This window comes from Zootoca vivipara, chromosome 1 (assembly GCF_965207765.1).
Source record: "Zootoca vivipara chromosome 1, rZooViv2.hap1.1, whole genome shotgun sequence".
Taxonomy (NCBI): Eukaryota; Metazoa; Chordata; class Lepidosauria; order Squamata; family Lacertidae; genus Zootoca; species Zootoca vivipara.
Genome location: NC_142582.1, coordinates 18,046,704 through 18,117,380, shown reverse-complemented (window position 1 = coordinate 18,117,380; position 70,677 = coordinate 18,046,704). Strand labels below are relative to the sequence as shown.

The 70,677-nt window shown below is 44.2% G+C and overlaps 3 protein-coding genes across 7 annotated transcripts in view; 1 reads left to right on the top strand and 2 right to left on the bottom strand.

Annotated features, from left to right (window-relative positions):
* The window catches only part of CYBRD1 (cytochrome b reductase 1), an 18,651-nt gene extending 13,684 nt beyond the window's left edge, over nt 1-4,967 (bottom strand). Inside the window, exon 1 of the mRNA XM_035135403.3 lies at nt 4,531-4,967. Within this exon, the coding sequence (XP_034991294.3) occupies nt 4,531-4,717 (187 nt within the window). The 5' untranslated portion in view covers nt 4,718-4,967. The remainder of the gene's footprint in view (nt 1-4,530) is intronic.
* A 9,886-nt stretch (nt 4,968-14,853) lies between these two features.
* On the bottom strand, nt 14,854-39,840 carry DCAF17 (DDB1 and CUL4 associated factor 17). Of its 4 annotated transcripts, none has more exons than XM_035135426.3 (15): nt 39,733-39,840; nt 37,240-37,486; nt 36,329-36,432; nt 33,113-33,203; nt 30,989-31,125; nt 29,019-29,097; nt 27,848-27,937; nt 27,495-27,602; nt 26,135-26,240; nt 24,653-24,795; nt 23,362-23,471; nt 21,550-21,637; nt 19,093-19,176; nt 17,071-17,226; nt 14,854-15,435 (listed from the first exon to the last, which is right to left on the bottom strand). In XM_035135426.3, exons 2-15 carry the CDS (start codon nt 37,411-37,413, stop codon nt 15,244-15,246), a joined length of 1,662 nt encoding a protein of 553 aa, XP_034991317.3. In that variant the 5' UTR covers nt 37,414-37,486; nt 39,733-39,840; the 3' UTR covers nt 14,854-15,243. The 4 variants fall into 4 exon arrangements, with proteins under 4 accessions (XP_034991317.3, XP_088514413.1, XP_034991326.3 ...); XM_088658287.1 differs by having other exon boundaries at nt 39,021-39,771; XM_035135435.3 differs by lacking the exon at nt 39,733-39,840 and adding an exon at nt 39,360-39,725.
* Nucleotides 39,841-39,965: 125 nt separating this feature from the next.
* On the top strand, nt 39,966-68,760 carry METTL8 (methyltransferase 8, tRNA N3-cytidine). 2 transcript variants are annotated; one of them, XM_060281168.2, is made up of 11 exons: nt 39,966-40,198; nt 46,582-46,879; nt 48,815-48,985; nt 51,569-51,660; nt 56,920-57,245; nt 58,721-58,770; nt 60,480-60,543; nt 61,585-61,724; nt 63,979-64,085; nt 64,174-64,239; nt 67,371-68,760. In XM_060281168.2, the coding sequence occupies exons 3-11, from the start codon at nt 48,843-48,845 to the stop codon at nt 67,523-67,525; spliced, it is 1,143 nt and encodes a 380-aa protein (XP_060137151.2). In that variant the 5' UTR covers nt 39,966-40,198; nt 46,582-46,879; nt 48,815-48,842; the 3' UTR covers nt 67,526-68,760. The 2 variants fall into 2 exon arrangements, with proteins under 2 accessions (XP_060137151.2, XP_088514598.1); XM_088658472.1 differs by lacking the exon at nt 46,582-46,879 and adding an exon at nt 43,173-43,379.
* The last annotated feature ends 1,917 nt before the right edge of the window (nt 68,761-70,677 follow it).

The following is a 70,677-nucleotide window of genomic DNA, read 5'->3' as shown; positions in this document are numbered from 1 at the left end:
CCTTAGTCACAACAGAAGCATGAAGAAATAAGGCAGTGGGGATACAAAACATATGTTCAAGGTTGTAATCTTATCCAGTTATTTGGGAGTAAGCCCTGTTGTGCCTGATATGTCTTCTCGGGTAGACATGCAGTGTTGCTGATAGTGTGCTGCATGAAGACAGCCTGTTTTGCGGCACAAATTTTGGCTGGGCAGGGGCAGGGGAAATAAAAAAACTTAAGAACTTAAGAAGAGCCTGCTGGATCAGGCCAATGGCTGCCCATCTATTTTTTTTTAAAAAAAATAATTTTTATTAATTTTACACACAAAACTAAACAAACCACACAAACATACAATATAACATACAATATAACACAGTCCCTTCGTCTTCCCTCCACCCACTGGTTCACCTCTGCCACCAGTGAAACCCGTGTGCTTTGAGAACCAAAGGGGTCCATTGTAAGTTGGGTTTGGCCTCCCCCCTCCCTCCTCCCCCCTCTTCCCCCCCCTGCCACTGAGAGGACAGGAATGGAGGAGCTCTGAGGATTGGTTTCCCCCAACTCATTCATAAGTATACTTAGACACATACAAACATAACAACAGTAGGGGAGAATTTTAACTCCCCAATTCTTATTGCCTTAACCTTATACTTGTGACTTCCTCGGTGGTCTTCCTCTTGGTTTTCCTTAAACAAAATCTAAGGTTTATGGCGGGTTTCTATTTCAATTTAGAATCCTTTTCTTATAATATTAACTCAACCCTCCTCCTTTTCCATGCTGCCCTCCCACAGGCCCCCTCCTGCCACAAGAGGAACCTGTGGGGCACAGCATTTCCAAGGTTCCATTATATCCCCTCCTCACCCCTCTGAGCACTCCCTGCCACTGAGTATCTCAGAGTAAGGAAAGGAGAGTAGGCAGCTTTCTGCCTAGACTTAACTTAACTTACAAAAATTTACATTAACTTGAATTCTTTCCTAAGCCATTCTTAGAATTCCCTCCAGAAAGCACAACTTTTTCCATTCATTTTTACACTCCATCTCCTCTCCCTAAGTCTTTTTCCCCCAATTGGATCAGCATTTCCGTTAACAGGCCAAAATTTCAAAAACCGTCTTTCAGAAACTAAAATAAAATCTTTTAACTAAGATATTCACCCCACACCCATTCTTTCCCATATCCGTCTCCAGACCCTTGTCCCCCCCTGCCCCTGTCTTTCCCATTCCTCCCTAACATCACCCCACATTTCAACCCCTCCAGGATCTTCAAGTCCATTAATCCTCAAATTCCTTTGCTTCTCATTTTCTTGTTCTACTTGATTTTCTTCCTTTTGAAGTCCATACTTTGCTTCATCCCCAACATATTTTTTATAGTCCAAGTCCTCTTTAAGGTTTTCAACTAATTGTTTCTCCTGACATCCAAATTCCATCTCCACAGTATCCAAAATCAAATTTTCTTCTAAATCCTGGACTTGGACTTCATCCTCGACTGCTGGTACATTGGGATGTTGCCGTTCCTTGTAGATATCCTCCCATAATTGTAGATAGTTTAGCACAGCCTCCTGGAAGGCTCGAGAGTACTTTGTTTTCATACTTCTCCTGACCGCAAACAGACAGGAAGTGGAGAACAAAGAGGTACTGGAAAATTCCTTCCTCAGACGGTCGACTCCATTTTGGCAGTTCTTTTCCTTTGTCTTTTAACTCAATCACAACTCCATTCTTAGTTCCAATTTTAAATAGTTCTACCACATTTTCAAACAATTTTTACTAATTGCAACAGTACAATAAGTCCACCCGGTCTTTTGACAGCTTGACAGCTTTTGACAGCTGTCAAAGCACTCTCCCCCTTAATAATGCTGTACCTCAAGGGGTGCCGGGCTCGGGAGTTGAGAGGGTTCAAAAAAGTCTTTCTTTCTCTCGGGTCCACAGTCCCAGATGCCTTTTGTTATTCAGCTTAAGATTATTTAAAGCGCCTCCCAGTTTTCCATTAGGAAGAGACCGACTTCCGTTTCTTTGAAGCCTCTCCTATTTTTCCAATTAACGAATTTAAAGTCCGTGATCACAATTCCACTTACTTTTTGGAAGTTTAAATTTGTCGGAAGAATCTACCGCTTGCCGGGTCAGGACTCGGAGCTTCACTTCTCGGAGGTAAGATATAGCCCAAAATGGCTCCCGCGGTTCCACCCCGCCGGCTCTCGATCGCTCTATTGAGCTCTCGGGCAGCGGGGGATCCGCAAAAAAAAACGGAGCAACCGCTGGGCGCATGAGTCACCGGGACTCTCTACCCAGTGTTTTTACGGGGAATCCGCTCGCTCTGCGGACTTCCCCCCCTCCGCGAAGCCAGGGACATCGGCGCGCGAGGTCCCTGCGTCCTTCTCTCCGCCGCGACAGACCGGAAGTGAATGGCTGCCCATCTAGACCTGTTCTCACAGTGGCCAATCAGATGCTTGTAGGAAACCTGCAAGCAGGATACAACCCCAAGAGTACTCTCCCCTCCAGTAGTCTTCAGCAATGGCCATTGTGAAGCATAACAACAATGGCTGGTAGCCACCAACTGCCGTGCTAGGTTGTGGAATGCATTGGTCAAGGCTCGAGTGTGTTAATTTTCTACCAACTGCACAATGCTCCTAAGGCAGCTATTATCATCTACAGCCTTGGGCTAAAATCTTAAGACAAAGCTACTCAGATTAAGTCTCCGGGTATACATGTACTGTTAACCAGTTTTCCTCCTTAAAGGTTCATGACATTCTTTTATATCTTGCTCATGCACCATCCAGCTCAGTCATGGTGGATAAAATCCCCCCCAAAAAAATTTTTTACAACACGATGAAACTACATAAGCAAAATCAAATCAATCCCCAAATGAAAAAAAAGGAGGCTGAAACATTCCAGTTTTCAGTTCACATCAAATGAGTCAAACATCGGTAAACAGGAAGCACAGATAATGTTAAGCTTTCCTGGCCCAACGGAATACACTTGAAGGCATCCAGATGTGATGTGACCCTGCCACAAAAAATGCTGTCATGGGAGGGAGTGGGGGCTAGAAGGCGACTTTTCCTTCTTCTTTGCTTCACGTGGTATAAGAAACTGATTGTGCAATTAAATAAGCTGACTACGCCTCAAAAGAATGCATTTTTAAAGCACACTGCTGGATCACATTTACTCAGAAATAAGTATGCTTTGCACTGCACAGTTCTCTGGGAAATGAATGCATTCTGCATTCTCCCTTTTTTTGGGGGGGGGGTGAGCCAAGAATTCAGCAACATGGAGTACTTAAAGAGCCTTGTGCTCTGGGACAGATGTGTGTGTTAACAATTCTGGTTGCATGCAACAGAGCCAGCTTTCAAGAGCTTCAACTTGTTGCAAAAAAAGCAGAAGTAGTGGCAGCTGCGATCTTAATTTTGCTTAAGAAAATGAGGCTGCAGTCCTGGCCAACTGAACGCAGCAGGGCTTCCTTCTAAACCGAATTGTTATAAAACATAGCTTTCTGCAGCCCCAAGGAAATTCAGCAATCTCCATTCAGTTCAATGGAACTTCTTCGTTGGTTTACTCCCAAGTCACCACGCAGTCTTGGCCAGCGTACACTCGCTTTCTTTTTCTTTTCTCTTCCTCCCTCAAATTTTTAACACATTCACTCAAAATGCAAGTTCGTCTTTTCTCTTATTTTTGTCAACTTCCCGTCCTGTGCTCCATGGAGTTGTCATTTCTCCCCTTCTGCTGAACTTTACCTTCTGTTTATTAAATTATAACCGCTATAATCGAATCCCTTCTGTTGTTCATAGCTCAAATCCTGCACACTCATCGTTAGAGGTGATCTCTGTTGGAAGCTGCCCAGAGTGGCTGGGGCAACCCAGTCAGATGGGTGGGGTAGGCCTACAAAAAACAACATCATTGTTGTTCTTGCTATTTGTCATCGCTCTTGATTTTGCTGTTAATTTCACCAGTTCTGCATAGCCCATTATCTGACTTATCCATTCTTCTTTGGTGGGAACATCTTCCTTGTCCAAAAAAGAACCTTAGCTGCTGCTTCTACAACACCTAAACAACTTTCAGTGTTTTCTAACCAGCCACAGAAGTTTGTGGCAGCTGCCCTGTTGCTGAGATGCATAATCTATGTATAATTTTTATTAATTTTTCTGTTTTACAACTTAGAATGCTCATTTAGACATCCTTAAAATATCAGTGACTTCCCTTCTTCTCTTTCCGTGGTTCTTTTTGCATATCATCAATACCTGCGCATATTACATAAGCTAAACCATTTTCAGTATTGCATTATTCCATCCGTCCAAACTTTTTTTACACTGACTGTCGAATTTATCTCAACGCTGTCAAACGTTTTCAAGTGTACACAATTCCCCACCCCACATATTCAATAAACACTTTCCAAATAAGTTTAGAGAAGCACCCCCCTCCCGTTTCTCGACCCTCGCTAACGCAGATTCGAGCCCCCTCTCTCCCCGCGCTTTCCCACCCCCTCGATGCCTCTCCAGGAGGCGCGCGAAGCTCTGCCTCCGGGCGCTGCGCCGCTTGCTCCCTGCAACTTGCGCACTTTTACGCACCGATCCCTTGCACGAAGACGAAGCCCGTGATGATGAGCACCGGGTGCCAGTTGAACTCGGCGGCGTCCCCGTTCCAGGCGAGCCCCTCGCGGTAGTGCAGAACCCAGACGAGGGCGAAGACGACGGAGCAGAAGCCCAGCAGCAGCGCCGACGCCAGCAGCGCCAGAAAACACCAGTAGCCCTCCATCTTCCCCCGACGCCGTTACGCAGCGCCCCTGGCTTCTTATAGACCCAAACAAACGCCACAGACGGGGCGGAGCTGCGCCGAGGCAGCTCCAGGCAGGCAGGCAGGCAAGGCAGGCGGGACCTCCTGATTTCCTCCCCCTGGAGGGGAAGCGAGAGAAGCGGAATTCCTCCCGGGAGGGTGGCGGAGGGGGAAGTCGGTTCCCCTCGGGGCTTTTTCTCCGCTCCCCTCGGGCAATCCGCTCTACTCCAGTAGTCAAAATTGTGGAAACAATTTAGGAGAAGTTGTGTTTCTTTTATCTTCTTTTTTTTAAAAAAAAAAATCTTTACAATTTAATATCAATTGAGAATAATTTTACAGAACACCTCAATATTACTTGCTTTCAGAAACACTTGCCTCCATTTCCCCCCTCCAAAAATGCTTCAAAGCCCTGGTTCCCAACGGGGGGGGCACGCACACGCCCCACGGGGGGGGCAATTTGATTTTTAGGGGGGGGGCGATTCGAGAATGAGTTATTAAGAGTGTTTTTTTTTTAAGGCTTCCTCCCCGTGAATAGGAGTTCACTCTTTGAATAATAAGAATTATATTGACAGTAAGAGCTGTTCGGCAGTGGAATTTGCTACCAAGGAGTGTGGTGGAGTCTCCTTCTTTGGAGGTCTTTAAGCAGAGGCTTGACAGGCATATGTCAAGAATGCTTTGATGGTGTTTCCTGCTCGGCAGGGGGTTGGACTGGATGGCCCTTGTGGTCTCTTCCAACTCTATGATTCTATGATTCTATGATATGTCACGGTGGGGGAGGAGCACCAGGATTTTAGAGATGCTTAGGTGGGACATGGCCAAAAAAGTTTGGGAACCACTGCTTTACAGTATCTAAGAGACACTCTTGATAAAACAGCTTCCAAATCTTCACCAGTCCCATAGTATATAGATCTTCCATAATAAACTGGTTTTGTGGATCATCGCTCAATCCCAAACAGCTCAGTCTGAGATTTGCAGTTTTTAAAACTCTTGCTTTTCTCTTCTCGGATCTCGTAAATTCCTTTCATCCATACAAAGCATATAATCGAAATGTTGGGATATGATCTTGTTGTATAACCTGTGGTGCTTTATGGCCCGTCTGAATTACATGATTTCTTAGATAACTTAAAGCCCTTGCATCTAGGCAGCGTCCCACATTCCAGTCAGAAACAGCACCACTGCCTATCACCCACATGTTTTCAATGTTTTCCGCAGCCACAAGTTTCCTTTAAAAAGCCTTCGGCTATGGGAGAGCGGCAAATGTTCCCCAGGCAAACAAATATAACAGACTCGCCTTCCCTGGTTGCCATCCTCTCTTTCAGGAACCGCCAACCGAAAAGTTGTGTTTCTGAGGTTTGGTGGCTCATAACATCAAAATCAGGCCATACCATGAAACCATAAGATTATACATCATCTTTAACACAGAGTATACAGTGTACCTCGGTTTACAAACACAATTGGTTCCGGAAGTCTGTACTTAACCTGAAGCGTACTTAACCTGAAGTGAACTTTTCCATTGAAAGTAATGGAAAGTGGATTAATCCGTTCCAGACATGTCCGCGGAGTGTTGTTGTTGTTTAGTCGTTTAGTCATGTCCGACTCTTCGTGACCCCATGGACCATAGCACGCCAGGCACTCCTGTCTTGCACTGCCTCCCGCAGTTTGGTCAAACTCATGTTCGTAGCTTCGAGAACACTGTCCAACCATCTCGTCCTCTGTCGTCCCCTTCTCCTAGTGCCCTCAATCTTTCCCAACATCAGGGTCTTTTCCAGGGAGTCTTCTCTTCTCATGAGGTGGCCAAAGTATTGGAGCCTCAGCTTCACAATCTGTCCTTCCAGTGAGCACTATGGGCTGATTTCCTTAAGAATGGATAGGTTTGATCTTCTTGTAGTCCATGGGACTCTCAAGAGTCTCCTCCAGCACCATAATTCAAAAGCATCAATTCTTCGGCGATCAGCCTTCTTTATGGTCCAGCTCTCACTTCCATACATCACTACTGGGAAAACCATAGCTTTAACTATATGGACCTTTGTCGGCAAGGTGATGTCTCTGCTTTTTAAGCTGCTGTCTAGGTTTGTCATTGCTTTTCTCCCAAGAAGCAGGCGTCTTTTAATTTCGTGACTGCTGTCACCATCTGCAGTGATCAAGGAGCCCAAGAAAGTAAAATCTCTCACTTCCTCCATTTCTTCCCCTTCTATTTGCGGTCCGCGGAGTACTTAAACTGAAAATGCTCAAACCGAGGCGCACTTAAACCGAGGTATGACTGTAATGCAACAAACTGTGTTATGTTCATTCTATCAAAAGTTGCAGCCAAATAAAATGAGTTATACACAGAAAACCATGATGAAGCATGGGTTTTTGTTAGGGGCAGCAGCAGGCTTTTGTTGAGGGGGGCAGAACCTCATATAGTTGATTGGGGGGGCACAGAAGTAAATGGGAAGAAAACTATTTGTGCCAGGTTTGGGGCTGATACAATGTTGGACCTTTGAAGAGGATGTGGTCATGGATTTATTGGCTGGAACATGATGCAAGTGTGCTCTTCCCTTCTGCTGCTCACAGTCCACCTGTGACCTCCTCCTCAGTGCCGGCCCACCCATAAGGCAAGGTAAGGCGAATGCCTCAGGCAGCAGGATCCACAGGGAAGCAGATTCCCCTGTCAATCTTTGTCCCTTGTTCCTTCCCCCACCGTTTCTTCCCTAGTGGGGAGGGAGGTGCCATTTTGGGGTCTGCCTCAGGTGGCAAAATATCTTGGACCAGCCCTGCTCCTATTCCACCCGCCCCGCATATTTTGGGTGGCAGAATGGCCCTGCCAGCAGCATGCGCCACTTGTTTATCTGAGGTGTTTTGCTGGCCTCTCCCCGAAACAGCTCAGCAACTGTGTCTGGATTTTTACTTCTTGAAATATGGCAACCCTAGGCTGTGTGTGTGTGTGTGTTTAAAAAATGTGTCAAATGCAGAGAGAGAGACCATTAAAAGCTTTATTCCACTCTGTTCATGAAGACAGTGGTGATACTTTTACAACCCTGCTGTAATGAGACCATGCAAAAAATGATCGCATTAAAACTGTGCGCCGCCATTAATAATTTATCACATGTGCTTCCAGGATCACCATCAATGCATGTAGCACACTAATTTGCATGTTTAACAATCTTGTCTTTTCTCTGCCCGTTATTGAAAAAAAATCATAACACATCACTTTTAACTAATAGCTTCAGACAAATGCCGTTTAAATACTATTGAGCAGAAAACAATGCTCTATCCAAGTATCGAATTGATATAAATAAGAGAGCACTGAAACAAGCACCCATTATGCTTATTGGGTCTGGGTCCAGTGACAATTTTAAGATTCACCATCCCATGAACTGTCAGGCAAACATGTCCAGGTTGAAATGAGGCAAGGAAGAAACATTATTCATGGGAGAGAGCTTGGCAATGTGGAATTCTCTTAGCATAAATATTGCTCCTCCTAAAACCGACGAATAATATTGTAAACACACACAGGGGTGAGACTTTTGTTGCTGCTGGTGATTGAATTATATCTGGATTTCAATGAGAGGCACCCTCTAAGAAGACCTTGGAAAGCATGAATTATCCTCCTTGTTTACCCCGTCACAGTGAGTTCAGGAAAATAAGAAACCAGAGTAGTAAAGCTTTTACACTCTTATGCTCAGAATATGCTCATTTGTCTGTTAATCAACCTTTCCACTATATCTTAAAATACCTCCTCAAAAAAAACTTTCAGGGAAACATTTTTCTGACCCACATTTTCCGCCTTCTCTCCATCTGATCCACAGACACTGCCAAGAGCTGGCAAAAGTGGGCACCTGCAACAGCCCACATCAGAGCAGGGGGCCGACTGCCAATTCTCGGGGAGGCCAAAGGCCCTGTTGGTCTACCAGTGTTCCCTAAATTCGGGTCTCTCCAGATGTTTTTGGACTACATCTCCCATCATCCCTAGATAGCAGGACCCCAGTGGTCAGGGATCATGGGAATTTTATGTTAATATTGCCTTCAGGGTAGAGGAGGAAAGGAGGGGGCCGGGTTATTGTTTTGCTGTTTTGTTTTACATATTTACGTGTTTTTATCCCGCATTTTATTCTGTGAATAGTCTTGAGATCTTAGGATGAAGGGTGGTATAAAACAAACTCCCAACTTCCAGCTTTCAAGTCCTGAGACTTCCTGCTTCGAAAATGCCCCTCTGGTTCATTCCTGAACAGAGATTAAATCGGTGGCCGGGCAGCGAACCCCATTTCTCTATTTTCTGCAGACATCACTCTGCGCTTAAATGCACATTTTCAAAAGCATGATTTCCTCAATTCTTCCCTAAGCCAAGAGTTCACTTTAACATTGAGAAAGCTGTCTTCCCACAGGGATCATATGGAAGCTTTTAGTATTTCTCCATTCCTCTCGTATTACTTAACTGTTAAGCAGACTGAATTAATTCAGAGAGTATGATTTCCTAAGTCATATCTCATTAGCATTGGCTAGGTGGGAAGGTAAATGTATCCCATTCGTGACAGCCAACACAGAAATACCTCAAACCTATAGACTTGGAGGCCGCCTGTGGCTTGATGCGCAGCAATAAAGCTTCCCATTACAAAATGTAGCTTCCCATTACAAAATGATACGTTTTTTTATGTTTATTTTATTATTTATTATTTATACCCCGCCCATCTGGCTGGGTTTTCCCCGCCACTCTGGGCGGCTTCCAACAAATACAAAAATACATTAAATTATCACAGATTAAAAACTTCCCTAAACAGGGCTGCCTTTAGGTGTTTTCTAAATGTCAGGTAGTTAGTTGTTCATCTCCCTGATCTCTGATGGAAGGGCGTTCCACACGGCGGGCGCCACCACCAAGAAGGCCCTCTGCCTGGTTCCCTGCAGCTTTGCTTCTCGCAGTGAGGGAACCGCCAGAAGGCCCTTGGCGCTGGATCTCAGTGTCCGAGCTGAACAATGGGGGTGGAGATGCTCCTTCAGGTATATAGGACCGAGGCCGTTTAGGGCTTTAAAGGTCAGCACCAAAACTTTGAATTGTGCTTGGTTATACTGGCGTGCTCTGGTCCATGGGGTCACGAAGAGTCGGACACGACTAAACGACTAAACAACAACATACTGGGGTGGAAGGAAGGTGGGAACCAAGGGCTGTATTCAAGGGCCATAGGTAAAGTGAAAGCCCAAGACAAAAATGGCCACAGCAATGCCTTACGATTCTCTTCTGTAACAGTGCTTGATTTACGTATAAGCTAAACAAGCTATAGCTTAGGGCCCCCCAAAAAATTTAAAGAAAAAAACAACTGGATGTACATTTCCAAAATATAAGATAAAAAACAAATAAAGCCTACATACAGCAACAGTGTTTTGTGTTGTGTAGGCTGCTATGATGTAAGGGCCCCGCCTGCTAGCCTGCTCGCTAAAATATCACTGGTTTGCTCATTTCTATATATAGGGTGCCTACATTCTGCATGTGCAATTGGCTTTTGATACCTATTAGGTCCATAAATTACCATAGGGCATATATTCAACACAAAAAAACCAGCGACAATTTGTTGTTGACAAAGGACAGCTGGACGTATAAAGGGCCCCATTACCTTCAGTAGCTTAGGGCCTCATCAAACCTAAATCCGGCCCTGTCTGTACAGTAGGCTATATTTCAGCCCCAACAATAGTTAAGACATTTCCACACATCTGTCTCCACCCAGGCAAGCAAAAGGTACCAGGTCAGATTCTAGTTAGACAAAATCATTCAAGGAAAAGCATGAAAGTGGGGTTTGTTGTATGTGGGCATATTCACCAGCAGAGTCCACAATTGGTGAACAGCACGGTTGGTGTTACCAGGGAATGCTGGGAGGGGTTTTTTACGCCATTTTTCTTTTCCCCATGTTGTGTGTTTGCCACCCACGCAGGTGTGAGTGTGTCCAGGTTACAGCAGCGTATCTCTTCCACCCCACCCCATTGTCCCAGAATGGGTGAGGATTGCTTTTCAAGATTTTGTGTATCTCAAATCAGGAAGACCTTTGCTATTATCTAATGGCAATGACCATCGTATCTAAAGTCTTAAGAGATATATAACAGACATCAATTTCAACAAACCTGTTTAGCTGCAGCACTTGAAAAAACTTTGTATATATAATTTTTATTGAGTTTTCTGTTTTACAATTTAGAATACTCATTCTACATCCTTACGGTATCAACGACTTCCCTTCTCTTTCCATGGTTCATTTTACATATCATAAATCCCTGCATATTTTACAAAAACTGTACCATTCAATATTCCATCCATCAAAACTTATTTGCACTGTTGAATTTATCTTAATGCTGCCAGTGTTTTCAGCCGTACAGTGCTTGGAAAAAAACATTTGCCATTAAAAGCCAGATATGTAGACAGCTGTTCAGAAGGCTGCACTCTTTGCACTGATGGCTGCAAAAACGTTACGGTAGGTTTCATGAACAAGGGGCTCGTGGAAATTTGTAAATTGGCATGCGTATATTTTCTTTTTCAGCCGGTTATTTATAACAGCATGTACAAACGCTGCTAAAATCTTGGTTCAGCATCTACCTAGCAGCTTGGGATTAGAATGAGAGTAAATTCCCCACAACTGTGTCTTTGTCTTCTTCATTGGCGATCACTCGTAGCCGAGTAAGATTGTCTTCCATAAACATGGTTTTAACAATGAGTCCGTAAGTGACTGTGGAAGCCAATTCTGGATCCACACACCCTTCCACAGTGGGGACATTGTTTTCCAGGCGAGAGATGATCACGGTGTGGATTTGCCAAGCGTGCCTTCCTCTTAGCACGTTTCTCCCTTGCGTCCTGAGTTCGAGTGTCTTCAAAGCCCATGACACCTTTGGTAAAGGTTGTTCTCCAACTGGAGCGCTTGCAGGCCAGTGTTTCCCTATTGTTGGTGTGCATTAGATGTCTACAGCCCATTGACCGCAAACACCTTGCAGAGAAAGGATAAGGATCTAGACATTAAAGTGAACTCAATTAAACCCATAGCTGCCAAGTCTCCCGTTTTCCCCGGGAAATCCCCATTTTTTTCCAGCTGTTCCTAGCTGAAAAAACGGATTTTTTTGTTTTTTCCCGGTTTATTCTGGCGCGGCGGCCATTTTGGAACTGGGCGGAGCATGCTCAGAAGTGACTTTTGATGCTGCTCTGCCCAGTTACAAAATGGCTGCAGTGCGACTTCTGGCGCGGTGGCCATTTTGGAACTGGGCAAAGCAGCATCAAAAGTCACTTCTGAGCATGCTCCGCCCAGTTCCAAAATGGCAGCACCGCTACTTCCGGTCTGCTATTTCCGGCCCGGTCCCTTATTTCTCTGACAGCAACTTGGCAGGTATGAAACCTCCTTAGTTACTTCTAAGTGGGGGAAGCTGGAACTCCAGGTAGCCTTCCCCTAAGCATGGATGTGCATGGGAACAGAGGCAGAGCTGGGGTAAGGGGCACAGCTTGCCCTGCGCATGTGAAACATTTAGAGAAATGCTGCGTACAAAAGCAATGAAATCTGGATTACCAATATGGGGCAGTGACAAAGGGAAACCTCAGCTTTGTTACCTGCTGGGGAGAGGGTTACTTGGGTCTTCAAGCAGCTCACTGCACCTGTCAACCAACCTGGGCAAAAATGTATCCACAAAATGGAATAGCCATAATCTGTGACAATCGTCTCTTTTTGGAAAAAGATGCACAAAATGCAAAAGCAAATGACATTCAGGAGAACGTTGGAAGCACCACAACGGTAGCGTTTCATCACATTCTTTATAGGGTGGAATATAAGCAGCAGCATCTAGCTCTAAGATGTCAAAGAGCAAGGCTATGTATGCCCGTATCAGTTGCAGAACACCTGCATTGTGTGCAGAAGGCCCCTGTTTTAATACCTTGCATCTTCAGGTACGGCTGGGAAAGAAGACACTTATTCGAAACCTAGGAGAGCAGCCCATCATGAGAGACGACAATGCCGAGTTAGATTGACCAATGCTTTGTCGAAGTACAGGGCAGCTTTCCTATGTTGCAATCCACCAGCGGTTTAAATTAATGGCCCAATACCTGTTGATTTTAATGGCATGCTAAACATTTTTATTGCATCAAATAGCCAATACCTGAACCAGCACGACGCTGACACATTGCTGTAATGCCCAGGAGTCTGCTAAGCTCCCTGCCTTTTAGATTTTGAAAAAGTAATACAGGTAGGGAAGCCCTGATGAGTTGGGAGACATCAGGAACATACACAAACTGAAGTTAAGTCAGTAGCAGCTTACAGAGGCAGGATTCAACCTGCATTCAGCCGGTTTGAAGCTCTCTCAGTATATATATATATATATGTCTTTCTTTCAATTTCAGGTGTTTGTGTGCAGATTAGTAATTACATATTTTCACCTTCAAGTGGCCAGGATAGCCGATGAAAATGCGTAAGTGGGAGGAATGGAGAACGTTTTGTAAATCTAAAACAAATGCACGGCTTTTGATAATATGCCATGAGAATAAAAGAAACGACGACTCAACATATGAATTTCCAGGAACAATTTTTTTAGAAGTTTCGTTTTAAAGGCAGTCCCTTCTCAGACCTTGCCCTGAGTGGAATTTGGAAAATGCTTTGGCTAAAAGGGAAAGCTCTAAAAGGAAGCTTGCACCAAGCCAGTACAAACATATCTGAGAATGAAAACATACAGTCTTGCCAAATTCAGGACAAACAATAGCCAAGTTGACTCTTTGGGGCCATTAGCCTCTGATATCCAGTCCACTGCTAGATAGGGACGGAAAGATCTGTCAATTTAAGTTCTCACAGCTCCTCATTTCCCCAATATTAAACTCGGCTCTCCATATTTCTGCAGCAATTTATGATTAAAAAACAAAAATCTCAGCATTTTAGTGCAAATTTCTCCTGATAAAACGATTCTTCTATGCAGTTCTGACATGTACACACTTTTGCAAGCAACATAATTTTAATATAGCGTTTTGTATGTTTTCAAGAATATGATCATGCACAGTTTCCCCACGTATATGTGGTTTGTTTTTTTTATTGTAAACGCTGGCTGGTTGGAGAACGGCATTTAAAAATCTTGGCAAGCATGAATTTCGAACGATGGTTGTGTTTTGGCTCTCATATTGTTTCAGAACTGGATCGTTTCGGCTTTGAACCCGAACTGAACTGAATCTCTTCTTCTCTTCCTGCTGCTGTAAAAGTGTTATGAAGTTTTAACCACAGGGCCAATTATATGTGCGTCTAGCAATGGACTGCTGCACACTGTGTTAATACCACTAACAAGTCCCGTTTGGTAACTTTACTGAGATACCGTATTGGCCTGAATATAAGCCGCACCCGAATATAAGCCGCACCTTTAAAATTGGAAAAGAAAATTGGAAAGAAAAAAATAATAAGCCGCTCCCACACTCCCATCCTTGCTGCTCCTGGCTGCATACTTTTTTTTGGGGGGGGACTGCACTGCATTGCCGGCAGCCTTTCCCCTCCCTTGCTCTCTCCCTTCCCGGCCTTGGGGGAGAAGATCGCTGCTTTGACGTGCTCCTGGCGCTGTTTGTCCTGCACTCCTGGCTGCATACTGTAAGGTTGCAAATATAAGCCACACTTTAACTTTTCAGTGTCAGAATTTGGGGGGGGGGAGTGAGGCTTATATTCAGGCCAATACGGTAATTGGCGATACGTCAATCATCTGTTTGAAAGAAGAGCTCAGTCCAGCTCCTGCTCTCCCTTCCCATTACTGACAGGACTATTATGTCATCCAGCATTTGCTCGTGAATGCTCTGGCATTAGGTCAACTGAGCATGACAGTTTCTGTTAAGTAATGTTAACAGATGAACTTGCTCTCTATAGAGTCCACTCTTTTATGGAATTTGAAGATGGCTGTACAGTACTGCAATTCTATTGGCGGTCTCACTTAAAGAAGATAAACATTTTAAAGAAAATATAGATAACTGAAGGAGCGTCTCCACCTCCATCGTTCTGCCCGGACACTGAGGTCCAGCTCAGAGGGCCTTCTGGTGGTTCCCTCACCACGAGACATGAAGCTACAGTGAACCAGGCAGAGGGCCTTCTCAGTAGTGGCACCCCTGTGGAACACCCTCTCATCAGATTTTTAGAAGACATCTGGAGGCAGCCCTGTTCAGGGAAGTTTTTAATGGTTGATGTTTTATTGTGTTTTTCATGTTTTGTTGGGAGTCGCCCACAGTGGCTGAGGCAACCCAGTCAGATGGGCGGCATATAAAAAATAAAATTATTATTATAAATGTAGTTTTAAGTCCATGTGTCACAGTAACTAGTCCATCAAAAGGTATCCTGCTCCTCAGCCAAATGGGGAAAACATTGCAAATAAATGCAATTCGCGGTTCATTACGTGTAAGACAACTTCAAAATAAATATGTAGTGGGAATAAATATGCAGTGGAACGATTTTTTTTTCATTACAAAAGGATGTATATCTACACAGAAGCTGAGTAGCAACCAGCTCAAAGGGGCTTACAAATCCTCCGGTGCAAAGTCTCTAATAAAACGGTTAAAACTACAAAAAAACCTCAAAGGTTTTCCCCATTTTTTCACAAAACAGTCGTTCTCCTTTCCCCTTCTTGATGTCTTCATCTTCCTTAGAACTACTGCAGGTCATGTGGTAAACGTAACAGCTGAAGATCCTGCTGGGCTTCTCTTCTATGTGCACAACTATATTTCTGTCAAAATAAACTTCATGGTTGTATGTCTGCATGGAGAGAACAAAGAAAATAGTAGTAATTTTCATTTCAGGTAGGCAGGGTGGGGAAGGTACTTTGATGACGCACAGGGCTTTGCGGTGATCAGCACCTCAGATATGACATCCCTCTGCAGCAAGCAAGTTACAACATGAAGCTTGGGCTAACCAGCGAATATAAGCTATACTCCAGAGGGATGGGGAACCCATGGCTCTCCAGGTGTTGTCGGAGAACTCCTCCCATCATCCCAGACCATTGGCCATGGCAAGGGCTGAGTGGGACTTGGGGATTCAGGTGGAGCTTCAGCTGGCAGGGCAGGGAGGAGAGAATGAGAGGCAGGAAAGCAGAGACGGAGGGAGGAGTCTGCTCCTGTGATGCAACAGAACTGGCAGCTGCTGAAGGCAAAAAGCGGCTGGACGGAGCCTGCAGCCCGCTGGGGGTGTTTTGTTCAATCCTCCAGCAAAAGTGCTCGTTGTCAACAGGTAAAGGACCCCTGTGCGGTTAAGTGCAGCCAAAGGCGACTATGGGTTTGTGGCCCTCATCTCGCTTCCAGGCGAAGGAGCCGGTGTTTGTCCACACACAGCTTTCCAGGTCATGTGGCCAGCGGGACTAAACCGCTTCTGGCGCAACGGGACACCGTGATGGAAACCAGATGTCAGTCTTGTCCCTTCCGCATACATTTCAAGCTGGCTAGGTTTTAAAAATATTAAGTGCCATTCGTCGTTTATGCGATTAAATGTTCATACCAAGTCGTCTTTTTTATTATTATTATTTAAAGAAAAACCAAGAGCAACACTCAATCATTTTTTTTTTTTAAAATGGCAAAGCAGAGCAGGGCAAGGGGCGAGTCTCCAGTGGGTCAGCACTGTGCCCAGCCAGCTTCCGGTTCCAACTTATAGAACTCGAGCCCAGCCACGCTTGTTTCTGGGAATACAGGTGAAACTCGGAAAATTAGAATATCGTCAAAAAGTGCATTTATTTCAGTAATGTAACTTATTATTTTTTAGTTTTCTTATGCACTTTTCGACGATATTCTAATTTTCTGAGTTTCACCTGTAGTGATACACCCTTTTGCACATTTTCCCCAATGGGATCTGTGTTGGATCTCTAACATTTGGAACACAAACGGCACATGGCAGCTGGATGAACAACAGCACGTTAAGCGGAGCGACTAGAAGCCTTAATGAAAACGTACCATACTTATCAGTCTATAAGACGCCCCCATGTATAAGACGCCCCCTATTTTTGGGGACTCAAATTTAAGAAAATAGGGGGAGATGGCACAGAGTTGTTGAGCTTTTTTTTGGGGGGGGGGGAATTACCAGAGTTGTTGAGCTTTTTTAAGGGGGTATTGATGAAAATCTCTCACCCGCATGCATCGCAAAATCCGCCTCCCGCCTGTCCCATCGCTGCCAGAAGCTGCCAATCGCTCGCTGCCCAACTGCCGCAGCGTCAGCCAATCAACACCACCCATTGGTGCAGAAACCAATAAAATGCACAATAGGAGCTGGCAGCCACGGCAGCAACCGTTCAAACGTCCGCCCTATGCGCTACCCATGTATAAGACAACACACACTTTTAAAAGAAGATAACATAGTCTTATACACGGAAAAGTACGGTATACCTTTAAGCGGGATTATACTCACCACATCCCAAGATTCCGCAAACGGAATGCTCTTAAGTCGACTCCCGTACTCGTTGCAGTGGAGGTCAAGGTGGGCGGCCCCATAAGCTCCTATCTGAGTAACTGCCACAATGGACAGCAAATTCAGTTCATCTTCATAGTCCACAATTTTGAAAGTCTTATTAAAAATAGGAGCTCGGGTTACTCGGGAAGTTAAGTTGTTTAGCCACAGGTTTTTTTTTTTTTTTTAAAAAAAACACCTCCTAGCTATTGCGCAGGTAAAAATAAACAGACAGAAGACTTATAGTAAGAGAAATTTATAAATGGTCCTGTCAATAATTGCTGCCGCTTGCAACTAACTTTCCAGCCATGCAAGTTTTTGATATTTTTCACTTGGAGCCTCTAGAAGCAGGAAAATATTTTAAAGTTTTTCATGGTGAAACGGGCCCAATTCAAAGTGCTGGTTTTGACCTATAAAGCCTTGAACAGCTCAGGACCCTGAGATTATCTTCTGAGGCCCTCCTTTGTGTGCCCCCTCCTCCAGAGGTCCAGAGGGTGGCAACACGAGAACGGGGCCTTCTCTGCAGTGGCTCCCTGTCTGTGGAATGCTCTCCCCAAGGAAGGTCGCCTAGCACCTTCATTACACACCTTTAGGCACCAGGCAGAAACGTTCCTTTTTAACCAGGCCTTTGGCTGATTTGATTGACATCCTATGTCCTTTTAAAATGTGGGTTTTTTTGGGAGGGGTTATTGGGTGGTTGTTTTTTTATTTCGATTATATATTTTGTGGTTTTATATTCTGATTTTGTTCTGTGAACCGCCCTGAGGCTTCCGGGTATAGGGCGGTAGATAAATTCAATAAATAATAATAATAATGGTAATAATTTAAACCGTAAAATCAAACAGCAGGCATACAATGGGTAAAATCCTGCCTGCTTGTGCGTTTTCTCTCTCTTTCTAAATTTGGTAACTGAATATAAATGAACTACAGGTTTTAAAGGCCGTGGAGGAACCCTTGCCATGTTTTTCACCCAGACGGTATTCATTTCCATGGAAACAAGGCTGCAGATAGTTTCCAGAAGCGGAGGAATTAGAATTCTTGTGGCTGTGTCATCTCAGCTCCAGTTCCTGATGGGAGGGTGAAAAATGGATTCCAAAAATAGTTGCTAATGATGCTGGGAGCACACTGTTCAGATCTGTAGTGCTTTGCCTAGCTTGTTTACCGTCCTTTTCCATGAACCTCAGGCTTGCAAATAGCAGGAAATCGGTCGCAGGCATTGCAGCGTGCGGTCAAACTGGAGAGTCAGATAACCAAAATGCTCACCGGCCAATTAGATTCCCTGAACATTTCACCATATCTAGGACAGTGCTATCCTGACATTTCTAAACCACAGCCTAACATTTCACTGGACCGGTACCCACCCATGTGTCACACCCCCCCCCCCCGCGAAGAGAGAACACAAAAAGCTGTATTTTTAGCGGAAAGTTAGTTTCCCAGGTGTGTGCTGGCAGATTCCTAGCTGACCACTGGTGGAATAGAACAGTGTTTCCCAACCTTGTGCCTCTAGATGTTTTGAGACTACAATTCCCATCATCCCTAGCTAGCAAGACCAGTGGTCAGGAATGATGGGAATTGTAGTCCGAAAACAGCTGGAGGCACAAGGTTGGGAAACACTGGAATAGAAAACAAAGAGATCTACTCTATCAAAATTGGGGGGGGGGAGAGAAAAAGGAATGGGTATATAGCAGAGTTCCTGTCTTTCCCAACTTGAACTCAGATACATTTGACAACATTTAAATTAGCAGGGTATGTGTGTGTAGTTGTACACACGAGTAAGGTATATCTTATATGCACACACAAACATTTGCATAAAACTATGTTGTACTCACGAGAAGACCCACTGAAATCGATGCACCTAAATCAGTTATGCCCATTGATCTCAATGGTTCTACTCTGAGCAGAACTAGCATCAGATACAACACAAGCTCTACAAAGTCATTTCATGAGCTGCCTTATTCAAGATCACATATTTTTTTTTGTTACCTCTTGCCCAGGGTCATCATCCAATAGTGTCATACGTTTCTTCACAACTCGGCCAAACGCTGTTACCGTTACAGAGTTCTTAACCTTTGAGATTAAAATATGGAGACAGAGGAGAGAGAGAGAGAGAAATGAGACAAATAGTAAAATTAAGGACAACGCTAACTGAAGTTTTCATTTACTTTTTTGTTTGTTAGTTAAATACTGTATGGATTTTAAGCAGGTTTATGCTTAAGGACAGGTTGGTTTCAAAACGATTTGAAAAATGCACACAGCACCTAGAAAAAAACACAGACGCCGTCTTCTCAGGCGTCTTTGCTGAAAAGATTTAAAGGATAATTACAAAGCATTCAGGAGAATAATGAAGTCAACAGCACATTCTCAACTGCTGCAGCAGAAATACAGACTAATAGTCACTGCACTCCAGAGAAGGAGCTTTTAAGCTTGCTGGGTATTTATTTATAGCACAGAAAAGCTAGATAAAGATTCTTCACTGTTGTTTATTCAAAACCACATTCAAAATACTGTTTAAGCGGTTTCTCACCCTCCCTTTATTAGCTATGTTATTTCTCTCTCATAACTATGTCCTAGCTCATTAAAAACAATACAATTCAATGTCACAGTAAACAACATTTAATGGATTGTTGTGAATGTGCCGATCTAAGCTGTTTGTTTCCTCCCTGCTTAGCGTTATGTCTGAACCAAGGATTAAGATTTGTTCCACAGAATCATAAAGTTAGAAGGGACCCTAAGGGACATCTAGTCCAACCCCCTGCATACCAGAATCATGGCTCAATAATCCCTGACAGAGGGCCATCCAAGCTCTCTATAAAATCCTCAAATGAATCCACTACTTTCTGAGGTAGTCTGCCCATTTTGCTCCAAGCAAACCATGGTCAGTAAACCGAGAACAAACCTTGGCTACAGGCTGTGGTTTGCTAGGAGTAAAACAAACCATAATCCCTGTTTTCAGACAGAATGGTAAGCCGGTTACTGTGTCCCCTCCCCCTCCCACCAACGCACAAGGAGAGAGAAGCTAAGATGGTGCAAATTGCTTATGGCTTACTACAACACGCAATGCAGCCACTCAAACAACAGCATCATATTATGTCGCTGGCTGCTCAGTGTTTAGATCCAAACACCTCTCACACGGGGACTGTGGTTTGGTAATTAATGTTTCCCCAACATCTCACAGCTCTTCCCCCATTCCTGCTATAAATCAGCAGGTAAATGGCGTACAGGAAGTAAGAGCCATGGAAAGAGTCAGAGGAAAATAAATCCAAGTTCTAAGCAGGGATGGGGAACCTGGGGCACGTCATACGTTGCTGGGCTCCTGGTCCCATCATCTCTGACCACTGAACATGGGGGCTGGGACTGATGAGAGCACCAAAACTAGAAAACATTTCTTTTTAAATAGCTTAAAAACCCTATTTTGATACCCTGCCTTCACATCCCCAAGCTTTGCTCTACAACCATGAGGATTGGAAGCCTTTTTTGTTTTCAAAACAAAATCTAGTTCTTAGAAAATAAACAATGCAGTGGTACCTCTGAAGTCGAACGGAATCCATTCCAGAAGTCCGCTCAACTTCCAAAACGTTTGGAAACCAAGGAAGCTCCTGCAGCCAATCGGAAGCCACAGAAGACGTTCGGGTTCCAAAGAACGCTCGCAAACCAGAACACTCACGGGTTTGCGCCGTTCGGGAGCCAAAACATTTGACTCGCAAGGCGTTTGGGATCCAAGGTACCGTACGACTGTAATAATTGTTGATGTTATTATTCTACAACCCTACTTTTAGCTCCACTTGGTACACAGAGACTAAACAATTTAGCAACTTACACACAAGGGGCAAACCCCATCTGTTAGCAACTTTTTCTTGTTAGGCTTTGACAACAAACATTTTCTCCTGAAGGAGGATTTTTGAATGTAGCTCTGCTATAATTTAAAAGCTGCCTGACCCCTTATCTGAAAAAAACTGCCCGTTTGTGAGCCGCACCTAAACTTCAGGTCTTCAAATGCAAGTCATGAATAATTTGTGGTGAGTTTCTAGGTCCTTTCAATGTTACGTTTTTGTGATCTGCTTCCATGCAACAACTTTCAGATGCCACGCTTCCCTAAACAGTTAACAGCTTCAGCATAGGACCAAGCCTCTTGCTACACAATGGCCACAAAGGATTGATTCACACTCATGAATCTTTATTACCTGATAACCATTCCTACATCCAGCTCAAAGTTGTCTCCACTGAAAAGTACTGACGCAGGTGAACAGAGAAGTTTTGACTGTGAATGAGTTGAGGAAGCTGCATGTGTAATCCAGCCCTAAATAAGAGTTAATTTCTCCCCACCTGAGCTAGAGCTGAAATAAGAAGCATGGTCTCTACAATATACAAATTGCACAAATAAAAAAGTTAAATAAGAATGATGACAACAATCCAGGTGTTTTTTTTTTGTTACATTCTCACATTATCTCCCCTGTTGGCCTCTATGACAAAGTCTTCCGTAATTTCCTGCTGTTCTGCGTTATTTTCAGATTCCTTCAGCTTCAAAACTCTGGTTGAGAAAAATGAAACCAAGAGAGTCACATTCACAGGAAGGTGTGATGGAGAAAGTAAAAAAAAACACACACACACACTAATTTTCACAGTCACTATGCATTCTGAGATGGAGCGATGGGAGTCAGGACCCAGCACATTTTTAATAAGCACATCTTTGGCATCTCTTGTGTGGTGGCATCAGAACCTGCCATATGTCAGACCATACAATGCTGCTTCTTGTGTTCCTGTGTGTTATGGTGGTATCAAAGGGTATGATCCAGGACTCTGTTGCATACATGCGAGTGCACACGCAGGCAAAACATTTCTACTTTAATTCTTTTGTTCTGAGAATCCAGAAATTAATGACCTTTGAAAATATACAGTGGTGCCTCGCTTAACAAATGCCCTGCTTAACGAAATTTCCGCTTAACGAAAGGATTTTTTGAGCGGAGCTTGCCTCGCTAGACGAATGCGTTTTACGAAAAATTCATCTAGCGAATCGCGGTTTCCCATAGGAATGCATTGAAATTCAATTAATGTGTTCCTATGGGCAAAAAAAAAATTCCAAAAAAATTCAATGCATTCCTATGGGATTCGCTAGACGAATTTTTCGCTATAAGGAAAGACCCGTGGAACGAATTAATTTCGTCTAGCGAGGCACCACTGTACCGTACTTTTCCGTGTATAAGACAAGGTTTTTTTTATTTAAAAATTATGTTTAAAATTGGGGGTCTTCTTATACACGGATAGTGCATGGAGGGGGGAAGTGGGATTGGTTGCTTGTGCAAGCTGGAGATTGTCAGCGTGTATTTGGCATATTATTGGTGGCTGCGGCAAGGGCTAATGTTGATTGGCTGTCACTGCGGCAATAGGGCGGGCGATTCGTGTCTTCTGCCGTCGCTGGGACAGACAGACGATAGGTGGTTTTTTTCGACGCTTGCGAGTGGCAGCGTAGGTCAAGCTTAACAACTCTGAGCAATCCTCCCCCCATTTTCTTAATTTGGAGTCCCCCAAAATACATGGGGCATGTTATACACGGAAAAATACGGAAAATTGAAGAACTAGCTACGTGATACTGCTATAAATTCATGTTGGGTGATTCAAGATCATGACAAACAATGAACCTCCAATAAAGAAATAAAGATGATAAAACAGTATGCTTCCAATAGAGCTTCCATTTAGCTATCATGGCTATGAATTTGCCTAACCCTTTCCCAAACACATCTATAAGGACACGGAAACCTTGGCCAATCAGAAGTTCAGCTTCAACAGCTAAAGGTAAAAAGGTAAAGGACCCCTGGACGGTTAAGTCCAGTCAAAGGCGACCATGGGGTTGTGACGCTCATCTTGCTTTCAGGCCGAGGGAGCCGGCGTTTGTCTGCATTCAGCTTTCCGGGTCATGTGGCCAGCATAACTAAGCCACTTCTGGCGCAACAGGACAGAGTTACGGAAACCAGAGCGCATGGAAATGCTGTTTACCTTCCCGCTGCAGTGGTACCTATTTATCTACTTGCACTGGTGTGCTTTTGAACTGCTAGGTTGGCAGGAGCTGAGACAGAGCAACGGGAGCTCACCCTGTTGCGGGGATTCAAACTGCCGACCTTCTGATCGGCAAGCCCAAGAGGCTCAGTGTTTAGACCATAGTGCCACCCGCAAGCTTGGACAGTGAATCCCCTCAATGAAGACTAAAGAACAACTGAATCACAGGCAGACACAGGCTACTTTCACAGCAAGACTTACTTAATCAAACTTGGTCCCACATGCAGCACTCTTCCAGAAGTGTCTTGGTGGAAAGATATCCAGTCAGGTTCCAATGAGGAACATTCCATATCCTGGATGCCGTTCTTTGCCTGGAATGATGGAACAAAACATGCAAGTTATCTCGAACAAACACAGAAGAGACCTCTCCGTCTAATGTACACTGAGAAGTTGTAGCACGAGTTTGTATCCTGATCTTCCTAGAAGGAAGTGTGGGGTGTTGTCCTATTTTAGGCAACTTAACATTGGTTTCCACAGTCCAAATTCGCCACACTTCTCACAGAATATTGTTCAATATCTCATCCCAGAATACAATCCATTTGGCAAACCTTGCAGTTCTGTTTTCAACCCATATTGACCACTAAGAAATCAATTCCTGGGGGGGACACAAAGAGTGTAGAATTTGAAGTAAAACATCTAGTTTTCCATCTAATGTATTACAAGGGTACTTTACCAAAGTAATTCAAAAAAGGGACAAGCTACGACAGGTATGAGCCCTTCAGATTTTGATGCCAAAGCAATTAGACTGAAACACAATTTAATGCTTGCCTATATACAAATTGCCTAGTAACTGGATACGACACCTTCCCTGAGTAATATTTTTTTTAAAAAAAAAACCCAGAGGTAGGGACCCTGTGGCCCTCCAGATATTGTCACACTCCAATCCCATCAGCCCCAACAAGCACATAGCTGTGCTGATGTAAATTGTAGTGCAAAACATCTGGTGGGCACCAGGTTGGGGAAAGCTGCTTTAAATACTGAACACACTATTTTTACCCTGCTGCCTCCAAATATCATTGTCAGGTTGCAAGGAAGGTGGGCAGAAGGTGCACATTTTTTGCAACGGGAGAACAACTGCTCAAAAGTATGTGGCATGCATCTTGCTCACGGTCCTGGGATCTTATCCCTAGATTTCGTATACGTGTCTGTGCTTAATCCAACGATACAAGGATGTTTCCTTATATACAAGCAGAAAACAGGGCAACCTAACGTTGAACATGATTCTACATACACGACTCTATTTTGAAATGGGGGCAGTCAGGGAAACACAAGTGAAAAATGAGAAATGAATCATGGAAACATAGAACTGTAGTGTTGGAATGGATCTAGTCCAAGTCCTTGCAATGCAGGAATCTGCGACCTCGAGATTAAAAGTCTCACGGTCTACCGATGACTGAGCTATCAGGAAATAATGCTGAATGGCTCTTTTCCTACTTTACACACCCACAATTTTCTGACTGAGAATGAATATGTGACACTTGAACAGGTTTACCAAAGTGTGGTCTTTCAATGAACAAACGTGGAAGATTCCTTTCTGTTTTTTCTTGTTAGGAGTGATGATGTAATGCCAAGGGTATCCTCCAATTTCAAATGTGTTCTCCAGAGAAGACACTTCAAAAAGCAGATCTGGGGTATCTGCAAATGTTAACATGAACAGCTTCATCATTCCGTTTGTTCTTCAGTAAAGCTTTAAAGATCGCAGACACAGGAGTTTACGGCCACTAAACACCAAAAGTTTATAGTGCAACAATGATTATCCGGAACCCTGGAACCTTGCATTCTATTAGCAGTACATAAAACAGACACCTGGACAATATAATAAAGGCCACAAGAAATCACATTTTTCCCTTTACAGATTGTGTTTATTTTATTAATGTGTGAATCACCTTTCACGTGTGTCTCAAGGCAATTCACAAATATAGTATATAAACAGTCAAAAGCAGTTTACAAAACAGCACAAAATAACCACTAAGGATAGCTTGCCGGAACAAAAATATCTTCAATTGTTTCCACAAAGTACACATGTTGGGTGCCTGCCAACTCTCATAAGACATGCTGAAAGCCCTGCTCAGAGGTACTGTGGAGTGGGCTTCTAGTATTTTAGGAACCTCAAGGAAGAACTCTCCCGGATAATGCAGTGACCTATTTCATATATAAAGGATAATGTGGTCTCCTAAGAGTAACCTGGTCCTGAACTGCACAGGGCTTTGTATGTTAGCACCAAAACCTTGACGTTTGCCTGGTAACGGATTGGTTGCCAATGCAAATCTTGCAAGCAATATGCCAGCGGTAGTTTGCTCCCCAAAGCAGCCTAGCCTGCATTCTGAACCAGCTGCAGCCTCTGGACCATTCTCCAGGGTAGCCCCATGGGGAGCACATTGCAGTAATCCAACCTTCAATGGGCAGTAGTGGTCACGCTAGTGCCTGATCCAGGAATGGACATAACTGTCTTACCAGCATTGTACATTGTAAATTGCACAGTACAGTCGTACCTTGGTTTGGTTTTCAAATAGCTTAGTTCTCGAACATTTTGGCTCCCAAACGCTGCAAACCTGGAATTGACCGTTCCGGTTTGCAAACTATTCCTGCAGCCAATCAGAAGCCGCGCTTGGGTTTCTGAACATTTTGCAAGACAACCGGACTTCCAGAACGGATTCCATTTGACTTTCAAGGTACGACAGTACTAGGTTTTATGCTGTCCAAAGCCACAGGGGACAGGATAACAGTCCACAGCTAGAGAGCGAGAGCGAGAGCAATCCTATATATCCTTTCCTGGGAGTAAGCCCAAACAAATGCAGTGGTGCTTACCTCTGAGGTGACATGCAAAGGACTGCATTTACAGTATTAATGCAAATTCCAAAACAATTACTATACCAATGCACATAAAGGCAGCCGTTACTGGCAGTGTTAGGGCTTTTTATAAGACGTGTAACTGACCACTTGTGGTAATGAATCTATAACCCCGTAGAAATACCTGTTATTTTAATATTGCAGGGAATGCCGAAGGGGTATTTTCCCACAATCCCAGCTTTGCCATTCCAGCTGCACTCTTGTCCCAGATCCACCTGGCACTCTGTGAACTAAAAGAAAACAAAAGAAACTTGCTCAATTCTTTCGACACATGTATAATCGTTGTATTCTAAAGAAAGTTGCTGCACTGTGTTCTCATCTAAGGAAGCTTTAAGTCTGCTTGTTTTTAAGTTATTCCTTGTTTCTAAATCTGAGCGTCAACATTTTATCTCTAGAAGCACACGCCAATGAAAAAGGAGCGAGAACCTGAAGCCTAGAAGGGCCTCTCTGTTTGGTCCTCAGAACCCTTCTAGGCCTTGCCCCTCACTGGCCCTTCCTTTGCACCCAAACCGTTCTTGCCTGGCTGGAATGTGATTTTGAACTCTTGTTGCCTCTTGCTTGCCTGAATCAGGGCAGTCCAACTTTCCATACCACGTGGGCCACAAGAGTACTTTGGCAGGGAACCCACAGGATGCACACTTGCCTCGTTGGGCCACGGCAAGCAAGGCCAAAATTTGACACTCCACCTCCCCACCCCTTGTGCTGCCTTCCCAAAGCCGAGTCAGGGAGGCCCCGGCCTTTGGGATGGAGTTGTGAGGCTCGGGCAGGGTCCTAGAGCCTTCCCACCTCCTTCCCAATGCAGGGAAAGTGCTAACTAGGCTTTGGGAAGTAGGCAGAAGGACTCTAGAACGCTGTCGGGGCCCTCATGTCTCCTTCCCCAAGCCCAGTGCCTCACTTACCTAGCTTTGGGAAAGCTGGGGGTGGGGAGCATCAAATGTTGCTTCAGGGGGCCACATGCAGTCCTTGGGCTGTGCGTTGGACCACCCTAGTCTGGATGACGGACCATCCTAGTCTGGCTGGTTTTGCCTCTGGGTCCTGCCCACTTACCAGCATGCGGAAGGTTGCTCACAGAAGCGAATGTGGCTGACAAAGGTTCTGCGGCACTGCAAAATGCTATGGCTAGGATGATATTGCTCACTCGGGCATCAGGTTGGGAAAGTCCTATCTGAGGAGGCACATCTCTGGCGCCCACAAAAAGTAAGTTAAAATTATTTTCTTTCCATTGTTGTTCTTTTCCATATGCTTCTTCTGGAGTTCTGTGGAGAGCAAATTCCCCCTCTTTGTATGATTCAGGAACCAAGTTTATGCTGGTGTGCAGTAGGGTATATTTGTTACTGACTCATATAAATGCCCTTCTACCCTTGCTTCTCTCATCCTTCTGTTGCTTCTCCCCAACCTTAAGCATGTAAGCTATGTTACTCTAAAACAGCTTCTGCATCAACGGTGCTGTAATATCGGTATTGATTCTACTCGTGGTACTTTACCTGCTCAGAGATAGCCTGGAAGCTGTACAGCCTGACAAGGCCAGCGCTGTGTGTCACGACCAGCATGTTATGTGACAACATGGCGTCTGTCATGCCGTTTCCAAAGATCTGGATTGAGCAGAAAGAAAATTAATGAAGAGATCAGGAGAGGCCACCTGCCCTTGACAAAAATCACCAGCATTGGTTAGAAATTAGGACCTGGAGCCATACAGGGTGGTATATACATTTAACAACAACAACAATAACCAAGGCTTCTCAGGCTTTCTAAAACAAGCAATTTGTACCAATCAATGGCTTTACTTTCTGAGACCACTCGAAAAGAGGACAGCTAACCCCTAGGATAGCAGACTTACTTTTTTGTCGAGTTCTAGCATCCCGATGAACGATAGTGGCAGAACTCTGAACACGGCAAGGAAGAAAAGCACAGACCGTTGGATGCCAACCTAGGAAGGAACATGCCGGAAACAGTTATCACGCGTCAGTTTGGGGATGATAGGACAGAGGTAGATACAAATTCTCATTACCTTTTCCCTCAAGCACGTATAAAGGTATGCACACATGCATCTATCAAAACAACAACACTTATGAAACAAAACAACACTTGCTCTCAGAGAGAGCATGGCTACCACTCTGGAAACAGATGTACTAGGGGTGTTGTCCTGAGATACTTTATACCAGGCATCCCCAAACTGTGGCCCTCCAGATGTTTTGGCCTACAACTCCCATGATCCATAGCTAAGAGGACCAGTGGTCAGGGAAGATGGGAATTGTAGTCCAAAACATCTGGAGGGCCGAAGTTTGAGGATGCCTGCTTTATACAGTGGTAACTCAACTTACGAACGACTCGATAACCGAATTTTTCGACTTACGAATGGGGCAAATGGCTGCACGCTTACGAATTTTTAGACGGGGTTGCTTCGAATTTTTCGACTTACGAATGGGGCAAATGGCCGCACGCTTACGAATTTTTAGATGGGGTTTTAGATGGACTTACGAATTTTTTCCGTTTCCAATGCATTCCTATGGGAAATTGCGTTTCCAATGGCGTTTTTTGACTTACGAATTTTTCGACCTACAAAGGTGCCTTCGGAACGGGTTAAACTCGTAAGTCGAGGCACCACTGTAGACTCGGATGCCCCAAGTATCCTTGTCCTTTAAAGACGCAGTACTGTACAGTGGTACCTCGGTTTACGAACAGTCCTGTTTACAAACTATTCGGTTTACGAACTACGCAAAAGTAGTGTTCCGGGTTGCGAACCTAACCTCGGTTTATGAATGGAAGCCAAATGGTGGAAGGGCACAAGCGGCGGGAGGCCTCATTAGGGAAAGTGCACCTCGGTTTAAGAACGGATTCGGTTTACGAACAGACTTCCGGAACGGATTAAGTTCGTAAACCAAAGTACCACTGTAATCCCATAAGTAAAATCAGGGAGAAACACATCTTGCAAGTTTCCTATATAGCACGGCATGAGAAGCACCCCAAAAGGTCTCCTTTTGAAAGCAAATACTTTCAAGCCAACGTACCTGCCGTGCGGCTGCAGGGAGCTTCTGTTGAGCTGACTTGACAACCATGACCTCTTGAGGAACATCCCAACTTAGATATCTAGTGGTAAAAGGTAAACGGACCAAATAAAAGGTAAATGGAGCAAAACACACCAAAATGAAATGCCATTTATTTTCTGGGAAAGTGAACTGTTTTGTTTTCAAAGTCCTTTAGAATATGGTCTGGGCACTACAGTTCAAGAAGGATACTGACAAGCTGGAACGTGTCCAGAGGAGGGCAACCAAAATGGTCAAAGGCCTGGAAACAATGCCTTATGAGGAACGGCTTAGGGAGCTGGGTATGTTTAGCCTGGAGAAGAGAAGGTTAAGGGGTGATATGATAGCCATGTTCAAATATATAAAAGGATGTCATATAGAAGAGGGTGAAAGGTTGTTTTCTGCTGCTCCAGAGAAGCGGACACAGAGCAATGGATTCAAACTACAAGAAAGAAGATTCCACCTAAACATTAGGAAGAACTTCCTGACAGTAAGAGTTGTTCGACAGTGGAATTTGGTGCCAAGGAGTGTGGTGGAGTCTCCTTCTTTGGCGGTCTTTAAGCAGAGGCTTGACAGCCATCTGTCAGGAATGCTTTGATGGTGTTTCCTGCTGGGCAGGGGGTTGGACTGGATAGCCCTTGTGGTCTCTTCCAACTCTTATGATTCTATGGGGCCCATGGCAAATCCCTCGCTGAGATGCTTTGAATACTTCACTCTCTCAGGCCCTTCCTTCTACCAACAGTGGACAGTGGTGCTCTGCTGATCTTTGATGGGTTGTGTTGCTGCGGTGCAAACACAGCAGGGGAGCCAACCTGAGGTTCCTGTATTTGCACCACACTTACCTCCCCACCTCCTCACCCCTCCTGGAAGGCAGCAGCTGACTAGAGGTCTGGTGAGAGCTGCCCTTTTCCCTGCCAAGTCATTCCCTGCTGCCCTTTTCCCATTCTGGAACTGCCAAGAAAAAGGACCGATCTACTTGGACAGAAGGAATAAGCAACGGCAGTCACTGTTAAACAACACCTATTATTTAAGAGGCTCTGTTGGTAATAAGCAAGCCCTGAAGAAGCGGAAGCATTCTCTCCCCAGTAAGAAAGCGATATTGCAATCATTTTGGAATCAATCTTCCTTGGGACCCAAGCAGCTATGACCTCTTCCAGCTTCCACAAAAAGGCTGTGATTAAGGCAAAGGCCGGTCATAATCTGATAAAGGTTGGCGCTTCCGTCCTGACTCAGAAATACAGACAATTATCAATTCCAGGGAGAGGTACTTTTGAGTCGGGAAGGAAATTTGGCTTTGTTTGCATTTCAATAAGAAACTAGGTAATCTGCACTTCTCAAACCAACCTGCTAATCGAAAGGCAGCCAGCCTCTGAAATTCACACCTCTCCAAGATTGTACAAATGCAGTTCTCCGACCAAACAATACATAAATATTTGCACTATATTAGGGGCAAATGTGTGTTAAAATGCATATATTAGCAAAAAATAACAGACAAAAAAAAGCACACAAGGGAAGATTGCTTACAAAAATGCATCATAACAAGCACGTTTTTGTATGCAGTTCTGTATATTAGTCAAATCTACAGCAAACAAATTGGCTTTTTAAATGAGAAATTCATATTAAAACACTGGCAAATTTTCATGGGATTTTTTTTATTTTAAAAATGCAAATTGCTGCAGAAATGTGGAGAACTAAATTTAAAGCTGGAAAAAATGATATACCAAGAATTATATTCATCAATCCCTTCCTGTGAGGCAATATTCTTTGGATTGTGCTAAAGTTAAGTCCTGCTGAGTTCAATGGGTCTTACTCGCTAGTAAGTGGACACAGGATAGTGGCCTAGAGTAGTATGCCCCACCAGGAGGGACTTGCTTTCAAGTAAGCATTCATAGGATTTCACTCTGTGCTGAGAAGTAACCCTCAAGCAATCTTATACTAAAGCCTACCTTCTTTACCTGAATTTGCAGTGGGAAGCAAGGTACACTTTTTCAAGTACTTCTCCTGTACTTGCAGAAAGGCGAAGGAGCCAGTTGTTTGCTGTCAGAACCAACAAGGAAGGTTTGTAGTCCGATGGACTCGGCAGCACATCACCCTGTATTAAGAAATAGAGAATGTTCCTATGTTGCATAGCTGCCAAGTACCCCGTTTTTCCCAGGAAACCCCTGTATTTTCTTACCGTTTCTGCTGGTCTCCCAAATGGATTTATATCCCGTAAATCAAAAAGCAGCTCCTGCCGACGACCATGTTTCTGGTGCCGCTCTGCCCATGTATGGGCACCAGAAATCGGGCGGCGCCGGCATAGGAAGTCGCTTCTACGCATGTCCGGAAGTGCATAGAAGCGACTTCCGGTGCTGTGGCCATTTTGGAAATGGGCAGAGCGGCACCAGAAGTTGCTTCTACGCATGTCCGGAATAATAATAATAATAATTATTATTATTATACCCCGCCCATCTGGCCGGGTTCCCTCAGCCACTCTGGGCGGCTTCCAACAAAATATTAAAATACAGAAATTCATCAAACATTAAAAGCTTTCCTAAACAGGGCTGCCTTGAGATGCCTTCTAAAGGTCTGGTAATTGTTGTTCTCTTTGACCTCTGGTGGGAGGGCATTCCACAGGGTGGGTGCCACTACTGAGAAGGCCCTCTGCCTGGTTCCCTGTAACTTGGCTTCCTGTAGCGAGGGAACCGCCAGAAGGCCCTCGGCGCTGGACCTCAGTGTCCGGGCTGAACAATGGGGGTGGAGATGCTCCTTCAGGTATACTGGACCGAGGCCGTTTAGGGCTTTAAAGCTCAACACCAACACTCTGAATTGTGCTTGGAAATGTACTGGGAGCATAGAAGTGACTTCCGGTGCTGTGCCACTGCTGGTCCCGGATTTTTCAATCTGGAACTTGGCAGTTATGTATGTTGTGTATTTTTGTGTTTTCATATTGTAATCCTCGGAGGAAGGGTGGTATAGAAATTAAATCATTATTAATAATAGTAGTGATGGTAATAGCTACAACCATGGGCTGTTATCCCCCCATCTCTTTGTCGGCGTCTCAGCTCCTTATCTGTGAAGCGATTCCCAACCCCAAATAGTGAACCTGTGAGAATACCAGTTAGCGAAGTGCTGAACTTAAGGCAACCCTGAACATTTGCTCTCCACGATTTGGAGGTTTGGTTTGGTTCACCTCTGATAGGGATCCCAATGAGCCCCCTCACCCTCCGTAGCACTCCAGCTGTTATGCGAATGGATATTTTGCCACCCTTTCCATCAGTGTCTGAAACTCCCCTTGTTCCTGGCGCATTTTGCGACAGGGAATTTAAGTAGAGCGAGCAGATTCTGAGCTCTGGGCGCGGTACTGCGCCTAAGATCTCAGATTAAAACTGCAGAGTGGGGAGGAAAGGAAGACCTTTCCCTGCCTCCCCACTGCCAGCTACTCTCTGAAGACTGCGGAAGAGACCCTCTTAAGGATATTAGGGGGGTGGGGAGGGGAAGGAATAGACCTTGTGAAAAACGAACCTAATATTTTAGCTGCAGTTCATTCCTTTTCAGCTTTGAATTCTTGTTGTAAAAAAGCGCACCGAGACACACCCTCCATTTAAGGTGCCCTTTAGCTCCTAGCTTTCACATCTCAGTTTCTAACACCGCTTTCAATATGGAGTAATGCAACAGCAACATACGGCACTTGCTAGTTACAGCAACCTCAGTTGTGGATTTTCAGAACGTGCACCCGATTATGGCTTGCAAACACATCGGCTGCTTGCTTTAAAACATTTCTTATACGGAGTATTGAGGCTTCGCAATCCTGCAAGGAAGCTCACAAAGGGATGGGCATAGCGTATTTGAACCTGATTACTGGAAGATGACTGTACACATGTAAATGCCTGAACAGACAGGAGCTGCCCTCCCTTTAAAAGATGCTGATTACTTTAGTCCCAAAAGGCAGCTCCCCAAAGATTATTTCATGTGTTGGACTTCTAGTTAAAAGGAAAGAAGGAAGAAAAATAATAATATGTTAAATATGACACAAGGGAGTCTGGTTCTTGTTTTTCTCAGCAAAATCATTTCGTTTGTTTTTTTTAAAAAAATCTTACCACTGGGCATTCCAGTAACAAAGCATCTTCTATTTTTTCCGACCTAGGCCGCCTTGGCATTTGATAAATTATCCTCGGCTCTGGTGTGGTGCTGAGAAAGCGGGGGGAGAAATTAGACTATATTATTTTCCGCGATTCAAAAAGTCTTTTTAGCTATTATAAATAACGATCAAGACTTTATACACACACTGTACATTTAAGTGCATGACGCCCACGCCCCCAGAATCCTGGGAAGTGTAGTTCACCCCTTACAGAGCTACAATTCCCAGCACCCTTAGCAAAGACCACGTCCTTCCTCTCCTCTCTTCTTCATTCCCTTGTGTGGTGTAGTGGTTAAGAGCGGTAGACTCGTAATCTGGTGAACCGGGTTTGCGTCCCCGCTCCTCCACATGCAGCTGCTGGGTGACCTTGGGCTAGTCACACTTCTCTGAAGTCTCTCAGCCCCACTCACCTCACAGAGTGTTTGTTGTGGGGGAGGAAGGGAAAGGAGAATGTTAGCCGCTTTGAGACTCCTTCGAGTAGTGATAAAGCGGGATATCAAATCCAAACTCTTCTTCTCCTCCTCCTATTGCCAGAGAAGGCAGGGGCCTGGGACTGCCTCTGGCAAAAGCTCTCCTGTTGTTGCCTGTCATCTCTGAGGTGCAAAGGCACCATCGGGGTAAGACTTCTGGGAAGATGTCCAGCCCTCACTCAGCAACATGAGCGAGGATGGTCCTCAAAAACCCAGTTGGACTAGCTTACTGCACTTTGAAGTAATGCACATTATCATCTAAAGAGCTCCTCTGCAGGAAGATAATTAAGTTCAGACCCTAAAATTAACAAGTTGCACCAATGCCAAGGAGAGGTGCATGTATGTTGCGGCACACGGCTGCTGTGAATTTCTATCTGACCACTTCACTGAATACCACAACCAAGATTATTTGATTTCTGTTGGATGCTATTTTTTAAACCTACTGTAAGTGCCCGTAGATGCTACAAATGCAGTGGTAGGGCAGTCTACAACTTAAAAACCCCCAACTAAGATAGGTACCTACTGGCGCCTTATCCCCCTTGAGGTCTGGCCGTGGCACGCACAAAGTGTCTGAGCCCTTATTTTCTCCTCTTAAAAGTAAGGTAAAAGGTAAAGGACCCCTGGACGGTCAAGTCCAATCAAAGGTGACTATGGGGTTGCGGCGGTCAACTCGCTTCCAGGTGAGGGAGCCAGTGTTCGTCCACACACAGCTTTCCGGGTCATGTGGCCAGCAGGACTAAACCGCTTCTGGCACAACGGGACACCGTGACGGAAACCAGGGCGCACGGAAACACAGCGGTATCTGTTCATCTACTTGCATTGGCGTTGCTTTCGAACTGCTAGGTTGGCAGGAGCTGGGGCGGAGCAACGGGAGCTCACCCCGTTGCGGGGATTCAAACCGCCCACCTTCTGATCGGCGAGGCTCAGCAAATTAGATCTCAGCGCCACCTGTGTAGAGCTGGAGGAGGAAGTTGCAAGAGCGAGGCTCTTTCTGCTTCCTCTTTCAGCTCCACGAGCCTTTCAAGGTTCAGATTAATTCAGACGGATTTCACTTTTACACTCATTTCTCTCTTGCTGTCTTTCGGGGTGGCGCCAGCTCAAAAAATCTAAATGTACCCACTGGCCTAAAAGGGTTGGTGACTCCTGAACGGATATGACTGCTTGAGAGCAGCAACAACAGTAGCACAACAGCCATGTGTCCTACTTTGCTGAGGACAGTCCTCTGCCTAAAGGAGTCTTCAGTTTGAAGGTCTCTCCAGCCTAAGTCCGATGAAAAGTTAAAGAGCAAGAAGAGTGAAGGAGACTTCAAGGCCACCCTAGAGCTGCACTAGGAGCTTGGGGGCCAAATATCCCAAGGCTATTCTTCCTGGTTACATTTTACCAAAGTCTTTATTTACAGATGTAACCAGCGCACTTCAGCAAACAGCCACAGAGCGATATTTTTTAAAACTACATAAAACGCACGACCCCAATTACACCAACAATTACATGAATTCTTAGTTCAATTGTAAAACGACGGACGAAGCAATATCAAAGTGATTTGGAATGCATAAATTGCACAGTAAGAAACAAGCTTTCCACTACAAATGGAAACGGCGACAACTCGCGTTTGTTCTTTTCTCTCAGCTTGCGTGGCAGCATGACTAATACATTTGCTGAAATACAGGCAGCAACCCTTTTAGGTGTGGCCAAGTGACATGTTCCACTGATGGTGGGGGACAGGAACGGAACCATACCTGCCAAGTTCCTCTCTGAAAAATAAGTGACCGGACCGGAAGTAGCATACCGGAAGTAGCGCGGTGGCCATTTTGGAACTGGGTGGAGCATGCTCAGAAGTGACTTTTGATGCTGCTGTGCCCAGTTCCAAAATGGCTGCCGCACCAGAAGTCGCGCTGCAGCCATTTTGGAACTGGGCAGAGCAGCATCAAAAGTCGCTTCTGAGCATGCTCCGCCCAGTTCCAAAATGGCCACCGCGCCAGAATAAACCGGGGGGGGGGGACAAAAAAAATCCATTTTTTTCGGCTGGGGACAGCTGGAAAAACGGGGGTTTTCTGGGGAAAACGGGAGACTTGGCAGCTATGAACGGAACCCCCGCTCGAAATGGTCACTGCCTGTATGCATATAGAGCTGTGTGCAGGCATGTGTATTCATGCAGTTATTTAAAAAAATCCATGTTTAGGATTTCTAAACAACCATGCACATTTCTTTTATTAACATAAAACTTCTCCCGTTTGAAAAACAATTTTTACCCCGGATGTGAATGCAAAAATAAAGAGGTCTTATTTATTATATTTATTTGTCACTCACAAACAAAAAATCTTTTGTCTTAAAGTGAGTTATACACACACACACACACACACACACACACACATACAGGGATATGAGATATAGATAGATAGATAGATAGGTAGATAGATAGATGTGTGTGTGTGTGTGTGTGTGTGTGTGTGTGTGTGTGTGTGTATAACCATGGCACACTAGGGATTTGAACTTTGTTCTCCCCACTTCTAGTTCAAGGTTCAACACTCTAACCACTGAACCACGTCGTCTCCCAAAAATACTGTGGTTCTTAAAATGAGATATTTCGTACCACATTGCAATCCTCCATTTTACAAATATTCATGCAGGAGAATAGCGTCACAAGATGTAGAAGAAAAATCACTTCTAAATGTGTGTTTTTTAAATAAAATAAAAAAGGTAATTACCCACTCACACAGCACCGGTAATTGTCGAAATAAATCCTCCCACTTTGATAAGCAATTGGAGATGTGGAATGTGTTGTCCAAACGTTCCTGAATGTTGTATTTTCCTGAAATAAATCACAGTGATCCGTTACCAAAAATGTGGTTTAGGAAATGTACTTAAAATGGCCCTACATTAATCATTTGTATTTATTTTGTAGTGAATGCAAAGCCTGTTTTCCGTATTAGACTAAAGGATCCTAGGAAAGGAACTCTAGCAAACTGGTTTGTTTTTTTAATGATTATATACTACTGTAAAAGATCAGAGAAACGGGGCTTTTGTGAATGAAAACACACTTTTGCATCTAAGAAAGAACGTTATACTTCCTTTGTTTAATAACATGTAAACTGTGCATGGCATTATTACCTTTTTTTGTATCAATTAAATACATTTCCACTGGCTTCCATTACAGACGCAAAGCCTGTACAACAGGAATCTGAGGTCTATGGCTGCAATTGTATGCCTATGTGTGGGCATGCATAGATTTCAGTAATGTCTTAATTAAGGTGAAAAGAAAACATAAATTAAGTAGCAGCATTTCTACATTACGAAGATTTTGGGCTGAGGTGATAAAGAGTGGCAGTCCTTTTCTATCTTCAATTACAAAGTCTTAACTATAGAATCCAAAATGTTTCTACAATTTCTCATACGGTAGGCTATCCGTTACCCTGAGTGATTAACCCCTGAGCTTACCTTAGTCAACAACTTCTAGCAAAATAGGGGGCTTTGATTTCATAACCAAGGAGGAGAAATCATATTGGATTATACAGCATGATTGACATATGGATTTCGTTTCTACACAGAAGCACTTTCTTCACAAGATGTAACGGATTCAGCTGCAACACAGTGCTATGGGTTTTCAGTGCCTATTTACCTGGCATACCAGCTTCCTCAGAATCCCCATGTTTTTCCTATAGACCACACCAGCATCTTTTGTGTGAAATCCCTGTGACCGTCTGGTGAGTGCAAAGCAAATATTTCGATTTTCGAATGCATCAGCAGAAGGTAATCTGCTTGTGGCGGATAAGGCAGACAAATTGGAATGCATGTTGGTGGAACATCAAACTTCTGCTTGGTTTCCCCCCAATTTCCACTTGGTTTATTCAGGAAACACAAGAAGTCTAAACAAAAACAAAAAGGGGGGGGGAATTGTTCAGTTAGCCAAATATGGAAATAAATCACAGCGAAAACTAAAATTCATCCGTACAATCCTAGGTGCTAGATTTTGAAAAAAGGGAGCGAGGCCCCTGCGCCTTTACGAGTTGCCTGGAATCAACAATTCTCATCATCATCATTATCTTTTATTATTTATTATTTATACCCTGCCCATCTGGCTGGGTTTTCCCAGCCACTCTGGGTGGCTCCCAACAGAACATTAAAAACACTGGTAAATAAATAAAAATAATTAACTGACCAATCGCATCGCATATAGCTCGGTTCTGCCCCCCTAACATAAATCCTGGCTACGACAATGAGACCCCCATTCTATTTCCCCTGATCATCCTACTATGGACATCCATGCATAAATAGCCATGTAATCCTATATGTATACATCTCTACCCACCAGATTCTCAAATGTGCATAGGATTACAGCCTTGCCCGTGCAAGTTTACTCACAGGCAAGTCCCACTGTGTTCAATGGGGACCAACTAAGTTTGTCATTGGTATGCATTTTCGTGTGCATGCACACTTCTACAGATACAAGAAAACAGAAGTCACCAGACCCTTATATATAGTGAGAGGGTGGGGAGGGGTATTACTCAGAAGGGTGGTGGGAATGGGTGATTGGCTGATAGGTGTGGTAAATCTGTGGACTGTTAACGACTGCAATTGGTCTTACAGGAAAAAGCAAGGTGTGAGATGGCTAAAAATAGCTTTATCATGTATAATGAGATATGAATCCAATGTCTCTATTCAGACCAGGTCTCTCCATGGTTTTAAGTTTGGTAAGGTAAAGGGTAAAGGGACCCCTGACCGTTAAGTCCAGTCGCGGACGACTCTGGGGTTGCGGTGCTCATCTCGCTTTACTAGCCGAGGGAGCCGGCGTACAGCTTCCAGGTCATGTGGCCAGCATGACTAAGCTACTTCTGGCGAACCAGAGCAGCGCACGGAAACGCCGTTTACCTTCCCGCCGAAGCAGTACCTATTTATCTACTTGCACTTTGACGTGTTTTCGAACTGCTAGGTGGGCAGGAGCTGGGACCGGACAACAGGAGCTCACCCCGTAGTAGGGATTCGAACCACCGACCTTCTGATCGGCAAGCCCTAGGCTCAGTGGTTTAGACCACAGCGCCACCCATGTTTGGTAATAAGTTGCAATTCACCAACTTCTCTTTCCAGTCTATTTCTGAAATTCTTTTGTAATAAGACAGTGACTTTTGAGATCTTGTTTAGAATGTCCTGGGAGATTTAATCACCCATTCCCACCACCCTTCTAAGTAATACCCCTCCCCACCCCCTCACTATATATAAGGGTCTGTTTCAGTGTATCTGAACAAGTGTGCATGCACACGAAAGCTCATACCAATGACAAACTTAGTTGGTCTCTAAGGTGCTGCTGGAAGGATTTTTAAAAATGTTATTTCGACTACGGCAGACCAACACGGCTACCTATCTGTAACTAGAACTGTGTTCAATGGGGCTTTCTTTCTTTACCTTGGGATATGGGATAGACCCCACGGAACTTAAACGAGGATTCCTTCTCAGTCAAACATGCTCAGCATTTAGGGTCCCAGTTCCCTTACAAAGTCAGGGAGACACGCAGGAGTCAACAGCTTCTTCCAAACTCCGGCGTTAAGAGGAAATGCACGGGAATGTATTTCCTGTTCCAGTTCCTGCTTATCATCAACGATTGCAATGCGGGCTCGCGTGGGATTTCGCCCCAAACACTTCTCTCTCCGTACATTACCGGGATAGAGAAGGGGAGGGGGGGCATCTTTTCAATCCCCGATTTGAGGCAATCGCTGAAGGTGCAATCCTCACGCGTCAACTTACTTGGGAGTCAGACTCACTAGAACGCATTGGGGCTTCTCTGCGAATGCAAGCAAAGGGGTCAGGGATGTAACCGCAGGCGCTGGATCTCCACATACCGGTGTGGAATATGCCTCCCGACAACCGTCCAGATCAAGATCCGCCCAGCAGGAACTTACTAGGGAGTAAGCCCTATGGCACACAAGGAGGGGCTTACTGATCGACTCAACAAGCACAGGATTCCATTGCAAACCTTCCAAGAGGGAATGGCTGCCGTTTAGCACAAAGCAACTTTAAAACAATATATAGATATAATATAGAGGAGACCCGCGGCTGTTTCTATGCCCTCGCGCGCCTCCGACCACCCAGCGCGCGCGCGCGCAGAACAACAACAAACCTTTCAAGTACCGCGCAGGGGTTAAAACCGCGCGCCTCCAAAACCGGGCCTGTTTCTTTGGCAGGGATACTTTCGTTTCCCCAGCTCCGCCTCTTCGCAATGCACGGCGGGAAACGTAGTTTCCCCCCGCCATCAACTACAGTGCCTCTGAGCGCGAGGGTCTCTGGGACTACGACTCCCGAAACCCTCCGCGCGCTCGTTCGGGTTTCCCTGGCTTGGCCGGCTGCTGGTTTGCAGCGCGGGAGCGGAGGGTTGAGAAGGTTGCACGAAGGAGCCGTGCAAGTGTTATCATCATCATCATTATTAATACCCCACGTCCTGTACATTTCTTCTTATTTTTTGGAATACCATTACATTTGGTAACTGTTAACGACTGGACGCGAGGAAGCACGTGGATAAGGATGTCCGAAAAGTGTTTTGGGTTTTTGTTTTGTTTTGGCACTGCATGGCATATAGCGTCCTGAAGGTGAGTTCTATTCTCCTCGTGGGAATCAAGGTTGCATTAGATCTTACCTGTTGGTTTTTTTTATTAAAAAAAACTGCTGACCCGGCAGAGAATTTTTTTTTAATCAAAAACATTAAAACCCTAAAATCAAATGCCCGAATGTCTTAAGTTAGTCGAGCTAAGAGAGCAGCCCTAATGGACGATTGATGGACTGATGGATTATTGTAAAAGATGCGGTAGAAAAGGTTTAATATATAGGACCTACGGAGGGGAAGGTGGGAAGTCCAGAAATTCGGAGATACGCTAAATAGAAGCGTCTGGATTTACAGTACTTCCGCAGATCCAAGGAAAGCTGCTTGAGATTGAAAGGCTCCCACGTGTGCTCGCTCCCTTCTGGGCTGCATCTTGAACTTTCTTAACTCGCCAAGAGGGATATGGGAGTCTCTGTGGTTCAGTGGAAACGCTAGTTGAAAAACGGTGGTGGAAGCCTGTGCCTGATGCGAGGAACTTCTGCCAAGTTTGATATGTCTTAGTCAATTGTGGGAACCTTTGTCCCTCCAGATCAGGCACCCCCAAACTTGGCCCTCCAGCTGTTTTGGGACTACAACTCCCATAACCCCTAGCTCAGCGTTTCTCAACCGCTGTTCCGCGGCACACTAGTGTGCCGCGAGACACTGGCTGGTGTGCCGCGACGTGCGGCGACGAGAAGGGCAATTTGCATTGTCTCGTGCCTGGCGGCCGCCAATATAATACACTAACCCGCCGGAAAGGAAGCCGGCCGGGTCACGACGCGGGGCAAGCGCAACTCTCAACAGCCACCACCACGGGAGGGTGGTTTTAGACAAACTTAAAGAAGCTGGCTGGATGAGCTCAACCTGAAACTTGCTGAGCAAAGGATTGTGCTGGCAGAGAAATCAGCGGCTTGTGAAGCCTTATTACAGGAGATTGCAACCAACACAGCAATTGGCAAGTGTTTCTTACAGTCATAATTATATAGTCAATATAGGGCGGCACAGAGTTAAATTTTTTAACTTTTTTAATGGTGGTGTGCCTCGTGATTTTTTTCATGGAACAAGTGTGCCTTGGCCCAAAAAAGGTTGAGAAACACTGCCCTAGCTAACAGGAACAGTGGTCAAGGATGATGGGAACTGTAGTCCGAATTCATCTGGAGGGCCAAGTTTGGGTATGCCTCCTCCAGATGGTTGCTGAACTACAACTCACATTCCCCCCCCCCAGTGAGTGTAGTAAGTGGCAAGGGATGATGGGAGTTGTAGTTCAGCAAAACAAAAAACTGGAGGGACAGAAGTTACTCTCACATGGTCTAATGAATGAATGCCTTTCGCTGTGGCTAACTTCTTTATTTGTGTGGCGCTGGATCTTGAAAATGTTTAGAAACTTCAGCTGGGTCAGAATGCAATGATTAGGTTTTTAAGCCGGATTTGCATCTCTCTCCGATTCTTCTGAGTCTGTGCTGCCTTCTAGTTTGTTTCCTGGTTCAGTACAAGGTTCTGATTACTGTATAAAGTCCTAAACTCTTGGAACCTGGGTATCTGAAAGGCTCTGTTACTATATTCTAGAGCAGGCATAGGCAACCTTGGCTCTGCAGAATGTTTTGGAACTACAACTCCCATGATCCTTAGTTAACAGGGCCAGTGGTCAGGGATCATGGGAGTTGTAGTTCCAAAACATCTGGAGAGCCAAGGTTGCCTATGCCTGTTCTAGACATCAAGGAAATATGCCTTATTAACCGGAAAAGCATGTGCCCTTTAGGGCTGTTTCCCAAAGATGCACAGAGCACATCGGGTAGCAGCACACATGGCTTTTCCCTCAGGAAAGTGTTAGATGAGAGCAGTGGGGCTCTCGACAACACTTTTTGGCTTTGCCAGTAAGGCCACCGAGAAACAGTGATTTCTGGTTAGGTTGCAAACAGCCCTTCCTCCCTGCCTTTGCTTTAAAAATGATGCCGTAATGAAATTTAAAGAAGCAAACTGTCACAGTGGTGGTTTTGGTGCCATGAAATATTTGAGTGCTATTAGCTATATAGGGTTGACATGCTACACCTCTCCCCAGAATAGTGAAGGTTTTGGTCCTTTGAGGAGCAACTGGTGAAGGATGTTTAACTTGGAGAAGAGAAGATGAAGGAGGGGCACGTATTGCATTGCATTCAAATATCTAAACTGCTCTCATGTAAAAGATGGAGAAGACTTGTTCCCTGTCGCTCCAGGGGCCAAGACGACGGCCAATACAGTAGATGGAAATTGAAGGAAAGCGGATCTTGGCTAAGCATTAGGACTGGGGTAGGCAACCTAAGGCCCGTGGGCCGGATGCGGCCCAATAGCCTTCTCAATCCAGTCCACGGACGTTCCAGGAATCAGCATGTTTTTACATGAGTAGAATGTGTGCTTTTATTTAAAATGCATCTCTGGGTTAGTTGTGGGGCCTGCCTGGTGTTTTTACATGAGTAGAATGTGTGCTTTTATATAAATTGCATCTCTGGGTTATTTGTGGGGCATAGGAATTTGTTCAATATTTTTTTCAAAATATAGTCCGGCCCCCAACAAGGTCTGAGGGACAGTGGATCGGCCCACAGCTGAAAAAGGTTGCTGACCCCTGCATTAGGATAACATTCATTTTGGTAAGAGCAGATGCCCTCAGGAAGTGCTAAGCTCTCCATCACTGGAAGCTGCTTGTAATGGCTACTAGTCACAGTGACTGTATTCTACCTCCACTGTCAAAGGCAAAAATGATTCTGAATGCCAGTTTCTGGGGTTCGCTGGTGGGCAGAGTGCTATTATCAATCAAAATGCAAATCAGGAGGGGGTTAATTATGTATAGGCAGGGTGGGTAGCGAGTCGATATGCATTTTTTTGGATAGTAGGCTGGTAAGTTTGATGCAGATTCTCAATTTTGTTGTTCTGCATGGGACAATGACAATAAAGATTATCGTATCGTATCATATCGTTATCCTCAGGTTCTACTTATGGGTTTCCCACAGGCATCTGGTCCTCCACCGTGAGAATGGGATGGAGTACTAAATGGGCCATTGGCCTTCTTATGTTAAGTATTTCCAGCAGAGACCAGGAGGTCATCTGCCAGGGGTGCTGCAGTTGCAGATCTTGCATTGAGCCTCTGAAACACCTTCCAACTTGATGATTCTCAAAGGCTGTTCCAACTCGACGAATCTATGAAACACATAAAATAGGTATTGAAAATCTGTAATAAATTTTAAAGGCTACAAAAAAAGACTAAAATTGTACCTCAATTGCTTGGGGGAAATAAAGGTGTCAAAATGGCATCAAAATGTCAATAAAGTAGGTGTCTGGCAAATCTCTCCTGGGAGTTTCTTCAGCAGTAGATTATTCAGGATGGTGCTGTTGGGCCTACAATTAAAGGGCTCCATGAACATGTTTGCAGTATGTTGTTGAAAGTCAAGTGATCTGTCATTTCTTTAGCAATCAAGCTGTACCCCAGCGGGCTGGGCTGACACACTAAAAATATTGTATGAGAGGCAGGTCGCAACAAACATTCTGTTCCAATGAGTCTGGCTTGAGTCAACAACAGGGTGGATTTGATTTAAATCAAACTGATTTAAATCACGATTTAAATCACTAGTCAGTAAGGCTTGATTTAAATCATAGTTTTCTACATAAAGACTAATTCTTGCTGGTATAACTTTAATAGGCGAGTAGATGAAGATTTTTAGAATAACATCTTTTCATATTAGTTTTTTATCCCCAGTTTAATAGGTTAATCATTCATATTTGGACAACTTTACTGTTGTACTTAGGAAGGAGAAAAATAATCATTACCTTAATAATAACAATTTAAATAGATTTATTCAACTGAAACAATAACATTACAGCATATGTTATTTGCTTAAACAAACATCCATGTTTGTTAACTAATTTGGCTAAACAAAAACAATATATATATATTTTAAGAAACTTAGACTGTCAGCCCAGCCTACACATGAAAAACTTAAATACTTACTCCAAACAATCAGAAAAATATTGTTTCTATTCTGTTCAGTGAACTTATTGAAACTTAGCACTGAAGGGGTTGTTTCTGTATTCATAGGTTTGTAGAACAATAGGATTAAGGTCTTTTTCTCAACTCTGTTCATGTTATAACATTTTTGCTGTGAAGAAGAGGCATGTGATCTCTGTTGAGTCAAATTCAGTTTTGAGAACTGCAAAAGTAAACCAAGCATCTGTGATAATATCTTGTAGGCAGAGAAACTGCCCAATAATCTTACAAAAACCTCTGGAAGAGCATAAAATTGTGACTGGATTAATGGAATTTATTTACCCTAAAACATATACAACCTTAAAAAACTAATCTTTATTTCATGATGGAACATCCTTTGGATGGTAATATATTTTCCTCAAAAAGCATTTTATTTTTAAAAAATCGATTTAAATTTAAAAAAATCCGATTTTTTTTATTTTTAAAAAAAATCATTGATTTTTATCCACCCTGGTCAACAAAGTTCAAAGCGGTACAAATAATCTTTGGCATAATTCATGCCATTGATGTGTAATATCAGGTTGTTTTGTTTTTTTAAAAAAACCAGTCCACTGCCTTCCTTCAAATGTCAGTGAGACCGGTTGCTCCTCCGTCTTTTGAAGCCTTCCAAAATGGCCATGCTTTAACAATTATTAGATAAGCATGTCTCACGTGAAGCTACAAGCCAGCAGAAAAATCTCTATTTTCCTCCTCTTATGTCTGCCAGATATTTTTGACCATCTGTCTAATTATCTCCACTGGGCTTGTTTCCATGTTAATACAGTGGTACCTCTGGTTAAGAACTTAATTCGTTCTGGAGGTCCATTCCTAACCTGAAACTGTTCTTAACCTGAGGTACCACTTTAGCTATTGGGGCCTCCAGCCGCCGCCCGATTTCTGTTCTCATCCGGAAGCAAAGTTCTTAACCCGAGGTACTATTTCTGGGTTAGTGGAGTCTGTAACCTGAAGCATCTGTATCCTGAAGCGTCTGTAACCCGAGGTACCACTGTATATATCCGGGCTATTCCAAGTATTGCTCTTGGCAGGAATGCAACTTTTGTTGGACTTGAGTCTCCACGTATTTGAAGGCTCCACATACACGTCAGGTGGCTTTGCTGCTAATTCCCCCACTGTCAGAGTTGCCACCTAACATGGAGGCACTGCCTTATTCTGGAATATGGGGGGGAGAGTGGAAAGTGGCAGAGGAGGGTAGGGAGCAACAAAAATCTGGCTCATGTTTGGAAGCCATTGGTGGCGGTACAATAGAACAGAGGCTCTCAAAAGGTGGTTGCTCAGCGCATCAGGGGTGTGGCCTACTCTACTGTTGAGTGCTAGTGGCTCCCCAGGGTCTAGGCTTGAAGTCTTCCCCATCAGCTGAGATGCCAGAGATTGTACTTGAGATCTTCTGCATACAAAAATGGTACTTATTCGTTGAGTTGTGGCCCTTTTGCTTGGTTGCTGATAGGCCGCATGAAGAATTAGCATACTTGTAGACCAGGCATCCCCAAACTTCGGCCCTCCAGATGTTTTGGACTACAATCCCCATCTTCCCTGACCACTGGTCCTGTTAGCTAGGGATCATGGGAGTTGTAGGCCAAAACATCTGGAGGGCCGCAGTTTGGGGATGCCTGTTGTAGACCAATCAAGTATTTATAAACAGGCCATGATTATGATGCACTGACCCTTCCCTGAAAAAATGCAGTGTTAGAAATTCAGATATGTATATAATCTAATCACCTAATGGCACCTTAAACCTGGGCTGCGGTCGCCACAATTTGAATGTCTAGGCTCCGTTCCCCCCGCCGCCCCCGGTGGGATTTATCATCATCATCATCATCATCATCATCACTATTATGATTAATTCCATTTCTATGCCGCTTCATATTTCAAAGAACAAATCTCATAGCAGTTTACAACACATTAAAACCTCAAATAATGCAGAATAAAACTAATTCAAGCTGTAAGGAAAATATTTCAGATCCTTCTCTTAAGTGATATTTTGCTTTCCCCAGTTGCCAACCTAGCATCCAGAGATCTCCGTGTGGTCGCAATTGGACCTGCAGTAGTCGCAAAACGCGCCTGGCGCCTGCCTAATTTCGAACGGCGTGACTGTAGGTAGTTGTTAGAAATGAAACGTGTTCATCAGGTCCTGAGAGGGGAGGGAATTGTCATGGTCACAGCACAGGGATTTTGGGTGGGAAGAGAGTCTCTAGATTCCCAGTTTCATGACATGCGAAAGCTCTGCTGACTTCATAAGAGGCAACTTTGGTCGGATAGCATTAAGGAATGTAAACGGTGGAAGTTTTATGGTAATGCTGTACATTATTTCAGGCACGTGCTTTCCAAGCACTGAGCCTTCTTTTGTTTCGTTTTTACAAATCCACGCTATAATTTTGCAGGCTCTGGGTGTGCGCGAACGCCATTTCCGCTGTGCCCACTTTGCTCGAGTGTTTGGAACCAGAAAAAGAGCAGTGAAAGGACGGCTTTGGAGAAACGTAACCTTTGGAGTGGGAGAAGAAATGTCAAGCAGAGGAACAACGCATTGCCACAGGAACAGAATGTTCCTCCAGCGATGAGTGTTTCGATTATTTTTTTTTAAAAAAAGGTGCAACAATTGAAACATAACCCCCTCCCACTCCCCCCCACCCCCGGAAACCTTCATATTAAAGTAAACAAGCACAATCATCCGAATGCAAAGTATGTATCACAGTCTCTTTGTCCTCTGGCAAATGCTTAGTAATGTACATTTTGTTTCTTCCCAGGCAAATTTCTCATTAGTCACTATCGTAACTGAGACATTTGTTATAGAAAGGCAATTAATTGCAGAGGCAGGACTGGATATTCGTCAGGTCACTTAACCCTCCTGTGTCGTGCTGGTGGGGTGGAGGGAGATGGGAAGCGGAAATATTTTACCAATCTGAGGGTCGCACAGATCTACATCTAGTCAAGTTTTTTAAAAAATAAACATTGAGTTACATTTGGCAAATGGCTTCGGTGTGGTGCAGAAATCTGTGTGTACTCCAGCTTTCTTCTATGGAGCTCAAAGTAGCATACATGCCCCCACCCCACCCCAAAAACACATTATCCTCAGAAGAATCCTGTGGTTAGTTGGTTAGGCTGAGAGAATGTAACTCAGCGCCACTCAATGAGTTTTGTAGTAGGGATGTGTGAACCTGCTCTCCGAAGCACTAACTATTATACATCATTTTATTAAAAATTGTTGATAGGAGTGCAGAGATGGTTATTGGCTACCTAATGCGTTTGTATTTTAAAAACCATTGGGCACCAAAGATAGGACCTATCTCAATCCATAGTCCAGAAACACAGGTATCATATTGAGTAATCATATTATACCAGGCTTCCTCAACCTCGGCCCTCCAGATGTTTTGAGACTACAATTCCCATCATCCCTGACCACTGGTCCTGCTACCTAGGGATCATGGGAGTTGTAGGCCAAAAAAACATCTGGAGGGCCGAGGTTGATTGAGGAAGCCTGTATTATACAATAAAGCAGTAGGTAAATTGTGCCAGAAACAGGGGCAAATGTACGATGGAACTAATGAAGCTTAAGATTCAGGGTTTCTAATCCTGGAGGGCCCCTTTGCTTATTTTTTTTGGGGGGGGGGGAGTCTAGTAGAACCAATATGAGTTGCATGGCTCAAATCATTCTCTGATGCATGGATGTAACATTGGGCAGACCAGATCTCCATACACACTGCCCAGGCTTGCACCCTGGGGAGGTCACTTCAGTGCTGCTAACGCAGGGGTTTGCTTCCCCCCTACCCTGGAGGCGCACTCCATTGTCTCTTGAGACCAGACGGACACCAACCAACCAATGGTTAGGGGAGGTTTGTTGAAATGTCACAGAACAATTGACCACAGCCCTAGGAAAACACACAGGCTGAAGAAGTCCAATGCCACTGGCACACTTGCAGAACAGCTTGTGAGCCAACCTCTACTGACATAAAGAGAGGCTATTTTTCTGCAATTCCCCTTTCCTCTTGCAGTGCCTCCTCCCCCCCCCCTCCCAATCTGTTCCATGGGATTTGAGAGCCCTCCAAAACAGCCTGGAGGAATGCCTTATGAGGAATGGCTTAGGGAGTTGGGTATGTTTAGCTTGGAGAAGAAAAGGTTAAGGGGTGATATGATAGCCATGTTCAAATATATAAAAGGATGTCATATAGAGGAGGGAGAAAGGTTGTTTTCTGCTGCTCCAGAGAAGCAGACACGGAGCAATGGATTGAAACTACAAGAAAGAGGATTCCACCTAAACATTAGGAAGAACTTCCTGACAGTAAGAGCTGTTCGGCAGTGGAATTTGCTGCCAAGGAGTGTGGTGAAGTCTCCTCCTTTGGAGGTCTTTAAGCAGAGGCTTGACAGGCATATGTCAAGAATGCTTTGATGGTGTTTCCTGCTTGGCAGGGGGTTGGACTGGATGGCCCTTGTGGTCTCTTCCAACTCGATGATTCTATGATGATGATGATGACAACAACAACAAAACAAAGGTAAAAGGAAAGGATAGAGAAAACCAACCTACATTTGTGTTGCCATGGAAGAGACAGGAATTCTTTAGGTTAACTGAAATAATTAAGTTTGCAAGAAATCTATACTCCTGTTTAATTTTGCTTTCAGGGTGTTCTGCTGCTGCTGCTGTGCTGAAATGCTGTTTGTTAAAAGATTCTGTGCTTCACATCTGAAGATCAGCAAGATGCCCCATCGGTTCCAGAGTAACAAACAACCAGTTGCTCCCCTTGGGTCACGGGTTTTGTTGGATCCAGATAAAGTTTTTGATCACAACATGTGGTATGATGAATGCAATTTGCTACTGCGTTATTGGTTTGTCTTTTAAATATAGGTAGGGATGGGGTTGTTGCTTTTTTTTTGAGAATCTAAACACAGAAGCTGAATGTTTTCCTGCCATTCAGAGACCAGAATCCATAGCCAGCAGAAGAGAGAAACCTTACATGCAAATGGAAAGTGGTTTAACCACAGCGCCACCTGGGTCCCTCATTTTAAGTTAGAGCTTAATAATTATTTCACTATTAATATACTACTTCTTAATTGTATTTCAGTTCAACAATTACCTTGATACAATACATATTTTGTTATGTGCTAATGGCTTTAGATACCTATTAGGTCCATAAATTACCATAAAGCATATATTCAACACAAAAAAGCAACAATTTCTTGAATTGAAGAAATTGTATCTTGAAGGTATCTGAAAAGGTATCTGAAGAAGTGTGCATGCACACGAAATTGCTCATACCAATGACAAACTTAGTTGGTCTCTAAGGTGCTGCTGGAAGGAATTTTTTTATTTTGTTGACAAAGGACAGCTGGACATAGAAAGGGCCCCATTATCTTCAGTAATTTAGGGCCTCCTCACACCTAAATCCGGCCCTGTGTATAACCCATTGCGGTAATCCAGCGTTTCTCAACCGCTGTTCCGCGGCACACTAGTGTGCCGCGAGACGCTGGCTGGTGTGCCGCGACGTGCGGCGACGAGAAGGGCGATTTGCATTGTCACGTGCCTGGCGGCCGCCAATAAACGACGCTGACCCACCAGAAAGGAAGCCGGCCGGGTCACGACGCGGGGCAAGCGCAGCTCTCAACAGCCACCACCACGGGAGGGTGGTTTTAGACAAACTTAAAGAAGCTGGCTGGATGAGCTCAGCCTGAAACTTGCTGAGCAAAGGATTGTGCTGGCAGAGAAATCAGCGGCTTGTGAAGCCTTATTACAGGAGATTGCAACCAACACAGCAATTGGCAAGTGTTTCTTACCGTCATAATTATATAGTCAATATAGGGCGGCACAGAGTTAATTTTTTTAACTTTTTTAATGGTGGTGTGCCTCGTGATTTTTTTCATGGAACAAGTGTGCCTTGGCCCAAAAAAGGTTGAGAAACACTGCGGTAATCTACCCTTGAGGTTACCAGAGCATAGACAACAGTAGTTAGGCTATCCCTGTCCAGATAGGGGCGTATCCATAGCATAATAGGAGATGAGCCCTCATTTCTTTCATCCTACCTTATGGAAGACTGTGATGCTCTCGTTAGGTTGGGGTGAGTGAAGTAAGCTGCATGGGGGACTCACTTCCCTACTGCCAGGCAAACAGATTGGCTCTGTGCTCCTTCTAAGTCAGGTGGGCAGGTTGCAGACCTCCAGAAACCGTTGGACTTCAACTCCCATCAGCCCCTGCCACTGTGGCTACTAGGGCATGATGGGAGATGGAGTCCAACAACATCTGGAGGACCGCCGGTTGCCTGTTCTTGATGCCGTAAACATTTTTGTCAACGTACATTCCCCAAATATTAGGTTTTATGGAAATGTGCCGCCATAGCAATTGGTTTGCTGTGCCCTAAATGCTTATTTGCTTCTGTGGCATGCCTTAGGACCTAGTCATTAAGTCATTAGCCCCTTTTGAATTTCCGGCACTGAAATTCCTAGGGAATAGTTTGCGTTGCTCAGCGTTTTTCCACTCTTGTTTTGGCGCAATACTGTGGTGTGGCACCAGCTCTAGTAACCTTTTACTGCAGCCTGGCTAACATTAGAACACCATTATTTGACATGGAGAGATTTAAATCTTTATCCCACTCAAATCCATCTGTTGTGCTCTATAATTAAAAGCTCCATGCAGCTCACCTCTAGTTGCTGTTTTAGGTTGTGCTTAGTGGTCTGGCAACACATGGGAGCAATTTCGAGTATTTCTTCAGAAACAAAACCAGCTGTAGCATTCCTCTATCAGATTACCCACACCTTTACTAAGTACATTTCTGAACATATCTGTATGTCATGCTTTGGCTCGCCGGGCGACCATGTTTTGATAACCACAAATCTGTGGCGGAATGGCGGCCGCATAGCGCAGCTGGCACATGACACGCAACGTGTGTCATTTTAGGAGATGAGTCCTTTATTGCACAGGAATCAAAACGGCACAGACCCTATCACGAAGGCATGGGCTTGCGTTTTGGAGAGGTGACGTGTTTCCGAAAGGACAGAACCTCCGCTGTCGCTTGCTCAAGAACGGGCTGTGGAATGTCCTGCAACGAAAAGGCGACACACACCACAGAGGCATTTGAATGCTGCCGTGGACCGTGAGGAGAGGGCAGTACAAGGAGTTTGTCAGCGCAGAGCCTGCTGGAACTCTCCACAAAGCAAAAGAATGGAGCATAAGAATTGGCAGGAGCTCCAGAGGGCATCAAGGCCTACGTTAAAGACCCGGGAGAGTGAAGGGAGGGGGAGCAGCTAATGGAATTTAGAATATACAAGGCATTTGATTACATGTGGTGCTTAAGGGGAGAAAAGAAAAGAAAAGACTCCAGAAGCTTTTAAAAATAAAAGGCACAATTTCCCCTCCTCCCCTTGCAATTCCCCCACCCCCTGCAGGGACCACATGCAGTGGTCGCAGGAAGAAGAAGAAAAAGCCAAGGAAAAAGCCACAGAGAATTCAGTCATCAGAGTACAACCAGAGCTGCAAGGTAAAATACCCTGAGAACAATTAAAGCTGCAATACACCCACCCTTTTGTTTATGCGCTAATCCTTAGCATATGCGCTGTACAGTCATAGCTTGGAAGTTGAATGGAATCCGTTCCAGAAGTCCGTTCAGCTTCCAGAACATTTGGAAACCCAAGCGCAGCTTCCGATTGGTTGCAGGAAGCTCCTGCAGCCAATCAGAAGCCACGCTGGACGTTCGGCTTCTGAAATTTGTTTGGAAACCGGAACACTCACTTCCGGGTTTCGATCGTTCGGGAGCCGATTTGTTCAGGAGCCAAGGCGTTCGAGATCCAAGGTACAACTGTATCATAGCTGCCAAGTTCTCCCCTTTTTAAAGGGAAATTCCCTTATGGTGAATAGGCTTCCTCGCGAGAAAAGGGAAAACTTGGCAGCTATGAACTGTATTGACCACAACATATATTAGCATTGTTCCCTCCTGGCTTACGAAATATTGACATCTAAAACTGCTCTGACCTCCCAGGCACACCTGGCGTTACTCTCCCGCTTTCTACAGCTGGTTGACCTTCAGGGTGATAACAGCATGTACATGGCCGCTACATGAATTTAATGTCAGTGTTTGGTTTTATAAAAAAGATCTGTCGATGTATCTTTCCCCAGAATTAATAAACCTCAGCTTGATATGGGAATCTGTAGATCTGAAATGAACCCGTTTAAATATTTTCCCAACAAAAAATATTGATTTTCCCTTCAGGCAATTTTTGCAGGACTGTTCGCCTAGTCATGCTGTTGTTTGGGGGTAACCGCAGTAGTGGAATCTAGGTTAATGGGGAACAGGAAGAAATACCATGTGGTACAGTCCTCTTTGTTGTCTCTCTCAATGTTAGGCAGATGAGTTTTTTAGGAGGACCTCCAGATGTTGACATGCTGGGGAGGAAAAACAAGTGCAAGATATTGAGACTGTGTTTATTTAAAATCCCTGTATATTTTTACCCAGTGTTTCAGGCAAAATGTGATTTGAAGGAGCAGTTAACAACAATTTTAAAAATCATCCCATAAAGTACTGGTTTAAAATGCAAGAGTAGTAGTAGTAGTAGTTATTAAACTTCCTCCCACTGGTTGCGTGTTTGCCCCCTGTGCTGATGTCTTTTCAACACCGGAAGACCTTGCTGCATTTGGCCTTCAAGATACTGTTGAAATGGTTGACCTGTTTGTTGTGAATCATGTACTTTTGGAATTTTGTGGAAGATTTGCTAGTTTTGATAACGTCATGGTTTTTATGGTTTTTGTTTTGTTTTTTTAAAAAAACCCTATTTTAATGTAATTCTTGTACTGTATACTACTCTAGAGGCGACAAACTGGTGGTGTGGGGTGTGCATATGCAAACGTGTTTTTCTCGCTTCCCCTGTTCCACGTTGTTCGGGAAGAAAGCACCTCATCATTAGGTCAGGGCCTGGCGAAGCCATGCCGGTAGTTATGAAGGAGGAGGTAGCAGAGGCAATTAAACACGTGGCTGCTGTTTTATGATTATGCCCATAGTTGTAAACACTGAAATGCTCTTGCCCCTGAAATTCAGACCAAGTAGAAGTCTGGCTGATCAAGAATATTTGTTTCAAGTCATTAAAAGTCTGAGGGCTCATGGCAATCTCGGCCTCGCTGCATTTGGCCTTCAAGATACTGTTGAGATGGTTGACCTGTTTGTTGTGAATCATGTACTTTTGGAATTTTGTGGACTATGTGGAATATGTGAACTGGGAATACTTGGGGGGAAAAACCCCACATTTTCACTTGGACATATCCAAGTATTTCGTCATTCCGTAAAAGATGGAAAAGTCTGTATGAGTGCAGGAGTGGTTGTAACCAGAGGTATGCGCAAGGTCCATTGAGAAGCTCAAATGTGAGGCTACACACTTGCTGCCCTTTGCAAATGGAGATGGAAATATTAGGCCAGAAATAGATGTCCTGAGTTTGATTAGTCTTGTAGTCATTTCCTCACACAGCCTCTTCAGATGTTACTTGATGCAACGGGCTCAGGAGCAGACAAGAGTGCCCACCTGACCTCCAACCAGTCTTGTTGTCCCTGCTTTACGGAAAGTATAAGAGGAAGGGCAAGGCAGTGGCGAGGTTTTGTTGTTTAGTCGTGTCTAACTCTTCGTGACCCCATGGACCAGAGCACGCCAGGCACTCCTGTCTTCCACTGCCTCCCGCAGTTTGGTAACTTTGAGAACAGTGTCCTCTCCTTGTGTCCTCAATCTTTCCCAACATCAGGGTCTTTTCCACGGAGTCTTCTCTTCTCATGAGGTGGCCAAAGTATTGGAGCCTCAGCTTCAGGATCGGTCCTTCCAGTGAGCACTCAGGGCTGATTACCTTCAGAATGGATAGGTTTGATCTTCTTGCAGTCCATGGGACTCTCAAGAGTCTCCTCCAGCACCATAATTCAAAAGCCTCAATTCTTCGGCGATCAGCCTTCTTTATGGTCCAGCTCTCACTTCCATACATCACTACTGGGAAAACCATAGGTTTAACTATACGGACCTTTGTCGGCAAGGTGGTGTCTCTGCTTTTTAAGATGCTGTCTAGGTTTGTCATTGCTTTTCTCCCAAGGAGCAGGCGTCTTTTAATTTCGTGACTGCTGTGATCATGGAACCCAAGAAACTAAAATCTCTCACTGCCTCCGTTTCTCCCCCTTCTATTTGCCAGGAGGTGACGGGACCAGTGGCCATGATCTTGGTTTTCCGTTTTAGTGGCGAGGTTGGTGCAGGGCAAATACAGTGCCAGGATGACCCTGAGTCGCACATTTCAGTGTATTCCCTGACTGCATTGTGTGGTGTACCTGTGCACTTCCCCTCAGGGATCCTTGACACCATCCTGTAGCCGCTCCTTGAGAGCCAACCATTATTGCTTTGGCTGACGTTTGCATTTACCTGGAGACCTGGAACGAAAGGTTCTTACAAGGATGAATAAGGACTGCGATGCGTTGCTCTGCATTGCAAAACTGCCACAGACGTGGTGAATCTTGCGGCTTGATTGTGGAAAACCCTGTTTTGTGTTTCTGTTTCTGTTTCTGTTTCTGTTTCTGTTTCTCTCTCTCTCTCTCTCTCTCTCTCTGTGTGTGTGTGTGTGTGTGTGTGTGTATATGCGCATCCATCCTTTCTCCCCATTTCCACCTGGCCAATGAAGTGTTCAAAGTTTACTCTTCGTATAATCTTTTCGGCTTCAATTCTGAAATAAGTGCAGACTTGCAAATTTGCCTCGTTTGACATTCTTCCTACTCTTTTAAAGATTAATTGAAGCATGGTTAGCGCATTCGCTGGAAATTAAATAAGTAGGGTGCAGGCAGTAGCTTATGGCTGAGATATATTGGACTCAGGGAGTCATTCTTTCTCTTATGAATGCCTCCATGCTTAAAATGGGAATAGGTGAGCATTGCCAATAATGCTTCCTCTCAAAGCTTCATCTTCTTTCTGCATGTGGCAGCACATTTTGACCTATTTATTGTTAACAATGAGCCGAGCTGAAACTAATGAGTAGGTTATTTTAGGTCATTGGAAATCACTGTAAAAAAGAAGAAGAAGAAGCAATAAATAAAAGGCAGTTTTCCTCCAACATACTGCAGCATTGCCAAAAAGGATTGTTGTGAAGGACCTTGGTACAGAGAAAGGAAGAGCGAGAATGAATGAACTGATAGACTTTCGAGCACTTTCTGTGCTTATTAACATGGTCAGATGCTTTTCAAGCATGCTTATTAGGCAAAGAGGAGGCCATTGCGTTTAAAAGGAAGAAGAAGAATGTAGTGTTTGTTTAGTGACTTTACATGCTGCTCTGTTCTGATTTCCTCTCTTTTGAAGAATGCTGCAAAAAGGCAACAGCCTGAAACAATGCCAAGCAAATAGCAACCGAAAGCCGGCAGCCATGTTTGATCAGCAGTGTTTCCAGATGGGTTTTAATGGTGGGGTTGGTATCCAACTCTGTTTCTACCAGTTTTTCATTTTTCCACTCTTCAGTTCACCACATTTCCATATCAGTTTGCTATTTTTTTTTAAAAAAAAGTTCTCATAAAAAAATTAACAATTGCATTTTTGTGTGAGTTGCTCCCGATACACACATTTTATATGCAATTTTACCTTATCCTTTTTTAATTTTGCAAAGCAATTTTGCCTAATGTAATGCATTGTTGTATGTTAGTTTCTGCAGTATATGCATTTATATGCACACTTTGACATAGTCTAGGCATATTTGTACATATTGCTTGATTGGAAGGCTGCGTTGCGAAATCCGAAGAAGTGCCAATATTGAAGGAGAACAGTGTTTTTGGCTTGTGTATTGTTCCAGGAAGTTTGATTAGGTATGTTCGCCTTTAAACGTGAACTGCATCGGATTTCTCCCCCATCCCAAAGTCATACATATGATTTTCCTTTTGTTATACAGTATGTTGTCATTGGAAAGGCCAACCCATACAGTGGTACCTCGGTTTTCAAACGTAATCCGTTCCAGAAGACCGTTCGAGTTCTGAAACGTTCAAAAACTGAAAGCTCAATAGCCGACAGCGAGGCCTCAGGATCTTGCACTCCGTGGAAGCCACGTTTCATGTTCGACTTCTGAGGTGCGTTTGGAAACCGAAGCATTTACTTCTGGGTTTATGGCATTCGAAAACCGAAATGTTCGTCAACGGAGATGTTCGAAAACCAAGGTTCCACGGTACTTCCCCCATTTAGAAGTTTTATTGCAATTGAACAGTGTGTAAATTTTGTTGAATAAACAAACTTGAATCAGCCTATGCTGATTCTTCAAAATCCTATTGATCAGTAAGCTTGATGCAAAACATTTATTGCAGGAAACTCAGATTAGCTGTGGTCCTTATACCTGTGCAGGTCTTAGTAATACAGTGGTACCTTGGTTTTCGAACGGCTTAGTTGTCAAACAAATCAGCTCCCGAATGCCACAAACCCGGGAGTAAGTGTTCCGGTTTGCGAACGTTTTTCGGAAGCCGATCGTCCGACACGGGTTCTGATTGAGTGCAGGAAGTTCCTGCAGCCAATCGGAAGCTGCGTCTTGTTTTTTGAACAGTTTCAGGAGTCTAACGGACTCCCGGAATCGATTAAGTTCAAGAACCAAGGTACCACTGTATTCAGGTTGCCTACCATCATTTGAACTCTCCACCCTTACCTTTCATTGTCACTAATGTTTAGTTTTAATGATCCCCACCACCACTACTCTTTTATGCCAGCGATTGCTTATGCTTATGGTTTCTTGGTTTCTTTTTTTCTTTTTCTTTTAAATCTAGCAAAGTATGAGAGAGAAGCCAGTAGGTATTGGAATGAATTTTACAAGATCCACAAGAACCATTTTTTCAAAGATCGCAAGTGGTTGTTTCTGGAATTTCCAGAAATTCTTCCAGAAGGAAAATCTGACCTTTGTAGAAAAGTGGCTACAGAAAACTTGAGATGTACTGGTTTACTTGAAGACAACCATCTTTGTGAGGATAATTCTGCTGCAAAAGTTCCTTCCGTTTTGAGCGCATGTTATGATAACTCCGCAGCTGATGAGCAAATTGTCAAGAGCACTGGAAAACAATTCCCTGGCGGTGATGCCGCTTACCGAATACTAGAGGTATGGTAGACCTATCTATTCTGTGTCCAATACCATTTTCTCATGGGGTTTTTGATGCTTATGCAGAAGTGCAAAAATTGGATTGATCCTGAGACTTGTACCCTGCAATCCTCCTTTCCCCTTCAGCCCAACCCATAGAGCAAGGCCTCCTGATCATTGGGAGAGGCTAATTTTGGGGGCGGTGGGAGTCACCTATGCTTTTCTTTCTACCCTCTTCCACGTGTGATTCTGTGGATCCAACCCATATGCAGCCTTGTGAATAGTTATCTCTTTCTTAACTCACCTGCTGTGAGTTAAGGCAGAGGGCCTTCTCGGTGGTGGCACCCACACTGTGGAATGCCCTCCCACCAGATGTCAAGGAAATAAGCAACTATCTGACTTTTAGAAGACATTTGAAGGCAGCCCTGTTTAGGGAAGTTTTTAATGTTTGATGTTTTATTGTGTTTTTAATATCCTGTTGGAAGCCTCCCAGAGTGGCTGGAGAGGCCTGGCCAGATGGGCAGGATGTAAATAATAAATTATTATTATCATTATTAAAAATCTCACTGGTTTTTTAAACCTCTCGGTCCTATTTGAAGATTCCCCACACAGTACTGTTCTCAATAAGACTTTGGGATCTGATAGGTAGCACAGTCTTGCTCGTTTATAAAATGTTTAGACGGCTTAAAATAGTAAAAAAATAATAATCACTGGATGGTTTACCATAGGAATGCAGTAACTGCAAAAAGGCAAGCAACATTCAACCAAATTGTGCCTTAAAAACTGAATGAAAACAAGATGGAAACTGCGGGGGGGGGGGGGCGGAGTTCAATATTTCGCTAAGACAGTCGTTCTGTCATGGCAAGCAATTGGGCTTGCCAGAAGAATTATCCCCCTTCTCGCCTCCCCGCTTTTCATGCCATCCCTCCAAGCCGATTTTAGGTGGGGGAAGCGATAGGAGAAGCCCTCGTGCAGGAGGGCTTCTGCTGATGGAGCGCATTAGTTGAAACCCTGCCCACAACCATATACGACAGACAAAACGGAGCAGTCTACAAAACAAAAGTCTGGGAAAACTTGGAGCAGCTTAAAGTTTTTAAGAAGCGTTTAAAGGCAATTGCTCAAGTTTCTTTAAATAGGTCTTCTCTTCTAACTTATTTCGTGAGTCTCTGTTTGAGGCTAGGAGCTGGTTACAGCTTTCCTATATCTCTTTGCATGCATAGTCACTCTAATGCATTTTAAGAGAGAGAGAAAATACCAGCTGCATTTTGGAACAAATTGATATTTTGTGTGTGGCTACCATAGTAAAGTAATTTCTTGGTGCATCAAACAAGATGAAGCCCTTCCATGTGAAAAAAAGGGGGACACAGAGAACTATTCCCTGAAGATACGTTAAATTTTAATTCTTAGTCTTTTCTCACCCTGGCCCCCTGAATGTTGGAAAAAATTTTTTTATAAATATGATCAGCTTAATATTTGGCTTTTGTCTTTACTATCAGGTTGGCTGTGGTGCTGGTAACAGTTTTTTCCCTATTTTGGAAGTGACTCGGTAAGCTGCCTTGCCCTGGTCCAGATAAAAAGTTCTATGCTACAGTAATGAGGAGGGAACAGCTGCTTTGCCGTAACTCCTACTGTACTAAGAATTTTCACTATTGTTCAAGAATGAGGAAGCTCTGGTCCTCCAGATGCTTTTTGCCCCAGAACTCCTATCTATCATCCTTGACCTTTGGCCGGGTCTGATGGGTGTTGGCCTGGATCACAGGCCAGTTCACAACATAAAACTACAAGATGAGAACACAAAGTACATAATAAGAAACCAAAAAACCCCAATAACCCCCCTCCAAAACACAGACGCATCCTATAAGGCCATATAATATTTAATCATTCCAAGGCCTGGTCATAGAGAAACGTTTACACCTGGCTCTTTAAGATATGCAATGAAGGCATCAGGTGAGCCTCCTCGAGGAGAGCATTCCACAAACGGGGAGCCACTGCAGAAAAGGCCCGTCCTCATGTTGCCACCCTCCGGACCTCTCGTGGCTTCCCACAACATCTGGAGGGCCACAGGTTACTCGGCCCTGCTGTAGGTGATGATAGCATAAGATGTTCCATCGGGTACGAAGTTTCATTGGCCTTCATAGGTCCATGGCTGTACCATGAATTGGACCCCAAATGAATCAGAAGCCGGCACAGGCAAGAAATGGCCAGTGTAATGTGTTCATAATTTGTAAAATCTGCATGCTCAGAAAAGCTCTTGGTCAGCAGTATTTCCAGCTCTTTGTGGTTGTTCCATAGTAGTCACGCTTCAGAGTAATCGGTGAAAATTAAAAAGTTGTGATTGACATTGATTGACATTAAGAGCAAACCAGATTAACCCCCCCTTTTATTTCTGCTCTTCCTCAGATGAAACAGTTCATTCTAGGCAAAATGTTTCCTTCTCTTTGTGCAACCAGTAGTGGTAGTTACTGGCAAATGTTCTTGGTACAGTCGTACCTCGGAAGTTGAACGGAGTCCGTTCGGCGCCCAAAACGTTCAGAAACCAAAGCGCGGTTTCTGATTGGCTGCAGGAAGCTCCTGCGACCAATCGGAAGCTGTGGAAGCCCCATCAGACGTTCGGCTTCCAAAAGAACATTAGAAAACAGGAACAATCACTTCTGGGTTTCGATTGTTCGGGAGCCAAGGTGTTTGAGATCCAAGGTACGACTGTACTGGGGAATGTTGCTTTGTGTCCTTGGTGTCTGATAATCCTAAGTACACAAGGGAGTTTGGAGCTGGCTCTGTAGCGGATGGAGGTGGGGGAAGAAGCTACCCCTGTATTGGAGCCAGCCTGCGTTTTCCTTTCAGAAATTAAATAGAGACAGTTTGCGCTGGGACTGCTGTTGGAGGACCACATTCCCTTGTGATACTAGCAAGTGGAATCGAGAGGTCTCTTCTAGCTACATCCCTTTCCCAGGTTACCTTTTTGCTCAGTTTTATAATATTGCACAATGGCTACCAAGCGCAGCTTCGTCGCAGACAAAGCAATGGCCTAGTAGGGAAGGAGCGCTGGAGAAGTAAACATTTCGCTCGTTTCCCAACAAGACGTTTAGCCATCTCCACCCTCGACTTTCCCATTCGCTTCCCTCTGCCTTTGCCCCTCCCACTTCTCCCAGGAACTGGGTTTAGGTGATTTGATTATGCCTGCAGATGGAGCCCCGATGAAAACCGCTTCACAAAAGCAATTCATGGGGCTGATATTTCCCTTGTTTCTTTCTCCAGCCACCATCCCGGAGTCTTTCTGTATTGCTGTGATTTTGCTTCAGAAGCGGTGGAGCTCATCAAGGTATTTAAAATGTGGCGATTTGTTTGCGAGAGCATCCTTCAATCCTTGTGTTTGCCAGCTAGTGAAATCGGCATCAGTACAATGCAGTGGTACCTCGGGTTACAGACCTTTCAGGTTACAGATGCTTCAGGTTACAGAAATAGTACCTCAGGTTAAGAACTTTGCTTCCAGATGAGAACAGAAATCGCGCGGCAGCAGCAGGAGGCCCCATTAGCTAACGTGCTACCTCAGGTTAAGAACAGTTTCAGGTTAAGAACGGACCTCCAGAACGAATTAGGTTCTTAACCCGAGGTACCACTGCTCCTGTCAACTGTCTGGGACATCCCATTTTTGTGATGAGTGCTACCTGGAAGATGCACGTCCGGGTTTTGGGCTGGTATCTGTTGGAGCCTATGGCGGCACCGTTCACATAACAAAAATTTTAAAAACGGGTTTTTCTATTTAGATTGGATTTTTTAAATACAGTGGTGCCTCGCTTAACGAATGCCCTGCTTAACGAAATTTCCACTTAACGAAATGTTTTCTAGCGGAAGTTGCCTCGCTAGATGGATTCATTTTATGAAAAATTCGTCTAGCGAATCGCGGTTTCCCATAGGAATGCATTGAAATTCAATTAATGCGTTCCTATGGGCAAAAGAAAAATTCAAAAAAAATTCAATGCATTCCTATGGGATTCGCTAGACGAATTTTTCATTAGAAGAAAAGACCCGTGGAACGAATTAAATTCGTCTAGCGAGGCACCACTGTAAACTGCTTTTGGAGGAAAATAAACAGGGGATAAAAGCAACAAACCCCTCTGCTGAGGAGAAGGTTTCGGTGTGTCACCTGCAGCCTTAAGTGGCATAAATTGGTGAAAGCTTTATATCTGTTTTTTGTATAAACTGGTCCTTAGAAATGTGGTGGGTTTTTTTCTTTTCTTTTTCCAAAATCTGAATCGCTGAGGAGGGAGGATTTTGGGGAAAGCGTTTCTGTGTTACAGGAAACAGATTCTAACTAGTTTGAGAGTCTCTCTGTTTGTTCTTTCGGATTTGCGGATAACAGTCGCATCCACTCATCGATTCCTCCCGGTGTTTTGCCTTTGTTCACGATGTGTGTGATGATGCCTCGCCCTACCCCTTCCCAGATGACAGCCTGGATGTCATTCTCCTCATCTTTGTCCTCTCTTCCATTCACCCTGACAGGTAAATGAAGGCTGGAAAAGGTGGGGGACAGAGCCAAGCGCACTAAATGTCTCTCTTTATCTCGAGTGGCTCTCAGGGCTATCTTTAGAGAGAGGGTGAATTTATTACTGAAGAGTCCTCCGGTTCACTTGCACGCTGGGCATTTAAAATCCCAATTCTCTCCCGTTCACAGCGAGAGCCGGTCGAAAGAGCGCTTCGCTAACGAGGCTTCTTGTCTCCCTCGGAAGAGGCTTCTTTGGCAAAATGCGTGCCTATTAAAGATGGCGGGTCTTTCCCAAAATATTACAGATGACTTCTTCTTTTCCCCTTAAAAAAAAATATGAAATGAAACCGGCAAAATCCAAATGGCCACCTTCATGCTCCAAAGATATTCCCAGCTTTGTTCTCCAAACAGCTGAGCTTTCTGATTTGCTTTCAGAGAAAATCGCATTTCCCTCATTTCTTCTTGTTTGTTTGGAAGGCGAGCGGGTGATGAGTCATAGGCAAAAGCATACTTTGCCAAGCCCGGGTGGGGAAAGTGAAGAAATATCTCTTCTCTGCACCTTTTGCTAACTCTTAAGCCGCAAACCTTCCAAGTTTTCTGTGCAAATTTTCACCATTAGCCTTTGTGGATCGTCCTGTTTTCTTCCCCCACCGTCAGGTAATCTGACGAAGATTGCTGTGATTAATATTCCTCAATTCTAATACTGCAAAAGGCCGCATTTAAGTGTTTTAAATAAACATGTATGTTCCACTGAAATCAGTGAAGCTGGTTGCCAAATAAGTGTGGCAAAATTAGGTCTGAGCTGCAGTTGTTTGTATCCTAAAGTCACTGTTGTTGTTTTTCTCGCCACTTACCTTATCATGGTATTATCCTGATTCCAAAGGTTAAAGCACTAAAAGATAGCTGTTTGTTGTAATCGTCCTAAATATTTAAAGAAATTTCCCGAACAAGCGCCTGTTAATAAAAAATACTGATCTCGGTTTGGGGTTGGGGTGAGGAAGAGGCGAATAATTTTTTTAGCGGGCAATGTGCAAAAGGCCATGAGGGTTCTTCTCATATAACAACCTTCATTCAGCATTTTAATTATTACCTGATTAGATTTTAGGGCACTTACAGACTGTCACTGTTTAATGGGTGGGGTTCAGTCACGCCCTGGCAAATTCAGGTTGTGGAATTCAAAATGTTTGGTGCTCTTGGAGTTCACGCCAGATTGAACTTTCTGTGATAACGAAAGTGGCAGGAAATTACATTCTGAAGTGTGGGGTGACAATTGCTCAACCTCTAATCTTCGCACAAACTTTGTGCAAACGAATCAAGATGGATGCTTTTTTTAAAGGGTTTGTTTAGTTTTCAAAAACAACATCATCGGACCCTCCAAGTGTCCCTATTTTCCAAGGACAGCCCTGGATTTACAGAAGCTGTCCAGGTTTCAGATTTGATCCTGGAATGCCTCACTTTTTCTTAGAATGTCCCTAAGTTTCATCAGAGAAATGTTAAGGAAGGTACGGGGTTACGCAAGCCCCGAGCCAAGGAGATAAGTAACTATACAATCTTTAGATTCTTTAGGGAAGTTTTTAAATGTTTAATGTTTTGTTACGTTTTTATATATGTTGGAAGCTGCCCAGAGTGGCTGGGGCAACTCAGTCAGATGGGCGGAGTATTATTATTATTAATATTAATATTAATATTATTATTGGATTGTTACTACTACTACTACGGAATAAGATGTCCTTATTTTCATCGAAGAAATGTTGAGGGTATACAACACGCAAACAAGACAAACCAAAAAAAGAACAAAAACTTTGCGGGTCGCGTTATTGCAGTTAGAATAAAATAAGCAGAAGTACGTTATGTACACCTATCAAAATAAAATTCTGTAAAGGTGCCTTTTGGAAGCAAAAGCTACATATTAATAAGGCAGCCTTGCCACTTAGAGGTATGTGTTGTCGGGGGCAAGCTAGTGTTTTGTGGTTTTGAATTACAGTGGTACCTCTACTTACGAATTCAATGCGTTCCGAACGCACATTCGTAAGTCAAAAAAAATTGTAAGTCGAATCCCATAGGAATGCATTGGGAGAAAAAAATCGTAAGTCGAAGCAACCCTATCTAAAAATTCGTAAGTAGAAAAAATCCCATCTAAACCGCATCCAAGATGGCGGACGGAGCTCTGTTCGTAAGTAGAAACATTCATAAGTAGAGTTATTTGTAAGCAGAGGTACCACTATACACCCTGATCATGTGTGTGAGTGTGTGACTATTCTATTTTCACAGGATCCAAGGAGTTGTACACAGGCTTGCCAGATTATTGAAACCTGGAGGAATGATACTCTTTCGAGACTATGGAAGATACGACGCTTCTCAGCTTCGTTTCAAAAAAGGTGCTTCTCAAAGAGACGGTTGCTTTGCCTACTTGTTGTGAGTCCTTAGTAGGGATACAATAATCTAGCTTTCCTTTTCACCTATTAGGCCGCTGCTTGTCGGAGAACTTCTATGTAAGAGGCGACGGCACCAGAGCTTATTTCTTCACGAAAGGTATTTGGGCCAGCACTGTGGTTGAGCAGTGCCAGTTTACCTCAGAGAGATAATCTCCCCTCATGGATTTCTTCCAAGCCCCACTTTGGTTTAGGAATGTTTGCTGCTTCAGGACAAAGGGCAAAAACTTATTCACCTCTGGACTCCAATGAGATCAGGGCTGAGTTCATGCCATACATTTAAAGCACAATCGTTCCAAAGAATCCTGGGAACTCTTGTTTGTCAAGGGTGCTGGGAATTATAGCTCTGTGAGGGTGTCAACCACAATTCCCAGAATTTTTTTTAGTGGAAGCCATGTGCTTAAATGTATGGCATGTATACAGCCTAAGTTAAATTAGGCTCAATAAAATAAAACAATCTATTACAGGTGGGTGGATTTCAGTTGAACGTGAGGAGAAAGCTCAGCCAAATGTGGGCTGTTTGTGGAAACATTTTCCTCACAACAGCTCAGGTGTGATCCTGAAAGCCAGTTGATAATTTGCACTTAAAATGAAACTCTGTATGAACCGTTTTGAGAGAAACACTATAGATATATAATAATGGGATGCTTCCAGTGGAGTACGATTATTGCATTCAAAATAACGGTTTGGGAGGAGTGGAGAAGTTGCATCGCAGCACATTGAGAGCAGTATTTTAATTCCATGTGGTGTTTTGTCCGGTTGTGCTGGGGGTCTTGCAGCAGTGTGGGGCACACACACACTGTGGGACACACACGGATGTCTGCATCAACAGGGGAAGAGGCTTCAACTTGGCACGAGATCCCTTTTCTTTCTGTGGAGTCCTGTCCTAGGCCCCTGTCTGTCATGCTTCATTAACTCTGAATTAGCTGGCGTTTTGGCGTGTTGTGTGCTTTTAAATCAGTCCCACAGAGGTCTTTCTCTTCTGGATTATGAGATGTGACCAAACTCACATTTGCTTCCCATAATATTTTCTATTAACTGTGAAAGCTTTGGGAGGGGAGGGCAGAACAGGCGCCTGCAAAGAAGGCTTTCAACTTTGGTGTGACTGATGAGTTTTCGGACACCACCGGGCATGAGATCCTGTAATGAAATTCATGTGGCGCCGTGAAATGCGTCTCCTTTCCCCCGCCTTGTAGGGTTCGCGTCCAGGAAGTGGGATGCTCTGCTAGGCAGGCAGGGCGGAACTAGACATCTTTGACTACCTTGTTGCTTACATACCCGTCAGGGATTATTGCGACTACTCCTGAGTAACCACCTTCCACATACTTGTCTTTCAAAAGTCTTTATTGGTGCACATTATTTACAGTGTAGTGAGCTGTCGGTTTCATGTCTTCTCATTCCGAATCAGAATCCGGCACTGCCCCCTTCCATGATCTGGACCAGCATAAAAGCCTTGGGACAGCGAATCTCCTCCCCTTTCTCCTCCTCCTCAATTCCGGAGTCGGGGGGGAAGGGTCTACGTTCTGCCTGTGTCCTCTCCTCTCTTTCCCTCTCCCTCTCTTCCTGCCTGTGGAGCAGGGGCTCCTGGATGTTGTCAGAGGTCTGGCACTCCCTTTCCGTCTCCTGACTTTCCTCATCTGTCCCTTCGCTTTCATGACTGCTTGGAGATGGGCTGCTTCTGATGGGGGGGGGCTGTTCTCTATAAGCCCTTCCCCTTACAATACCCAACAAGTGCAAACATTTGCCTGCAAACCCTTTCACCGGCGTTTGTGCGCAGTTGAAGCTGTGGCTGCCCCAGATGAGGCAAGTGACGACACTGCCTTCCCTCCCAGCCTGCTGCACTCCAGGGGGTGCCCTCAGAAGCCAGGGTTGCAGTCCCAGGAGGTATAAGCCTCTTAGCTCACTTAAGGGGAGCAGGGTTGGAGAGGTGCACTGCAGCGCAGCCCAAGGTCAAGCACAGATAATCAGTCCAAGTCCGAAACAGGATCCAGAGACGAGGTCAGGCGACAGGAGGTTCAGGCAAGGTACAACACAACAACAAGGGAGTTCTCGAATCAGGAGCAGGCATGCTGTACAAGGAGCCTGGGCGATGTATCAATATATCGTCCTAGGCCGGTTTGAGGGTTAGAGCAAAATGGCTCCATCCCCCGAAGGTATATCGCAGGTGGGGCTTGCCTTACCTTCTCTGGCTGCCTATTTCCTCCCTGTGCCAGCCACTGTTTGTTGCCTCTGAGCTGGTTTGGCTTCACCCCGGACCAAATGATGCTCCTTCCTTTTCAACATCACGATGTATTGTGATGTTTAGCTGTGATACATCGCGATGTTGAAAAGCTGGTATCGCCCAGCCCTAGTTGTTTCCAGCAGCTTGGAAAGCTCGGGAAGGAGGATGATAATAATGGATAAAGGATGATTCTGGTGGTTTTTATTATTATTTATTACTTATACCCCAGCCACTCTGGGTGGCTCCCAACAGAATATTAAAAACACGAAAAAACATCAAACATTAAAAACTTCCCGATACAGGGCTGCCTTCAGATGTCATCTAAAAGTCAGATAGTTGTTTATTTCCTTGACATCTGATGGGAGGGCGTTCCAAGCTTCTGAAAGTAAAGGAACTTTGCCAAGTGCTCGCTCAAATGCTGCAACATGGCTCTGGGCCTGTAGACGCACATTTGGCGTGGACCTGGTATGTGCCATGCCAGCATTGTCAAGGACTATAAGAGTGTCTCCTCCTCTTCCTTTGGCTGTTGGGTGTGTGAAATGACAAAGAAACAGGGAACCAAGCAGAGGGCGTTCTCGGTAGAGGCACCCGCCCTGTGCAACGCCCTCCCATCAGATGTCGAGGAAATAAACAACTCTCTGATTTTTGGAAGACATCTGAAGGCAGCCCTGTTTAGGGAAGTTTTTAATGTTTGATGTTTTATTGTTGTTGTTATTATTATTATTCTGTTGGGAGCCGCCCAGAGTGGCTGGGGAAACCCAGCCAGATGGACGGGGTATAAATAATAAATTGTTATTCTTATTAATGAAAAGTTGATCCGCTGCAACATAAGACATGGAACGTAAGGAAATCCTGCATTGCCAGAAGATCCTGAGGGTGCAATTGTACTCCTGCTGTAATTCTACATAGATCTATTATTATTATTATTATTATTATTATTATTATTATTATTATTATTATTGCACTGTTTTCAATGAGTGTAACTTGGCTATTTATTTCACAAAACACAGATGAAGTACGCAGCATTTTCTCTTCAGCGGGCTTAAGCGAAGTGCAGAACCTACTTGATCGACGTCTGCAAGTAAACAGGAAGAAGAGGGTGAAGATACATCGGGTCTGGATACAAGGCAAGTTCCAAAAACAACGGGCGCTGACTCAAGAGTAGGCAAGAAAATGCTGCAGGTAAACACAACTCTTAGCCCGAGCTGGCATTTCCCCTCAAACGTCCGGAAAAACCAGGAACGCATTTGAGCAGAAACACTTCATTTACCATTTCCGCATATGTCGGTATGAATTAGACACAACCCAGAAGTGTGTGTGTGTGTGTTTGTGACTTGCCTCTTGCACACTCATTGGGAAGGAATTCCTACACTGCAGGGGCTAGTTGAGCCTCGCAGTCCCTTCCAACTCTACAATTCTTTGATTCTATGAATGAAACTGTTTCGGCTGCTTTTGTGCTCTGTTCATTGCCGGAAAGCAATTGCTTTTTAATTACTGTCCCGACCAGGAGATTCAAAAGATCGCTGGAGGGCCAAAAGTTTGGGTCAGGATTTTGACAGTGAAAGTAGGGTGGGGAAAACTAGAGACTAAAAGTGGAGAAAAAGAGACTAAAGGAAAATGAAGCCTCGACAAAAAGAGGGGAAGGGAGGAATCCAAAACAAAACTGGGAAAGAGAAAGTTGAACTGAGCTCTCCTGCCCTTTGGATTGGCCAACAGGTTGGTAGGATGTAAGGAATGAATGCCTAGAAGTGAAGTTGGAAAAGCAAATCCCTAACCCTAACCCTTCCCACAAATACATCTAAACAGATACGGGATGTTAATCAGCCAAAGGCCAGGTTGAAGAGGAACGTTTTGCCTGGTGCCTTAAAGGTGTATAATGAAGGCACCAGGCAATCCTTCCCAGGGAGAGCATTTGACAAGCGGGGAGCCACTGCAGAGAAGGCCCTGTTCTCATGTTGCCACCCTCTGGATACAAAGGCGCACAAAGAAGGGCCTCAGAAGATGAACTCAGGGTCCAGATAGGTTCCTGTGGGGAGAGCCAGTCCTTGGGGTATTTCAGTCCTGAAATCCTTAAGAATTTATAGGTCAAAACCAGCCCTTTGAATTGAGCCCAGAAACTAATTGGCAGCCAGTGCAGTTGGGCCATTTGAAAGATTGACACATGGTTAAATATCCTGAAAGAAAGGAAGGGACGTTTGAGGTTTTTTTTTTTTTTAGCAAACTGGAATTGGTTTGTGAGCTTTTGGAACACCTGTTTTAATAAAAGCAATTTCTTGACACTTGGTTGGTGAGCTATATGAAGCATAAAGTGAATGGATGTAATAGTATGAACTGTACGTGCATATGGAACAATATATCTGGTATGCAATCTTTTGGAATTAAAAAAAACCAGAAAATGTTGTAGTGTGTTAATTACTGTTTATGCAGCGCCATGTGCATGGTACTTTGACAATAACAAAAAAAAAAAAGGTCTCTGCTCTAAGGGGAGAAGAAAAGACAGAAGTGGGGATCATTTGCTCCATTCCCATACGTGCCCTTGGACAGAGCTATGAGAGATATCATCTATATCCTCTATCTCTGCTTTTAAAAACGCCATGGAAGTGTTATGTGGTTATGTAACTGTGTCTTGGTGTGCTTTGGCTGGACTTGGAGAATTAGTCATCAGCCTGTACTAAGCATTCAGCATTTTATAGCCCTGCAGAAAATTTGCCAACTGCTGTATAATGTTTAGCTTTTTACTCACCCCTAGCCATTCCACAGTGGGGAACGGAGGCTGAAAGATAGGAGACCTAGGAAATGTCACACGTCTCGAACTGAAGGCTTCCTTCAGTTCATGGCAGGATCCTGGAGAAGTTCCTCACTTGAGGAAGAGGGGGGGGATTTTTGCCAGTTTCCCCTACCTCCAGATCCCAGCACCACCTCTTGTGTTGTCCCAGATGTTTCCCTGGTCCTCCATAGCAACTTTTTTGGGGGGGCGGGGGGGCGGAAAGAGCACAATGATCTGCAGGAGGACTTGGCAAAGATCACCTTTCCGCTGCTCCCTCTGAGCGCAAGATTGGATCCAGTTGAATGAGTCCATGGTTCAGGCTAATTTTTTAACTTTAGACACCCATGTTTGAAATCTTGCAGCACTATCCTCGTCTACTCAGAAGTCCTGTTGAATTCAGTGGGGTTTACTCGGGTAAGTGACGTTAGGAGTGCAGCCTTGGACTGCTGGATTACACTTATATTCCTTCATATTCAACTGTTTTTATTACTGCCGGGAGTTTTCTGCTGTACTGTTCCACTTAATGCCCATAGCTAATAGAAATTGTCTGGAGCGTTTTTGAAGAGTAGACCCAGAATGCTAGCTGTGTTATGTAGCTGTTATCTTAACCGCTCAATCATATGTGAAGACATACACGCAGTGTGGTTTTCTCACATTTGATCGGCTATGTATTGTCTTGTTTCATGGAAGCTGAAATGAGGAACACGGCAATGTTGTGTGTTCTACACACATTCAGAGAAAGCAAGTTTACAGACGTATTAATAGTTTGAAGCAGGAATGAGGAACCCAAAGTCTAGATGCTGTTTGGACTTCCAGCTCCTCGTCAGAGGATCGGGTATGATGGGAATTGTAGACTGCGTACCCAGTAAATATGTGGTTAGTGTAACACACTGAAGCAGGCATTCTTTTTGGAGGAAATGGGGTTTAACTCCAGCCATGATTGAAGGAAACAGCTTTCTTCATAGATCTTGAAGCTAATATCTGGACAAACGTGGACTTCCACCGGTTCAGTGTGCTCAGTGAATGCAAAATACTTAAACGTGAGACATCCCTTTTTGACTTTTAAGAGGGACCTACAGATATTTCTTAAAACACCGGTTTGTACTCTGCATATCCACAAAAGCTTTCAGTGCTGTCATTCTTGCCAAGAAATAATGATTGGCATGAACATATGCTTTTAACCCTTGAAACGGAATGTTTTGTGTAAAATGTTTCTATTAATATCAATATGAACACTGGATTTTTAAAGATGGGAGGGGATCCTATCTGAACATTGAGTCCCTCAACAGCACCCCATTTTTTCCAGCTGTATCTTGGGGGGAAATTCAGATGCTCAAATAAAAGGGAGTGGTGTTGTAAGGGGGGCAAGAGGACTTGGACTATTGAAGATTCTATTCTGCAATTCTTTACAAGTTATTATATAAAACTACCATTGTCTCATGTAATCAGACAGCGGTCTAGTTTGCAGCACTGCAAGATTCCTGGGGTTACAACCAGGTTTGTTGATGATCTGAAGTGAAGAACAACTGCGGAAAAACAGGTTTCCTTTG

Bases quoted from the DNA above. Each gene is read 5' to 3' on its own strand.
- DCAF17 (XM_035135426.3), bottom strand. From the start codon at position 37,413: ATGCATTCCAATTTGTCTGCCTTATCCGCCACAAGCAGATTACCTTCT. The intron at 29,098-30,988 runs GTAAAGAAGGTA...TTTTACCACTAG, and splicing joins GCTTCCCACTGCAAATTCAG to ATATCTAAGTTGGGATGTTC. The intron at 19,177-21,549 runs GTGAGAATGTAA...TTAATCTCAAAG, and splicing joins AGGCCAACAGGGGAGATAAT to GTTAAGAACTCTGTAACGGT.
- METTL8 (XM_060281168.2), top strand. From the start codon at position 48,843: ATGCTGTTTGTTAAAAGATTCTGTGCTTCACATCTGAAGATCAGCAAG. The intron at 60,544-61,584 runs GTATTTAAAATG...TGCGGATAACAG, and splicing joins AAGCGGTGGAGCTCATCAAG to TCGCATCCACTCATCGATTC. The intron at 61,725-63,978 runs GTAAATGAAGGC...CTATTTTCACAG, and splicing joins TCTTCCATTCACCCTGACAG to GATCCAAGGAGTTGTACACA.